We start from the raw sequence: 60,948 nt of genomic DNA, 5'->3' as shown, positions 1-60,948 counted from the left end.
GTTGTTTTGTTGTGGTTTGCTGGAGCTTTATGGTTTCCTCTTACTCAGACCCTTCCATGGAAATCTCGTGGCGTCCTGGGCCAGGGGATTGCAGACAGGGTCCAGCAGGTCTCCTTGGGAGCCCCATGCCAGGCTTTCCTGTGTGTTTATTCTGACACTTCAATTGTCCAGCAGCTGCTGGTGTAAATGGATCTGCACCTGAGACAAGAGCCCAGTGGAGCAGGGGTAGCTGGTACCAGGGGCAGTGGTGGGAGAGCTGAGACAGAGCTGTAACAGCTTCTCCCCATTCAGCTTCTCAGCAAGGGAAACAGAACAAATGGAAAATGACCTCTCAGCTTTGTTCAGTGAAATCTTCCCCACTTTTATTGCTTCAGCACTACTGAAGTAACGGCAGGTGTGTCAGAAGCGCTGTCAGAGCCCACCATGCAGTCACACTTCATGTCTGTCACACTGCTCCAGGGATCCTCATTGCAGACCTGCTCCAGGGATCATGGCTGCAGAAAAACAACATCCTCACCAAAACCACGCAACCCTGCCATCAGTGGGAAATACCGATTCCTGCTCAGCCAGGGAGGCAGCTCTGCCTGGCCCACACATACAGTATTACAGATAAATTTTGTTAGCTTGAAAAAATACCCCAGAAAATAAAAGTGTGATTAACTCTGTAATTGCTTCTAGAGGAAGAGTTTAACTTCTGCTGCCCTGCCTCTATTCTGTTTTTTAATGCCCCGTGGTCAGAGTTGCTGCTGCAGAGCACAGGGTGGTCACTGAGGGAGATGCAAAGGCAGAGGGCAGCGCAGGGACATTTGTCACCAACACTCAAGCTGTTCAGGGATGTCAGTGTGACACTCAGGGCCGTGCTGGGGCAGGTGGCTGCTCCCCCCCTCAGCTGCTGTCCTCAAAGCTGCCGCCGCCGCCGCAGGAGTGGAACCTCATGGTGCTCAGGGGGTCTGACACGTACCCTGCAGGGGCAGAGAGGGTGGGTGCAGCTGGCACAGAGAGCTCCTGCTCTGCAGAGCCAGCACAACAACCTGCCAGGGCCCCCTGAGCCCGGGGAGCCCCCTGAGCACCTCACCGTTCTTGTCCACGGCGGGGTACTGGAAGTTCCATCTCATGTCATCCGGGGACAGGCCCTGAGAATGGGGCTGCCCAGCGCTGCAATTTAAACAGGAGCTGTCAGTTTAGGTGAGACTGATGATGGCACATCTCCAGACCATGGGAACTTTCTTTCCAGAGTGGAAGTAAAGGACAGTACCATGAGACATCATCCTGGGGCCCGACCACGGCAGGGGAGTAAACAAAAAGCAAGAATAAGTCACGAAGTGAGACCACGACCCCCAGGCATGCTGCACCCAGTTACCCTTCTCAGATAACTGCCCTCAAATACCCCCAAGTTTGGGGCTTCACAGCTGTCTCGGGATTGCCATCTTGGAAACAACTCCAGGCATCAATCCAGGGTCATTGACTTGTATTTAACGTGTCACTGCTAAAAGGTTTCTTGCAAATACATTTCTCAGGCAAGGAGGATTGTGGAATTATCTTCCAGTCACGGACCAAACCCACTGTCCTGCCAACATGTGGTTCATCCCTGATCCTAGAGATCAGAGTTGCTGTTTGCCCTTGAAATCAGCTCTCCCAGAGGTAGGGTATAATACCTCAGACGTTTACTGAACGGTAAAATAACACAGAGCCCACGTGTGTCCCTGCCTTCAAAACATCAGGAGTCCTTCCTGTTCTGTAGCTGTGAAACGGGTGACCCCCAGCTTTTAGGACGTACCCCGGCAGGAACAGTCCCACAATGCTGGCCCCCACAGGCCTCCTCTCGCAGCTGTCCCCTGCCTCTGCACCTGCTGGAAGGCTCTGTCCGTCTGTCCGTCCATCTGCCCCCTCCCTTCCCACCCGGGCACGTTGCCCTTCCCCCGCGGGCAGCCCGGGCTCTGCGGTGGACACGGCGGTGGCCGGGGTGCTCGCTGCCGGTGCTGGCCGCCACCCCCCGGCGGCACAGTCCCCTCCCGCCCCGCACCACCCCGGGGAGCGGTGCGGAGCCCGAGGGGACCCGCACGCACCCCTGCGCGCCGGCGGCGAGGGCTCGGGCGTTCAGCGCGTACTCCAGCTCGAAGCGGGTGCGCAGCGCGGCCACATGGCTGCGCCCGGGGCCGCCCCTGGCCGCCAGGCAGTCCGAGGACGAGGAGGGGGACAGCGACCCGCTGCTGTTGCTGGAGGCTGGAGACATCAGCTGGATTAAAAATAATAAAGGTGTCGTTATATTTACAAGTCCTTTCACACCCGTCTCTCTCTCATAAGCTGTGTCCCACTTTTCCTCGGACTTTTCCTGCAAAGCCACCGCCGTCCTCAGCTGGTGTTGCTGTCCCCGTCCCCAGCTGCTCTCCGAGCTGCTCTCCCACGCACAGATCGCCCCCGCTGGGAGCCGGGTCCTCACCTCAATATTGCACAGACACTCCTCTAACTTCGTGACAACTTCTGAGAACTCCGGTCTCCCCTGCGAACGCAACGGGAAAACCAGAGCCGGGTTAAAAGTGGAAGGGGCAGGTCTGATGTGGTTAGGCTGACACTCAGGGAAGGGATGAGCCACGGTCCCCATCATTTCCCCTCTCCGTGGCAGAGCTGTCAGTGTCAGTCTGTTTGGGGATTGATGAAATCTGCAAGTTCAGTGCTGAGCTACAACATGGAGATGTGTGTTCATATGAGCTTTAACTGCAATTCATCTCTTTTTCTGTAACAATTAGATTTGAGCTAATGATGCACAAAAATACTATCAATAAATGGCTGGCTCTGCTCTTTAGGTTGACTTTCTCTCTGCCCATGGAGAGGAGCTCAGACACAGCAGCAGCAGTGATGAGCAGTGGAGAAGTTCCTGGCCATCCTCCCCCCTCCCTTGTCCAGGAGAGTTGCACTTGATAACACTAAATGTTTACTTCTTTACAGAGCTCAGCCTCAGGCCTTACGGCAAATTCTCTGGCTCTAATTAAAGCTCACAAATCCAATTAGCCAATGAAAAAGTCTTCTCAGGAGATGCTGCTAATCTTCTAATCACCAGTTTGCCTTTAGAAACAGCTGCTGTCAAAAGTTTCTGGGAAACAGATGTTCAAGTACTTGATAAATAGAAACAGGGACATGGCACATGGGAACTAGTTTTCAGCCGGGATGAGTCTTGAATGAAATTAAAGACAAATAAAAGGATATATTTTCTAATTTGGAGGCATTTCATGGCCATCCAGCAAAACCCCTACAGGTATACTCCATTTTCTGCCTATTTTTTCATTAAACTGAGCAGACCTTGTGGAGAACTTTGACCTGTGAACACTCATTGAGCCCCAAAACTCACCAGTTTTCCATAAAAAATGGTAGCAAAACACTTCTAGTAGAGCAAAATAGAGCCTAATAAAGAACAGTAGCAAAAACCTTTTAATAAAAATAGTTTTAACAAGTTTTTGCTCACTTGTGCAAAATTCTGGCCATCCATGGGCTGATTGAGCCATCAGTTGTTTTATAGTTCTGTCCTGAAGCTCTAAAACGCTGGCAAGATGAAGTGACATTGGAGTCACACTGATGGGTAACAAACTGCACTGGGACTCTGAAAAAATGGGTTCTCCTTGTAGGGGCTGAGTGGCTGTGGGAATGCTGACAAGACCCAGGGACTGCACCCACCTCAGTGCTTGCTTCAGCCAGCACTTTAACATGACACCTGGTTGATAAATTTAAAATGAATGTGTGCCACATTCTGTCATTAGCCATTCCTTACAAAAATCTGAGAGCAGCAAGGAGTTTTATTCTCATTCTGTAACAGCTCAAGTCATCATCAGCATTTCGTGATTAATTAAGCTTTGTTGAAAGGGTAAATGTTAATTTACTTTCCTCCTCAATTCCCCAGCTCTCCTGCATTTCCCGACACACCCCATTATCTGCCTGGGAGCGTTCTGCAGTGACCCCTCCCACGGAAAATGTGATTTTGGGGGTGTCAGCAGAGCAACGTGCCCCTTTTCCCTCTGCCAGGGCTGCTCACCTCAGGACAGGCGTTCCAGCCCCTCATCAGCAGGGCGGAGATGGGCTTGGGGATGGAGTAGCCGATGGGCGGGCGGATGTGGTGGTAAGCCATGTCTGCTGCTGCTGCTGCTGCACGGGACAGACAGACAGACGCCGTCAGCACCCACAGGGACACGTGTCAGCACCCACAGGAACAACCCTGCCCACCGCTGAGACACCCGCCAGCACCCAGGAACACCCGTCAGCACCCACAGGGACACCCCCACCCACCACTGAGACACCCGCCAGCACCCAGGAACACCCGCCAGCACCCACAGGAACAACCCTACCCACTGCTGAGACACCCGCCAGCACCCAGGAACACCCGTCAGCACCCACAGGGACACCCCCACCCACCACTGAGACACCCGCCAGCACCCAGGAACACCCGTCAGCACCCACAGGGACACCCCCACCCACCACTGAGACACCCGCCAGCACCCAGGAACACCCGCCAGCACCCACAGGAACAACCCTACCCACTGCTGAGACACCCGCCAGCACCCAGGAACACCCGTCAGCACCCACAGGGACACCCCCACCCACCACTGAGACACCCGCCAGCACCCAGGAACACCCGTCAGCACCCACAGGGACACCCCCACCCACCACTGAGACACCCGCCAGCACCCAGGAACACCCGCCAGCACCCACAGGAACAACCCTACCCACTGCTGAGACACCCGCCAGCACCCAGGAACACCCGTCAGCACCCACAGGGACACCCCCACCCACTGCTGAGACACCCGCCAGCACCCAGGAACACCCGTCAGCACCCACAGGGACACCCCCACCCACCACTGAGACACCCGCCAGCACCCAGGAACACCCGTCAGCACCCACAGGGACACCCCCACCCACCACTGAGACACCCGCCAGCACCCAGGAACACCCATCAGCACCCACAGGGACACCCCCACCCACCACTGAGACACCCGCCAGCACCCACAGGAACACCCATCAGCACCCACAGGGACACCCCCACCCACTGCTGAGACACCCGCCAGCACCCAGGAACACCCGTCAGCACCCACAGGGACACCCCCACCCACCACTGAGACACCCGCCAGCACCCACAGGAACACCCCCACCCACCACTGAGACACCCGCCAGCACCCACAGGGACACCCGTCAGCACCCACAGGGACACCCCCACCCACTGCTGAGACACCCGCCAGCACCCAGGAACACCCGTCAGCACCCACAGGGACACCCCCACCCACCACTGAGACACCCGCCAGCACCCACAGGAACACCCATCAGCACCCACAGGAACAACCCTACCCACTGCTGAGACACCCGCCAGCACCCACAGGAACAACCCTGCCCACCGCTGAGACACCCGCCAGCACCCAGGAACACCCGTCAGCACCCACAGGGACACCCCCACCCACCGCTGAGACACCCGCCAGCACCCACAGGGACAACCCTGCCCACCGCTGAGACACCCGTCAGCATCCACAGGGACACCCCCACCCACTGCTGAGTCACCCGTCAGCACCCACAGGAACCAGGAACACCCACAGGAACCAGGAACACCCATCAGCACCCAGGAACACCCATCAGCACCCACAGGAACCAGGAACACCCCTAGCCACTGCTGAGACACCCAGCAGGTGTGGATGGAAACCCACTGCGGAGCCACCCAGCCAGGGAATAAAGGAGGCTGGACGGAGGCAGGCGGCTGAAGGAGGCTTTTGCCATCAGACCAAGGACCATGGCCACAGGCCCACCTCTGCTCACAGGTCAGACAGCAGGGAGGGTCTCACTGCCGGGGGGCTGAGCCCTCCCTCCTCCCCTGCGCTGGCTCTGACCACGTCCTGCAGCACTCCTGACCTCTAACAACTCTTGTCAGACATGCAGGGTCAGAATCTCAGGAGTGCAGCCCTGGAAATGTTGCTCTGCTTTGCTCACCCCCCTTCCTCCCCCCGTTTGTGGATGCTGTCCTGAGGCACACCAAGGAGACGGACCAAGGAATGGCTTTGCAATCCCAGCAATCATGTGAGAGACAGACACCCTGCAGTCAGAGTGTTTTGTTCCCAATCCTAGACCAAGACAGGATAGTTCTGTGCTTTCCACCAAATGCAGTGTCTTAGCACTTAGTAACACAGTTCAGTAAGACACTGGTTAATATTACACAGTGTAGCTACTCCTCGAGTTCAGAGAAATTTAAAATATCAATTCATTGAGCATGTTACCTGGTTTCAGGTGAGCAAACGGGATTTCCCCTGTTAGGAGCTCCCAGAGGCACAGGGCGTAGCTGAAGACGTCGGCTTTGATGGTGTACCTCGTGCACTGGGTGAACACCTCAGGGGCCATCCAGCGCAGGTTCTGCCCCCCAGGACACAGCAACCACACGTCAGCACTGTTGGCTTCCTCACACGAGCACCCATTCCTGTATCTGCATGTTTCTTTTCCTTTGTTTCCTTATTCCCTGCCTCCATCACTCCACGAGATAATTGGTAATCTGCCAGGAAGAGCTTTTACCTGGCTTGCAGGACCCGGTCAGTGTGTTACTGTGCATGACAGGTTACTGCTTTAGCTTGGTCTCAGTTCCACGGAGCCAGGCTGGGCTGGCTTTAAACATCACAGCAGCGTGAGAATAGAAATAGAACCCCAGGCTCAAGGTCTGGAGACCACATCATATGGTGTGCAAGATACATGTATGTCTGCCATATGATGGGAATTAACTACTGCTCCAGCTGGCAGACGTAAAAGCTGACAACAGCTGCACTGGGGCTTGCTTTCCTGGGGCCCTGCTGCTCCCTGCAGACCCCCAGTTCTGAGGCTGCTTCACAAGTGACCTCTCTCCCTGGGGTGACGGGTTCAGGGTGGGCTTTTAGAGTCCTTGTGCTCCTTACTCTCCACCCACACGCTGAGTGCCACTCCAGAGGGCAAAGGGCTGTTTGCCAGGGCCTGGGGCAGCACCACCCATCCTCTGGCACTGCCCATCCATCCATCCATCCATCCATCCATCCATCCATCCATCCATCCATCCCACCCCATACTAATAGCTGGGATGATGTGAACACTCCTGGCCGTGAAGTGGCACACAGGACACATCTGGGCTCAAACCCATGGAGACAACAGCTGTGACTGTGAGCAACAGGCTACTGTGAAGAAAAGAACTGTGAAATAAGGGAACCAGGGCTGAGTAACTAATTCCCTGTTAGAAAAGGAACCACCTGCCAACAGCATGTGAGTGGGGAAGAGTGGATTAAAAATAACTCTTTAGGAAGGAATTGGAGCAATAGAGCTCCAAAGACAGCCTTATAAAGCATTGCTTTCTGCTGCAGATGTTACATATTCCCTCATCTCTGCTATTAAAGACAGAGGAAAAAAATAAAACCAAGACAGAGAAACACTGAGAGAGATCAAATACTACACCAGTCCCTTTTTCCAACAAACATATTTCCAATGTCTTCCTCTCCTAAACTCTGTTTGCCTGTCTGTTTGATATTAATTATGTGGAACAAAACAAGAAACAAACCCCAGGTTGTTTTGTCATGTTGTCTTCATCCAGGGATTGCAGAAATCGAGATTCTGAAACGGAGCAAGAAAAAGAATTACTCTCAGGCCAATACAGACACACACCTTATTAGACAGAAGTCCTACCTTAAGTACAATTCCACAGGACCCTCTCAGTAAGCACATGTTTAATTTTAGAGAATTTGGGGTTAATTTGTGTTTCATAAAAACTCCTTACCTCCAAAATCAGCAACTACTGCGTGGCCATCCTCATACAGGAGAATATTGTGACTGGGGAAAAAACCAAAAACTATAGGTCATTGTTTGATAGTGTATTAAAGATGGTGAAAGTGTTATAGTTTTTGGGTCATAGCTAAACATTTGAGTCCAAATCACCTCCTTGGGTAGCTAAATGTCTATAGGTACATCTCGTATTTATGGTTAGAAAGTTCACATTACCCCTGAGAGGGGAAACCAACCTTTGACTGATTTGTGTGCAACAAATCCAGGGAGAGACTTTGAGAAATCACCAACGAAACCACGGGGTTTGAAACAAAATGGGGACTTGGGGAAAGACCCACAAGCTGCTTTAGAGGTCACAAGCTTCCAGTTCCTCTGGGGATAAAGGTTTCCCTGCCCCAGTCAGTACAGCTTCACAGCACAGGGCGGTGGAAGGGCTGAGCAAATCCCAACACAAACGTGCACGGATGAAATGTGCACACAACAAAGCTCTCAGGATGTTTATCAAATGCTGGCTGAGCCAAGAAAATTCAGAAGAGTGAAAAGTGTATGGAAAACTGAAATGAAGAAGTTGGCAAGAGTTTACATGAGGAGGGAAAATGGAAGTAATATTGATGGTCTCAACAAAAAGCACAACCTGCTCATATTAGAGCTGCAGATACAAACAAGAACAGTCAAGTGAGGACCACAAATTTTACCACATAACAGTTTTAGGACAGAAAAAATTTAAGCTCTCTCAAGCAGGACTCCTACAAATCACTGTCTTCAAGATTTCCACCTTCACCTAAACCCAACCCTTGGGATGATAAATTTAATCATAAAAATGTAACCATGACTCTCTTGATTTATATTCGATCTGATTTTAGCTCTCATATGTACTTTCCATCAAAATATTGATGTGATTTTAGTGTGACATGTGGAATTGTTTTGAGACCCACACCATATGCCAAATGAAAATGTGAATCAAACACAAGGCTGAACTGGAGAGACTCCTGAAGGCTGAGCCCCAGGCTGGGTGCAGGTACACAAGCTGTTCAAAGCTACAGACTTTGCTGTGGCCTCTGCACAAATTTGGCCCCTGTCAGCAGGGACAGAAATTATCACCATGTCTCAATGTGAATAAACTGCACTGAGCCCCAGCTTCAACTTCAATCTATTCCAGGATTGCGTGGACTTGGATAAATCCAACCTGACAAGTCAAGACATAATCAAGACCTCGGCTGACAGTTTTTGTGGAGAAGCAGAGAAATCAATTGAAATTCCCTGTCTCCTCATGGCGTGCGTCAGCCTTTCATAGAATCACAGAATCTCTGAGATTGGAAAAGAGGTCTCCAAGATCAGAGAGTCCAACCTGTGACCGAGCCCCAGGCTGTCCCCAGCCCAGAGCACTGAGTGCCATGTCCAGTGGTTCCTTGGACAGCTCCACCACTGCCCTGGGCAGCCTCTTCCAATGCCTGACCACCCTTTCAGTGCAGAAACTCTCCCTGATGCCCAACGTGAACCTCCCCTGGCCCAGGGTCTGCCAAAGAGTGCTGAAATGCTCATGCTGGTGCTGAGTGCATTGATGGGCAAACCTGAGAGCAGGGAGCCGGCTCTGGGAAGGTTTGGTCAGTCTGGTACCTGCAGGGAACACTACAGGTACTGATTTTTCAGGTGAAAAATACACCCCACGGAAATAAGGCTTGGAAGGCACACATCTTAAAAATGCTGTTACTGCCTCAGGGGCACTTGAAAATTTGAAAACCTCAGGTGAAACAGGTACTCTTAAGCTTGTGTTTTGAGAAATGGAGCAAAATAAATCCAAGCTGAACTGAACTGGCAGAAGAACTAATACTGAGTCCAGCAGAATCAGAAATTAATTGTCTTCTGCTAAGGTCACGCAGGGATTGCAGCAGTGAGAGCAGGCATTGTTCTCTTCATGAAGGAAGAAAACGAGGTAAGAACGAGGAGTGTGCAATCATCCTGGCTTTGAGGAAGGACCCGGCTCTGGGGTCTGCCAGGCACGGAGGCTTCTCTCTCCCATGGCAAGTGACAGGCTCAGCGTGTCCCTTTCCCAGGGACTTGGGCCATTAAAGGATCCTTCTGCCTTTCACACGCTGTGGGTGTAATGAAAAGCAATGGATATTTTAAGATTTCACAGGGGATGTTTCAACAAAGAGGAGTCGCTGGCTCCATCCCCATTACCACCAGGCTGCCATCCTCCCTTTCATCTCCCCCACCAAGCAGCTCTCAGAAGTGTTCACAGATAGTTAGAGTCATCAAAAGCAGGTCAGCTGCTCAAAGGCTTCCTCCAGCCATGTTCAGCTGCTATGGCTTAAATTAAATGGATACTAAAATGGTCTCTCTTTTATTAAAGTGCTATAATCATCGTGGCTGCCATCCCTCGCCGTGGTGTAAGTAGTAATAAGTTGATGCATGCCACCGTTTCTGATGGCTGTCAGAAGTGAAAGGCAAAATAAAACTCCCAATTATTCTTCAAATGGAAGGATAACCCCTTTTCCAGGGTACAGACACGAAAGATTAATTTTCTTCTCTATTCTGTCAAGCTATATTGCAGGTTTATTCAATGCATTATGTGCAGTGCATTAGATTTCAGAACTCACAAAGGCGGTGGTGAGTTATGTGAAAATTTAAGGTAAAAAATACGAGGCTCCTGTGAAGCCACTGGCAAAACTTAACATGGAATTTTACTCTTAGTCTTTCTCTTAAGCTGTTGCAAAGATTTTCATCTGGTAATTGTGCCTGTGGGTTGGCTGGGACTCACGCTGCAAACACGACTCCTGCTGTTGCCGTGAACTTTTAGAGGTTGAGATCTCTCAGCAGCACACATCAATGGCACCAACAGCCCCAGAGCACATGATCTTCTGACCCTCACAAATACCTTCTGTGTGGGTTCTGCGGGGCTCTCTGGGAAGATACTGGTTTGGGTTTTCCTTTGTGGAAATCGTGATTTAAAATCCTTCAGTGCAGAGCTGTTCTTCTGATGGCCACCAAGGCATGGAGCTGCCCTGTGAAGTCTGACCTTGGCTGTCCTGGTCTGAGCCTTGGCTGTCCTGGTTTAAGCCTTGGCTGCCCTGGTCTGAGCCTTGGCTGCCCTGGTTTAAGCCTTGGCTGTCCTGGTCTGAGCCTTGGCTGTCCTGGTCTGAGCCTTGGCTGCCCTGGTCTGAGCCTTGGCTGCCCTGGTCTGAGCCTTGGCTGTCCTGGTTTGAGCCTTGGCTGTCCTGGTTTAAGCCTTGGCTGTCCTGGTCTGAGCCTTGGCTGTCCTGGTTTAAGCCTTGGCTGTCCTGGTCTGAGCCTTGGCTGTCCTGGTCTGAGCCTTGGCTGCCCTGGTTTAAGCCTTGGCTGTCCTGGTCTGAGCCTTGGCTGTCCTGGTCTGAGCCTTGGCTGTCCTGGTTTAAGCCTTGGCTGTCCTGGTCTGAGCCTTGGCTCTCCTGGTCTGAGCCTTGGCTGTCCTGGTCTGAGTCTTGGCTGTCCTGGTCTGAGCCTTGGCTGTCCTGGTCTGAGCCTTGGCTGTCCTGGTCTGAGCCTTGGCTGTCCTGGTTTAAGCCTTGGCTGTCCTGGTCTGAGCCTTGGCTGTCCTGGTCTGAGCCTTGGCTGTCCTGGTTTGAGCCTTGGCTCTCCTGGTCTGAGCCTTGGCTGTCCTGGTCTGAGCCTTGGCTGTCCTGGTCTGAGCCTTGGCTGTCCTGGTCTGAGCCTTGGCTGTCCTGGTCTGAGCCTTGGCTGTCCTGGTTTAAGCCTTGGCTGTCCTGGTCTGAGCCTTGGCTGTCCTGGTCTGAGCCTTGGCTGTCCTGGTTTGAGCCTTGGCTCTCCTGGTCTGAGCCTTGGCTGTCCTGGTCTGAGCCTTGGCTGTCCTGGTCTGAGCCTTGGCTGTCCTGGTTTAAGCCTTGGCTGTCCTGGTCTGAGCCTTGGCTGTCCTGGTCTGAGCCTTGGCTGTCCTGGTCTGAGCCTTGGCTGTCCTGGTCTGAGTCTTGGCTGTCCTGGTCTGAGCCTTGGCTGTCCTGGTCTGAGCCTTGGCTGTCCTGGTCTGAGCCTTGGCTGTCCTGGTCTGAGCCTTGGCTGTCCTGGTTTGAGCCTTGGCTGTCCTGGTCTGAGCCTTGGCTGTCCTGGTCTGAGCCTTGGCTGTCCTGGTTTAAGCCTTGGCTGTCCTGGTCTGAGCCTTGGCTGTCCTGGTCTGAGCCTTGGCTGTCCTGGTTTGAGCCTTGGCTCTCCTGGTCTGAGCCTTGGCTGTCCTGGTCTGAGCCTTGGCTGTCCTGGTCTGAGCCTTGGCTGTCCTGGTTTAAGCCTTGGCTGTCCTGGTCTGAGCCTTGGCTGTCCTGGTCTGAGCCTTGGCTGTCCTGGTTTGAGCCTTGGCTCTCCTGGTCTGAGCCTTGGCTGTCCTGGTCTGAGCCTTGGCTGTCCTGGTCTGAGTCTTGGCTGTCCTGGTCTGAGCCTTGGCTGTCCTGGTTTAAGCCTTGGCTGTCCTGGTCTGAGCCTTGGCTGTCCTGGTCTGAGCCTTGGCTGCCCTGGTTTAAGCCTTGGCTGTCCTGGTCTGAGCCTTGGCTGTCCTGGTCTGAGCCTTGGCTCTCCTGGTCTGAGCCTTGGCTGTCCTGGTCTGAGTCTTGGCTGTCCTGGTCTGAGCCTTGGCTGTCCTGGTCTGAGCCTTGGCTGTCCTGGTCTGAGCCTTGGCTGTCCTGGTTTGAGCCTTGGCTGTCCTGGTCTGAGCCTTGGCTGTCCTGGTCTGAGCCTTGGCTGTCCTGGTTTAAGCCTTGGCTGTCCTGGTCTGAGCCTTGGCTGTCCTGGTCTGAGCCTTGGCTGTCCTGGTTTGAGCCTTGGCTCTCCTGGTCTGAGCCATGGCTGTCCTGGTCTGAGCCTTGGCTGTCCTGGTCTGAGCCTTGGCTGTCCTGGTTTAAGCCTTGGCTGTCCTGGTCTGAGCCTTGGCTGTCCTGGTCTGAGCCTTGGCTGTCCTGGTCTGAGCCTTGGCTGTCCTGGTCTGAGCCTTGGCTGTCCTGGTCTGAGCCTTGGCTGTCCTGGTCTGAGCCTTGGCTGTCCTGGTTTGAGCCTTGGCTGTCCTGGTCTGAGCCTTGGCTGTCCTGGTCTGAGCCTTGGCTGTCCTGGTTTAAGCCTTGGCTGTCCTGGTCTGAGCCTTGGCTGTCCTGGTCTGAGCCTTGGCTGTCCTGGTTTGAGCCTTGGCTCTCCTGGTCTGAGCCTTGGCTGTCCTGGTCTGAGCCTTGGCTGTCCTGGTCTGAGCCTTGGCTGTCCTGGTTTAAGCCTTGGCTGTCCTGGTCTGAGCCTTGGCTGTCCTGGTCTGAGCCTTGGCTGTCCTGGTTTGAGCCTTGGCTCTCCTGGTCTGAGCCTTGGCTGTCCTGGTCTGAGCCTTGGCTGTCCTGGTTTAAGCCTTGGCTGTCCTGGTCTGAGCCTTGGCTGCCCTGGTTTAAGCCTTGGCTGTCCTGGTCTGAGCCTTGGCTGTCCTGGTCTGAGCCTTGGCTCTCCTGGTCTGAGCCTTGGCTGTCCTGGTCTGAGCCTTGGCTGTCCTGGTCTGAGCCTTGGCTGTCCTGGTTTGAGCCTTGGCTGTCCTGGTCTGAGCCTTGGCTGTCCTGGTCTGAGCCTTGGCTGTCCTGGTTTGAGCCTTGGCTGTCCTGGTCTGAGCCTTGGCTGTCCTGGTCTGAGTCTTGGCTGTCCTGGTCTGAGCCTTGGCTGTCCTGGTCTGAGCCTTGGCTGTCCTGGTCTGAGCCTTGGCTGTCCTGGTCTGAGCCTTGGCTGTCCTGGTCTGAGCCTTGGCTGTCCTGGTCTGAGCCTTGGCTGTCCTGGTCTGAGCCTTGGCTGCCCTGGTCTGAGCCTTGGCTGTCCTGGTCTGGGCCTTGGCTGTCCTGGTCTGAGCCTTGGCTGTCCTGGTTTGAGCCTTGGCTGTCCTGGTTTGAGCCTTGGCTCTCCTGGTCTGAGCCTTGGCTCTCCTGGTCTGAGCCTTGGCTGTCCTGGTCTGAGCCTTGGCTGTCCTGGAGCAGCTCCACAGGCTGCAGGGTCAGGCACGGGGCTCCTGGTTCGTTCCACTGCCTCAAGAGCAAGGCTCCCCCTTGGAACAACACAGGTGTGTGGCCTGAAGGCCTGGGCAGGGATGCAGGGATGGGAAGGAGGCTCAGAGGATGGTGGAGGATGCCATTCCGGCCTGCCTGTCGCTCTCAAGGGCTGGCAGAGCTCAGGACCATGTTTTGGCTTTAGCAAAAGGATCATTTTCATCTCCAATCCTGCAATCAGGACAGCTCAGGTATTTCATCCCCTGCTGCTGAAATATGCACAAGGCAGTCTCCATAGCTAGAACAGAAAGAACAGCTTTCCCCTCCACACCCAGAACAGAAAAAACAGCTTTTCTCTCCATAACCAGAACAGAAAAAACAGCTTTTCTCTCCATAACCAGAACAGAAAAAACAGCTTTTTGCCGCAGATACCAAGGACCCAGTGCTCCGCTGGGATACCCCCAAAGAGATGGAGGAGTCCCAGTCCCAGGCAGGATCTCAGCTCCCAGAGGGGAGCAATCAGAGCTGCTGTTGGCTGTACCAAAGGAGCCAAGCAAACCGAGAAACACCGAACTCAGTGACTTTGGGGAAATATTTACAGTAAAAGAGACAAAGCAAAGGACGGAGATAAAGTGAGGCAGGAATGTGACCAAGTGCTCTTTGACAGCAGGTGTTAGGCTGAAACTGAGCATTGGAAAACAGATTCAGAAAAACAAACAGGTGCAGGTAAACACTGTCAGCGACTGCAGACTTCAAGGACAATCACAGTTCAGCAACTGTGACTTGTTGGGGTTTGTGTAAAACCTCTGAGATTATTTTCAGTTGAGTGCTAATGAGACACTGGGGTTGCAGGAGACTGCAGGGTGTCCCTGCTTTGAGCTTTCATGTTGCCTGAATTTTTAGGTTAAAGACAGAAACTGACCTGTTCAAATCCCGATGTATGATGGGCTGTGTGAGGTTGTGGAGGTACTCCATGCCTTTGGCCACATCTACAGCAATGATTAATTTAGACTGCAGATCAAGAATTCTGTATTTCGCAAAAAAATTAAAAGATTACTTGAAGTTAATAGACAGTTGGAAATTGTTCTTATCTGTAAATCATGGAACATTTAAAATCGTTTTGCATAGAAAATGTTACATAATCTATGTAAACTAAATCTGTATACTGCAAAATAACGCATAACAATTCTGTGATAATTTATTAATTTACCTTGTACACTAAATAAACTGAACCAAAGCTCAATATTTTCTAGTGTGTCCCTTTCACTGTTGTCCTGTGCTGAAATGAGTATTTACATCAGCCCAGACTCCCCAAATTCTTCCCAATTCTGTGAGCAGGAGGACGGGGGCAATACCTCTTCTGCTCGTGGAGCAGGGAGAAGAGCGATCCCCCGGAGATGTACTGGGTGACGATGGCAAACTGGCTGGGGTCGTCCAGGCAGGCTCCCACGAACTGGATGACACAGGGGTGGTTCAGGCGGCACAGGATGGAAACCTCACGGCAGAACATGTCCACGTCCGACTTGGAGCAGTAGGTGTTGGCTCGGTAACTTGCAGGTCACAGGAGAGCAAGCAGAAGGCAAAGGTGCCATAAAAGGTGGGCTTCTGAAATACTGCAAACTAGGTCACTGACAAAGGCTGACAAACTCACCGTTTGATGGCAACAATTTTATTTCTGCATCGTCCCTTGTAGACCTTTCCAAAAGACCCTGAAACGGTTCAAAACCAATAAGCTCAGATATGTTTGTTATGAACATCAGTCATCTGAATGAATGCACTTTAGTCCCGGTACCTGAGCCGATAATCTCGTGGAACTCAATCTCAGAGAGCTGGAGGTGGAAGTGTGAAGGCAGCCCAGCCCGGAGGAGGAGGACATCGGCCTTTTCTGCAAGAGAAACACCCACCCTGTTTGTAAAACGTGGGCCAGGGGAGCACCAGGCATAGAAGCACTGAACTACAGAACCCTTGCACAGGGAAAGCTGATTTTCCCTGTAAACTGACTGCTGGTGCTGCTCCCTGCTGCAGCAGAGCCAGTGACAGACACACCCCGGCAGTGCCAGGGCTGCCTCGGGCACTCCTGCCTTTGGCACCTCAGCCATGAGCACCGTCCCACATTCCCAAATTCATCCCTTCCTTCTGCTTAGCCAGTGCTCATTGCTGCTGCAGGGGAGGCTATTCCAGAGCCTCTTGGTGACCTGTGGAATCTGAACTTGGCAACTGAATTTAGTCGTCAAATGTCTCCATCTTGTTGATCTTTTCAGTTTACGACTATAAAGTTTATCAGAATATTTCTAAACAGAGCATTTTGATGGTGCTATGTAAAGGATGTAAGGATTTGATTATATCCAGAGTGAGCATTTAAAGGGGAAAATTGAAAGGACCACACAAAAACCCCCCAAAACCAAACCAAACAACCAAAAACAAACAAACAAAACCCACATTTAAAAAAACCCACAAAAAAAAACCCCACCCAAAAATCAAAACCAAAAGAAGAAGAAATATCTTAAAATACCTTAGAATATTTATCTGAATGTTTCAGCTATATTTGCTTCAGAGTAACACAAATTATTTTTGGAGAGAATTTTTCTTATAATTCGGGCATTTCACTGTGTGATTTAAATGATATTTATTTGCATTCACTCAGAAGTGGGTATTTCATTAGTGTCATTTCACATCACAGCCTTTTTTCACAGAAATAAAAAGAAACACATATTTTTTAAAGTGAATGAAAACACGGCAAATACAGGAACTGTCATTATACTGAGCAACAAAACTAAGTATATTATTTGTTAAAATTAGCCCAGGGAAATGGAACAATGTACCATAAAAAGTCCAGGAATAATGAATCCTGTGTAGGGTGTTCAGGCTGACAAACACACTGGGTAAAAGGACCAGGAAAGTTCACATTTTCCCTTGCCATTGCAAATACCTTTTGTCATGCTTTTAATCTTCCCTAGAGGGGATGGCACTGACACGTAGGAACCGTCTGGAATAAAGAACAGAGTGAAATGACGGAGTTCAATGACAACATAAGTGATGGTGCTGATAAATTAATGAGTCAGTGATGCCAGAAGGAATTAATAACGAAGGGTGAGAGTTCAGATAAACACACCAACACATCTGATGGGAGCTGGCTGGGGCTGCAGCTCATTTTCCTCACCGTACCAGCACAGCAGACTGCGGTGTCATGTGGCTGCAGCCCCAAAAGGAATCTGTGCATGGCCACAAAATGGTGAGCCCCATGACAGTGATTTGTTTTGTGCCAGACAGGACTGACCCAAAGCCCTCTGACACGGTGGAGCACTTCCAGGGATTCCAGCAGTCTTTGGATCAGGCCCTTTGAATAAAACGATTGCTCAGCCCATACCTCCTCCAGGCTGGGAGTATTCATTGCAGGGGGATTCGTCCTGAGGTCTCTTGTAATGCTTCAGGAGGGTCACAATTGCATCGTGACCTAGCAAAGAAAGAGGAAATACAAGGATTTGCAAGTAAATCAAAAAACTTTTTTTTTAAAATGTATTCATAAAAAATCTTGGGATTTTAAAAAAATGTAAAATGTGCCTATAAAATATGCTAAAACATGGTGATGCTAATCTAAACCTACTGGGATTCTTAATTGCAGAAATATGGGCAATTTCAGCCAGTAAAAACAAGCACGTTGTTTTCATGAGTCCACCTACTCCTAAAACGCGAGATGTGGCAAAGGAAAACTCTGCTGCAGAAATCCTGCAATGGAAGGGGACAATAGTCCTCAGTGGGCCTGACAAGGAAAACCAGTGCCTGTAAACACTCTTTTTGTAGCCCTAACCCAGAGGAGTTTGTACACCTATTGCTGCAGATGGGACCTGCCCTTGCCCCTGCCCCTTGGGAGGCACCAGCTGGCAGTGGGGCCACTGCTCTGGTGTTTGATGCACAAAACTGCCTGGCAGCAGTTAAAATCCTTTCCTGAACCTTTCCAAGGTGGGTTTTCCTTCAGTAATTTCATATGTATTATTTTGCCAATAATCAGGTTTTGAAAAGCCTTGCCAACTCATAGTTTTAATATCTTACAGTCACTCTCACCATAAAAGGCACTGCAGGGGAATGTCCCAGGAGTTCAGACTCGGGAACAAGACAGGAGCTGCTGGCTGGCTGTACATGCAGAACAGTGGAACAGGAACCATGGAAGACGCCTCACTTGTGTCCATAATTGCAAGAATTCAGGATTACTGACTGATTCCTGGTTCCTCAGAATGCTCAGCAATAAAATGAGAACCCCTGTGCATGCCAGAGGAGAGCAGCCCTTGCTGCACAGGCTGCGTGTCTCCTGTTTTAGCAGCACAGAAACACTCCTTTTCTTCAGTTTGTGCTGGACTAAACTGGCGTTTCACAGAGATCTGAGATGACAAACGGAAGGGCAGGGGTGTGTAACACTTTGTGTCATTCCCTGGGGCGGGATGGTGGGAGCTCTGCCTGCAGGCACTGGCAGGTTGATTTGCAGCTTTATCTCCTTCCCATGCCGCCCTCTCCTTCCTGCAGAGCTCCTGTGGCTTTTGCAGCAGAAACTAGAAAATGGAAATACCTTTCTCATAAGCCCACATCAGGCAGGTCTGCTCATCCTTTTCTCCACTGGACCTGCTGGGATCACAAGCTACAAGGTTCATGTCAGCTCCGTTGTCCAGCAGGAACTGCACAAGGCGAATGTGGCCGTGGTAGCAAGCACAGTGCAATCCTGGAACATCAGAGAGGTGTGGGGAGCACAGCTGTCAGAACACGGCAGCAGGACTGCAGCAACACCTGTAAGGTGCAAATTGAGCTCCTCAATGAATAAATATGTTGTCAAAAAGATACCTGAGGCAAGAAGTGAAAATTAAACATTCGGGCTGCAAGAACCAATCTATTGCCTCTGCACAATGTGCCACCATTTACTCTGACCCCTGTAAACCACATTTAACAGCTCTGTGTGTGAGAAAACGCAGGTGGAGACAAAGGCAGCTGTGTGTAGTGGGGACAGAAAGGTGTGCAGCCCTTCCGACACTACATTCCAGAAGCCACTCTCCTTGCAGAATAATTTTGAACTTGGAAACTTCAGTGTGGGAGGAACAGTTTACACCAGGTTTTGCTGCTCATATACACCCTAATGAGCCTGATGCATCCTCACTGAAGTCTTATCACTTCTGTGCCTCCTGTAAAAGTATTTCAAGAAAGCTGTGCTCTGTCTGAAAGGCACTTGGGTGCTGGAATTTCCCTGGAAATCCTGATGGCACGTGGCCCCACAGTATTTTGGTGCTGGTGTGTACCTCATACACAGTGAGTATGATGATGTTACCTGTGTGCCCATCTCTCCCCTGGTGATTGATGCTTACAACGTTCTGGTCAAGAAGAAACTTGACAAGTTCTATGTTCTTCCCGTAGGTGCAAGCACTGCAGATGTAAAGGGAGTGGTGAGTGCTATAGCCCAGAAAAGAAGTACTTTGGGTAGCCAAAACTTTACAAAGAATTACACAGAGATAAAAATGCAGTGAGAAAGGATCATTAGAAATGTGCAAATGAGTGTTTAACCCACCAGAGCATATTAATTTTTATTGTTTCAGTAACATTCTAATTGTTGCTGAATCACCGAATTTCGCAGCATTGTGCAAACAGCCCGTGTTGCAAAGTGCCCCTTAAATTGCCCTTTACAAAGTTCCAGCATGCCAACCAAACCATGTTCTGCCACCTGGTCTCTCACCCAGAGTACCTGGCTCCAGCAGACATCCAGGTGGAACGAGCCCTGACCTCAGCCCCCAGCCTGGCCAAGGAGAGGAACCAGGTGCTGGTGAACCTGATTTTCACTGCCTGGTTCTGCCTCTTGCTTCATGCTCTGTCATGTATCCCATGACAGAAACTCACCCTCGCTGTGCAGCCCCCTGCTCGCTCTGCCCCTCCCCTGGTGCTGGTGAGACCTGTGTAATTTTGGGAGTTGTGCTGCACACACGTGTAAGTGGAGCCCTACTGACAGTGGCATTTGAACACCTCACCTGTGGAAAGCTGTTTCGCTGAAGATATTTTCCTTAGTGAGACTTTCTGTTCCTGAGAGCTGGATTATTTCCTTGACAACTTCAAACTTCCCATTGTAACAGGCACTGAGGAGGAAGCCAGTACAGAGGTGTCAGCAAAACCAAGCCCCAAACCTTCCCCGAGCGCCAAACCTGCCCAGCAGCTGCCCCGGGGCACTCACAGGTGCAGAGGGGTGTCTCCATAGATGTTCACCACGTGGGGCTGCACCTCGAAGCTGCTCTGCAGTAAGAACTTCACAATGTCATGGTGCCCAAACCGAGAGCAGAAGTGCAGGGGCACATGATCCTCGTTGTCCTGAGCATTCACTGCCGGTCACCCAGAAAGAGACCACAGAAAAGATTTTACCCTTAGCACAGTGTGCCTGAGATTGTTTCGGATATTTAATAGAATTTTATGTGCTGTGTGTATGCATTTTGAAACCTCCTGGAAAAAAATATTTGTGGATGTATTTGTTTACAATTGAAATTTCTGTGATCTTTTGCACATCGAACCCACATTGCTCTGTGCCATCTGCAGTGCACTGTCAGGGTGATTTTCTGAACTTGGGGCATCACTGGTTTCTTCCAGCTGCATAATTATTGAGTCTTTTGACTAAGGTTTCCATGAAGGAACCGTGAGTTACAAAGGCCCTTTTGAAAGAGCAATTTTGAAGCAAAAGCAAGATAATAACAACTTCAACAGGGAACGTCCAGGCAGCACAGGACTGCCGGCATCTGCCAGCTGCAGCAAAATATTTCAGGGGCACTTGCACAATGTCCCTGGGGGATCTGCAGGTGGGAGTGTGGGGGACTGGCAGCTGTTGTGGGGCACACCCATGCCAGGGATGCTGCCGGCTCACGGGACAATCGCTGCAGCTTTGGGCTAACTCACATCATGTTAAAAGAAACAGTTCAAGTCTGTGACCCCAATTACTGCTCTGCACTGAGCAGTGCCAGATTTATTCAGGTTCTTTCCCCAATTCCTTTCATTCCTGGGCACTAAAGACTTTTCCTCTGCTGCTGCATTTACAGCAAGTTTCAAAGTGTGCTACTTTGAGAGCAAAAGGCTTCCCGCTTCCAGGCTCCCTTTTCTTTCTTTCTGTGCTGAAGATTCTGAGTTTAAAGAAAAGGACCTGAAATGGTGCCCCAGATTCTTTCCTTTTGGAATAAACTCTTTAACAGAGAGCAAGCCTCCCACTGCCTTGTCATGATGAGAGAACGTCTCTTTCCCCCCCCCCTTTGTTATGGTTATATCAGCTCAGTGCACGCACATGGAGGCTGAAACACCCTGAGCTCGCTGCTGAAAACAGCACGCACAGACCTGACCATGCCGCTCCTCTCTCTGCCTTTTTTTCTGCATGAGGAGGATGTGTGATTGCAGGCAGGACCCACAGAGAGCATGGCAAATTGATGTATTAAAGAGCAGTACGTTTCCAAGCAATGTGCTGTTACTTCCCAAAATCATTTCTGTCTCTTGCTCTGAGGATAAGAAATTAAATTGTAAATAATTTGAAATTTGCTCAGTATTTCACAGAATCATAGAACGGCCTGGGTTGGAAGGGACCCTGATCTTTAAGGTCCCTCCCTGTGGGCAGGGACACCTCCCACTGTCCCAGGCTGCTCCAAGCCCTGTCCAGCCTGGCCTGGGACACTGCCAGGGATCCAGGAGCAGCCACAGCTGTGTCAGGGCCTGCCCACCCTCACAGGGAAGAGTTTTTTCCTGGTGTTTAATCTAACCCCATGCTCTGTCAATTCCCCTTGTCCTGGCACTCCAGGCCCTTGCAGGTGTTCTCTCTCCACCTTTCTTTAAGGCTCCCCTCATGTACAGGTAAGAATCTCTGCACCGATAATCACAACATGCCTGAGGTGTGACCTCTGAGTTGTGATATTTGTGTGCCAGTGTGGGATGGGCACACCTGTGGCACAGGTGTCACAGCAGTGGGGGCATCAGGCTGGAGTGGGGCACACTTTGTGCCTTCATCTGAAACAGCAAAAGCAGAGGGAGCAGAGCAAGAGGAAGAACCCAGCAGAACCACCAGCTGCACACTGACATTAGTCACAGCAGAAAACACTTTAAATATTACATTCACGCAGAGTACAAGCAATGAAGTGCCATGTCCCAGCCCCAGTGACATCACTGTGAGGCCACCTGGACAAAGAGCCCACACAACGCCCAAACATGCTCAGAGACTTTTGTATCTGCCCAGCCCACCAAATCCTCACACAGGCAATTTCTCAGACAGAAAATGTCCCACAGTGAAGAGTGGGGAGCTTGTGGAGCATCATAAATCATGTGCTAAAAAATCCCCTTTTCTGTGGAATTTTGACCTCCATATGAATTATTTTAAATTACTTGCTGCATAATTTTGACTTAAAACCTTCTCCCCTTCTCCCGTAGCTCATTCACTAGCTCTCTGTGCATTTGAGTCACTTTGACCACAGATCTCCACCACATGGCCACATGTTCCCTGCCTGGATCAGAGTATAAATAATGAGCCACCTCTGTATATTAATCTTAATTTTGTTTTCCACCCCTTTTTCAACTCTACCTTATTACTGAAAACAGAGTAAATGTGAGATGACAAACCAGCACACTTAACCAAGGAAGACTCTCCAGCTGCTCTTTTCTTGTTTCAGTTGTCCAAAGATGACACACAGACACGCATACAAGGAGTATGTGATAGGAAGCTAAGGCTCTGTCTAGAAAACACAACATTAAAGATGATTTTTAAATATCTTACCGTCAGCTTTGCTTCCCTCTTCCATCAAAAGCTTTGTGATGTTGAGAAAGCCTTTGGCAGCAGCCAGATGGAGAGGTCTGTCCCCAACTTCTCCACTGGCGTTCACGTCGGCTCCAAACTTCAGTAAGAGGTGGGTTACCTAAATTTGTAATTGAGGTTACTTAAAATATCACATGAAAACTTTGAGAAAACCAGATGCAGTATTGCATTGGGTAACACTGTGCGTGAGCCTCTCCGTAAAGTTAAAACAGGGAGAAGGGATTCAATAGAAAACTCATTTTTAAGTTACAGGTCTATAAAAATATAAAAAATACTCCAAAGCAAGCTCACGTTCATTCTGACAAACATTCTCTGTGGTGAAGGGACACCAGCCCCGTTTGTCTGAATGCAGGGGGAAATGTGCCACTGAACAACAGAGCCACTATGATTCCAACAGAAGCTGTTTATCGTTCACACTTCACGGCAGATACAGATTCTGGCTCTGCTGTCCACCTGGGCATCTCTGGGTTGGCCGAGCTGCTTCTCCCTGAGGCAGGCACTCATCCTTCAGGACACCCAGCTGGTCAATGTCCATCCACACCTTGTGCTCCCCCGACCTAGGGTTTGCATTTTTTGCGGGCATTCTCTCAGGCTCTTTTCTTATTTTTGATCCTGATGTTGTCTCAGTAATCCTGAAGAATCCTGAGAGCTCTAACAACAAAGCTGCGGGTGGTTTGATAACATTGCTCACAACCAGTTTGGCTGGTGCATCAGGCCGGCCTGTTATACAGACACATCGCTACATCTGAATGGCCCCTTGATAGCACAGGGTTAAAATGTTTCTACAATCATGGGAACTGTCTACAATAGATTCAGGGGAGGTGGAAAAAAGGCTGGGCCTGGATAGGCCTGGGAAGGAACCAAAACTACGCAGGCCCTGGAAACAAAGGTTGAGTTTTGTCTTTACCAGATCATGTACAGAAGAAACCGCACCTGCATAATCACCATATGATAAATGATATGATTGATAATTGTAATGATTGTTTGGTGATGGGATATGATTATTATCTTAAACAAGAATCACGAGAAATGATATTTGGGGGGGCCTGATGAAAACTACAGAATTCCTACAGTAGAACAACATGGGTTTAATAATTAATATGTAGTTATATAACCAAAGGGCATAAAAACATGTCAATCTCTAATCCATGTCGGAGTCAGATTTGGGTCTGTACCCTGTACCCCTGATCCCCAGAGCTCTTCAACAAAAGCACCTGCATATAACCATCCCGTGATCGTGTGTTTCAAGGCTAACACCATCAGCATGACACAGGAACACCCAAGGCAGGTGTGAAGGTGCCCCCGGGTACCTGCTCGTGGCCGTAGTAGGCGGCGATGTGCAGCGGGGTGAAGAACACGGCGTCCTGCACGTTCACGTAAGCCCCGTGCTGCAGCAGGATGTCCACAGCCTGCCGGGAAAACAGCGGGACACGCCACTTTAAACCACCACGTGCACATTATATCTGCTCAGCTGGTGACACGGGACTTCGAAACCTCACGCCTCCGGTTTTAAACGAGTCAAACAGCCCCAGACAAAGGAGTTGTAAAGGTGCAGAGCTGCGTACGGCGTGTAAAAGCGATTAACTTACAGTACTTGAACTGAACACTGAATGTCACTGATGCTTTATAAATGAGCCTGAAAACCGGTGTGCCACCAAAAAACCTGATTTACGAAGTAAGAGGCACAGAAATGGCTGTCTGCATATTCTCAGAACAACCTTTAATTTTCTTTTAGCCGTTATGAACAAAGATCTGTAAACATATCTGAGTTTTTAGAAGTGAAAAAGCCACACAAAATGAAAGATCCTTTTAAATTCAAATGTGCGAAGGTAAATCCTCAAACATGGAAAGATTTATTTGTATTTTAGAAGATAAGAGCTCTTTGGCTTCAATAAATAACCCTAAGTGTTTTCTTTCAAATTTCTACTTTGTTTTTGGTCCTTCAGGAGGGCCGTGTGTTTCTGGAAAGCGACGAACTCCCAAGAAACGCCTTGCTGCACAGCTGCCAAAATGAATGAAACCACTTTGGGTTCTACACTGAAGCACGAGGGAGTCTTTGGGCACACGAAGGGCCGGGGCCAGGGGTTCCTTCAGAAGTTCTGCACATCAGTCTGATGGGTGCAGAGTTTTGAATGTCACGACGTGAAGGACACTGGGCCCTGAGGCAGCACAGGGCAGAGGTGGGACTGCAGGGCTGAGCAGGATGGGGCAGGGGCAGCTCCTGCACGGTGCTGTTGTCACCGGTGCCTGCCCACGGAGAGCCCCTGGAGGACGGCAGCCCATGGCAGCTGTAACGATGCTCTCACACGAATGTCACCTGCTCTCAGCTGAGACCCCCAAATCACGGCAAACGTGCAGCAGCAAGGACACTCAGCTCAATCTTGCAGCTCTCCGGTGCTCAGAGAACACAAACTCTTCCCAGGCAACATCAGCTTACAGGGATTGGTCCTTTACACAATCTCCATTATTCTTTTCTCATAGGACGAAGACATTTTCGGCATCAAGTCTGTGCCCTGACATACATAATTGTGCCCATTTCCCGTTAGTTTGAACCATTTTTCTCTGGCATCAGCTACGATTTCCCCTGGAGGCAGCACTGCAGGGCCCAGTCTGGTTTTTGCCATGGGTGGAGGCTCTGCAGCCTCGTGGAATGCTCTCAGTGCTGTGCCACTCTCACTGTGATCCCCTCTCCCCCTTTATGTACAGTCACAATGTCCCTTGCTAAATGTCACGTGGGCTGGCATCCCTTTGCTGTGCATCCTTTTACTGCCAATCTCAAAAAAGCATTTCGCCACATGATAAAAATCTTCAGAGAGACCCCCTGAGATCTCTGGAGAAGCTGCTGGCTCTTCTATCAGCCAAAGGACAGCTCAGCAACAGGCACTCACAGCATGGGTGGGAATAAGCTCCGGTAGTAAATAAAGAACACACTCAATTATTTAGTCAACACAACTGATTCCCTCCACTGTGTTTCCCACGTCTGGCCAATTTTCAATATCTTGGTGGGCCAGAGGTGGGAACACAGAGCCAGCCAGGGATTTAATGGTTTGGTGGCTTTCAAATGATTAACTTAAGACATTTTCCAGCAAACTACCATGATAAAACTGAAGTTGTGGCTGTTGTCTCTGAAAAGATTTGTTTGGCCCTGTAGCTTTTACACTAATGTGACTGAAACGTCTTTGGATCAGCCTGGTTTTAATCTGGCCATGAACTGTGAGGCTGTAACACATTCAGGGACGTGACCATAACTCCAGTTCTCCTTAAACTCCTTGGGAACTGGAATTCAAAAATTTAGATTCATCTAGAGGCTTTCAAGGTGGATCTTGATGATGAAAAAACTGTGTTGAGTGATGTGGATCCGTCCCTGATGATGAACATAGAACTGGATGGGTTTTGACACATTTTGCAGGCTGTAGCAATGGCAGCCGTGCTTGCTGCTTTGTGATCTCCTGATAAATAGAATTTTGTGTGCTGTGCTAAGCAAGCTCCACTCAAGTGTAAATGATGAGAGGGGTACAGAGACAGGCTTGATAGTCTCTCAGACAAGATATCTTTCCAGGAAAGAAAAAAGGAGTCTTAGAAAGCTCTGAAAGCTGTCAGAGGCATCACAAGTAGGAGGCTTTGCTGGAGGGATGTGCAAGGATAGAAATACTTCAGAAACCAAGGAGAAAAAAGAGAGAGATTTTTATCCTCAGGAGACAGACAGTGAAGGTGAGGCTTGTAACCCAGGGGACATTCCCAAGCTGCAGGGAAAGCAGCTGGGTGGGCTGGGCAGAGGCAGCCAGCAGCAGCCCCGTGGGGTTCACAGCCTGCAGAGCAAGGGGGACTAATGCTTCCCTTCCCCTTGTACAACCAAATGTTACCTCAAAACACTACTTTAAACAACTTGCACCATAGTCTTACTTTGCAATTTTTTCTTGAAGTTCCCTTACAAAAGGTTTTTTCAGAAGTCTTTTGAACACTCAAGTCAATGATGTTCACTTCAAAGACAATTAATTAAGCCACTCTGAAAGTTAGAAGGAGCCAACAAAAAACCCCATGAGACAGACATAAGGACTTTGTGTTTTGAAAAAGGGCAAGGGATAAAACCACATTCTTATAAATGTGGAATCATGAAAAAATGATTCTGTGTTTCCACAAGTATTAATGAAATCGTGGACAAAACGAGCTGCTTTATCTGGCAGAGGAACTTCTAAGCTGGCTGAAAATTTCACAGCTATGTGAAGAAGGAAAGCAAGAACTTGGACTATAAATCCTTGGTTCCCAGAGCAGCAGATGAACCAAGCAAGTTATGTGGAGTCCCACTCCATTTGTGGAGATGCTTCTGATACAGAGCTGATCATTCCCAAGGAAAAATAAGGAACTTTCCAATACTACCAACAGTTTATTTCTCACTGAGGTATCACAACCCATCCTTGTTGGGTTGTGAGCACCATATCCCCAGCAGGAGCTCGGGGCGTGGGAGCAAGAGCTGATCTGCCTTTGGCATTTACAGAAAAAGGCCCAGGTGTTTCAGGAATTACTTGAAACCCCAGAGTGCTCAGGGAAGGCCACTTGGTACTGTCCACAGAGGAGACATTAAATACCTGTGAGTGAGACCCTCCCAGAGTCAGGGCTCGGGTTAACAGCTCCACCATCATTCTGCACAGATCTATTAGAATCCAAGAATCATCAAGGTTGGAAAAGACTCCAAGACCTATGGAATCCAGCCTTTGATCTGTGTCCTTAGTGCACGTTTGTTCAGTGTAAAAATAAATGCACAGATGTGATTTTCCCAAAATGCAGGAAAAAAAAAAAGTCCAGCTGTACTCAACCAGTTCCGAATTTTGTTTTGAACGACATCAACGTAAACCAGAATGACCGGCCAATATGAGCCCTCCCCTGTCCAGTCCCGCACAGCCCAAGACAGACAGACAGACAGACAGACAGACACACCTGGTGGTGGCCGGCGATGGTGGCGACGTGCAGGGCAGTCAGCGCCCCGTAGCCGACCTGTTGGATGTCAGCCCCGCCGTGCAGCAGCGCCGTCAGCAGCTCCGCGTTGTCCTGCAAACACGGATTTAACCCGCCTCATGCCCGGGGAGCAGCCCCAGCCTCGGCCCCTGGGCTGTGACACTGGGACACCTCGAGCTGTGACACTGTGACCTCCATGCCTGTGACACTGTGTCACCCCTGGCTGTGACACTGTGACACCCTGGGCTGTGACACCCCTGGGCTGTGACACTGTGACACCCTGGGCTGTGACACTGTGACACTGTGACACCCCCGGCTGTGACACTGTGACACCCTGGGCTGTGACACCCCTGGGCTGTGACACTGTGACACCCCCGGCTGTGACACTGTGACACCGTGACACCCCGGCTTGTGACACTGTGACCCCTCTGCCTGTGACACTGTGACCCCTCTGCCTGTGACACTGTGTCACCCCCGACTGTGACACTGTGACACCCCCGGCTGTGACACTGTGACACCCCTGGGCTGTGACACTGTGACACTGTGACACCCCGGCTTGTGACACTGTGACCTCTCTGCCTGTGACACTGTGTCACCCCCGGCTGTGACACTGTGACCCCTCTGCCTGTGACACTGTGTCACCCCCGGCTGTGACACTGACACCCTGGGCTGTGACACTGTGACCCCTCTGCCTGTGACACTGTGTCACCCCCGGCTGTGACACTGTGACCCCTCTGCCTGTGACACTGTGTCACCCCGGGCTGTGACACTGACACCCTGGGCTGTGACACTGTGACACCCCCGGCTGTGACACTGTGTCACCCCTGGGCTGTGACACTGTGTCACTCCCAGCTGTGACACTGTGTCACCCCTGGGCTGTGACACTGTGACCCCTTGGGCAGTGACACTGTGACACTCTGGGCTGTGACACTGTGACCCCCTGCCTGTGACACTGTGACACCCCCCGGGCTGTGACACTGTGACCCCTTGGGCAGTGACACTGTGTCACCCCGAGCTGTGACACTGTGACCCCCTGCCTGTGACACTGTGTCACTCCCGGCTGTGACACTGTGTCACCCCTGGGCTGTGACACTGTGACCCCTTGGGCAGTGACACTGTGGCACTCCGGGCTGTGACAGAGAGGGACCGGCCCCGGGGCTCACGGTGTCACCAGGGGCTGGGGAAGTTCTGGCCCCGGGACCAGAGCTGCTTCTCTCCTGCCGTACTGAAGCCTGGATGGTGACCAAGCCTCTGTCCTGATTTTCCGGTGGCACTGACAACTCTGTTATCCTGAGTTCCGCTGGATGTTCCCATCAGTGATCCCAGAGCAATGTCCCACCCATGGATGACACTACAGCAGCACACGCTGTGATTCCTGTGCGTGGGCTCTTTTCCTACGCACCACAAATGTGGAATTTGTATTTGCACCTGAAATAATGACTACAGGGCTCATCTAGACAGTTCAGACAAATCGGTTGCTCAGTTCTGATTTCCTGTCATCAATTCTACTTAAAATAATTTACCTTATAAGCTGCCAAGTGAAGAGCTGTAAATCCATTTCTCGTTAGTCTGGATGGGCGCAGCCCTTTCAGCATGAGAGTCCTGATGTGTGATTTGTTGCCTTTAGAGAGAGAGGTGGAAAAAGAGTCAGGAAAGAACATGTAGATGAGGTAAGAAGCTCCTGTGTGAGTTTGAAAGCAGAGAGACAGATATCTCGACTGCTGACCTGAGGCAAGTAATAAAATCTATCTTTTGAAAGGTGGAAATGATGAGGTTGATGGGAATACCTCGTTGACCAGGACAGTTGTGGGTCTGGCCACGTACCAGCTCACTGTTTGTTCACACTTTAATGAGGATTTGGTGAGGGTAGCCGAGCTTCTAGAGAAGAAGACTCCTCTTTTAACATCCAGACCACGCTGCAGAGAGAACCAGAAGCTGCTTCTGGAACCCCTGGTTCCTCAGCCACTGAGCTCCTTTGCCACCCCAGAACTGGAGCACTGCTCTCCCCACACGGGACATCCTTACAAGGAGGCTCATTTTGGGGAGTGGGCCCATTAATGTGGTCCAGGCAGCAGCTTTGCTCCGACCTTTTCGATGCACAGTGAATAAATAATAACATAAATTCAATAAATTCATCTGCCTTCTGAATGCTTGGACAGTAACCAAGGACAATGTCAGAGCCAGTAGCTCTTTGCCCTCCTCCAAGTGTTCACAGGACTAATAATGAGTGTGTGTTTTCTTAAACTTCCTCTCAGCTACCCCAACTGCTCTGATGTTCCCATTATTGATGTCATCTTTGGACAGGATCTTGCACTTGAAAATGACAATTAAAGATCCCCTCATTTTCCAGTGGTGCAGGATCAGGTTGTTCCTGGTGGTGAACATCTAACTAAGGTTGATAAAATCATTTCTGCATGTCATTAGTCAGCACTTTGCAGAGCTGAAACCTCAGGGCAGAAGTCTCTTTGCCTGTCTCAGCCAATTGCTGCTGAAAATTGTAAAACAAGAGCAAAGCAAGTGCATGAACTAGGACTTGCTGTGGATAACAGAGCAGCTGTGTGGATCCACGTGGAAAATCCCTCCATTAGTATGTTTTTATGAGCATCCCAGAACACATCTTGCCCTCTTCCCTTGTGTATTCTGATCTGCTGTCTGGAAAAGCCCCATCAGCTGACGTTTGTCACTAAAGCATTTCAGTAATTCCTCTTTTAACCAATGTGAAATAAAATGCAGATATTTTCATTACAGTAGAAAAGGTGGTGATGTGAGTACAGCAAGGTGCTGCTCCAACAAGGTCCCTGTCCTGGAGCCTGAGCCATGGACAGAATCCAGAAATGTGGAGCCAGAAATGCCCTGTGGTGAGTCTGGATTAAGGAATGCACACAGCAGCAATTTTAGATGAGAGGAACACCTGCAGTAAATCACGCTGCATCACCAAGCAGGACTCTGGTCAGACTGAGGGATCAGATCCTCTGGGGTTCTGTGTAACTCGCTTCATCCTCTGGCAGTGCAGCTCAGAGTGATGCTGGGAGCGCTCCTCCAGCTGAGAAATTCCCTGGAAGCAGAGTCCTGCTGGCAGCCAGGACAGGTCAGTGACTGTCCCAGGTGTTCCACTGCAGGTACAGTCCTGCTGGACAGGTCAGTGACTGTCCCAGGTGTTCCACCGCAGGTACAGTCCTGCTGGACAGGTCAGTGACTGTCCCAGGGGTTCCACCGCAGGTACAGTCCTGCTGGACAGGTCAGTGACTGTCCCAGGTGTTCCACCGCAGGTACAGTCCTGCTGGACAGGTCAGTGACTGTCCCAGGTGTTCCACCGCAGGTACAGTCCTGCTGGACAGGTCAGTGACTGTTCCAGCTGTTCCACCGCAGGTACAGTCCTGCTGGACAGGTCAGTGACTGTTCCAGCTGTTCCACCGCAGGTACAGTCCTGCTGGACAGGTCAGTGACTGTCCCAGGTGTTCCACCGCAGGTACAGTCCTGCTGGACAGGTCAGTGACTGTCCCAGGGGTTCCACCGCAGGTACAGTCCTGCTGGACAGGTCAGTGACTGTCCCAGGGGTTCCACCACAGGTACGGTCCTGCTGGACAGGTCAGTGACTGTCCCAGGGGTTCCACCGCAGGTACAGTCCTGCTGGACAGGTCAGTGACTGTCCCAGGGGTTCCACCACAGGTACGGTCCTGCTGGACAGGTCAGTGACTGTCCCAGGGGTTCCACCGCAGGTACGGTCCTGCTGGACAGGTCAGTGACTGTCCCAGGTGTTCCACTGCAGGTACAGTCCTGCTGGACAGGTCAGTGACTGTCCCAGGTGTTCCACCGCAGGTACAGTCCTGCTGGACAGGTCAGTGACTGTCCCAGGGGTTCCACCGCAGGTACGGTCCTGCTGGACAGGTCAGTGACTGTCCCAGGGGTTCCACCGCAGGTACAGTCCTGCTGGACAGGTCAGTGACTGTCCCAGGTGTTCCACTGCAGGTACAGTCCTGCTGGACAGGTCAGTGACTGTCCCAGGGGTTCCACCGCAGGTACAGTCCTGCTGGACAGGTCAGTGACTGTCCCAGGGGTTCCACCGCAGGTACAGTCCTGCTGGACAGGTCAGTGACTGTCCCAGGGGTTCCACCGCAGGTACAGTCCTGCTGGACAGGTCAGTGACTGTCCCAGGGGTTCCACCGCAGGTACAGTCCTGCTGGACAGGTCAGTGACTGTCCCAGGTGTTCCACCGCAGGTACAGTCCTGCTGGCAGCCAGGACAGGTCAGTGACTGTCCCAGGGGTGTCCCCTGTCCCCACACCTACCCCCACACACGCAGCACAGGTGCAGCAGTGACAGCCCGCTCTCCGTGCGGTAATTCAGGTTCACTTTGCAGAAGGCCTCGTCGGAGCTGAAAAAGGCATTTTACAGATGATTACTTCCTTCATCTTTCAGCAGAGCTTCTTGCACGTGGGAAACATTTAAAAGAGAAATCTCAATGTAATTTTTTTGAGGCAAGAGGCTGAATTTATACCCAGTTTGCAATCTGTAAATCTAGAAATACTTTACTGCTATCAGGTTCAGCGGTCCAGATTTATTGTTTTCTGAGAATTCCTGCTATGCAATCACAATATATACATTCTAAATTTATCTGAACTAGGAGAAGTAAGAGGAAAGACTCCTTAAAAATATAGACAATCCATACAAACTCAGCTTCTGTATTAATGCAATAATACCTAAGAAGTATTTTTAAAAGGTGTGCATTGATTTGAAAATGGTGAGTAGAACATGCATAGAGCAGGGGCCATCCTGCTAAATGAAAATAATAACCAGGAAAAGCCCACCAAAAAGTGAGTTTATACTCCCCAAATGAGATCATGGGGACAGTGATCACTGTGCTCGCTTACAAGTTGTCAAATGAGACAACACTTGGACATTTTTTTGTCATCGAGCCTTGCGAGTTTCCTTCAGCACAGACTGATTTGTTATGGATCCATCAAACACTCTAAGTAATTACATTTATTGAAAACTAAACTCACCTGCAGTTAATATTTCTTTGGAGAATCTCAATTTCGGCCTGCCCACAGAAGTTTGGGATTTTCCATTCAGTACCAGCCCACCCATGACCCTGATTTTGCAGAACACGGATTTACATAACTATAAACCCACCCTCAGGGAGGAGCAACCATTAAACATATTTAACAAGGTCACACACACAGAGAAAAGTTCAGTTGTGTGAGCCTGTGTGTGAGCATGTGCTGTCCTGAGAAAACCAGGACAATCCTGACTCTGAATCCACTGCTTCTGTGTTTGCTTACCCTGGTACACTTCAGCAATATTCCTGGCTGCAGAAACACGTCAGCAAAACTGAAAAGTGCACAGCAAAATCAGACACTGTACTAGAGGTAATTATTTTACCAAAGTATACAGGTGTTGGTTGTAAAATATTTGCATTAATAATCAGCAGCCACTAATTTTGGTGCTCTGCTGTGGGGCTCTGCCCAGCACTGTCATGACGTATTCCCAAAAATAGACATAAGGAATGTGCATTCCATACATGAGAAACTGTCCATATAAAACACCTGGAACTGAAAATACTGTTTTATAGCAAATAATCATTTTAAAGTAATCAGTGAACAGATCCACAGAATATTCTACCTGAAAACATGCTTTAACTCTGCCAGCTCCTTTTCCTTGATTTGCAGGTCGTCCTCCAAGCGCTCCGTGACCGTGGCATAGGATTCACTGACTTTCTTCTTCCATTCATCTGCAACATAAACTCCCAATTGATAAAACGCTCCAAAGCACAAAAATCACAATGTTCCAGTAACCAAAACACTTGATTTTTAAACATCGATTGTACAATTTCACAAAAATGTCTATTAAAGTTTAAAATATTACAGCCATTAAATTGTTCCTGCTGCAGCCAATGCAGAAAAATATACAAGGATTTCAGAGACAGTGCGTATGTATAGACCCTTACCAGAAATATTTTAATATTAAATAGTATTCAAGAGAAAACTTAAAGCTCAGGTTACATTTGTTAGCTCTTTTTTCCTCAACAGACACGCAGCAGAAAAAGATAGGAGATTTAAAGGTTTTTCTCATGAAGTATGAGTTAAAACAATATAGTATACAAGTTATTATGATCTTATATAATTGCCCAAATAAATTTAGTTCAGTAGCATTTTTGGCTTGTCTTCTTTCTCAGCCGGTGTCTGGGTTAAGTCAAGAACAATACCTGAGCCTTGAACTCAAGAGTAAAGCAGGAATGAGTTATCTCCTGAAACACCATTTGCTCCTTGCCGAGGGATGGATGGCACACTGCCTGTAAAAAAGTGACATTAGTTACCCGTGCAAGTCTGGGTTGGTCTAGATTTATAATTTCCCATTTGTCCAATATATCTTCTTTGTTTCAGCAAAGTTCTTGCAGTAATATGACTCCCTGTTCAGGGGCAGTGACAGTCCTGCTGAAAAATACTTGTGATAGTCCCTGTCTAAAAATAAACCCTGTGCCAAGAGGAATGTCACGCAACAATAGCATGGAGAGAAACAGCCTGTGCCGCCCACGGGGCGAAAGCCACAGAAACACCCACTCAGCCTGCCCAAAAGTCTCCCGCTCATTCCCACACAAACACTTGCCTTCACCTGCTGAACACTTACAACTAGTGGGAAGTGGGAAATTGGCAGCTTGCTGGCGGTTTTGTGGAGAAAGGGGAATTTCAGCAGCTGGACCCCAGGTGTTCTGCGAGGATCCCCAGGGAGTGCAGGGGGTCCCAGCTCAGAGAGCCCGGGGGTGACGACTGCAGCTCCCAACCCCCTGACACAGGGGTGGCACTGGCAGCACCTGGGTACGGCACTCAGGGTGGGCAATATGTAATTCAGAGTGAAATGCAAACATACCCACATAAATATTTACATTTTTGTGTTTATATATTTATGTATTTAAAGTGCGGTGGTTGACCTTGGCAGCTGTTCCGTGTGTGAGCTCTCATCTCAGTGAAGGATTTCAGGCAAGCAGACGTTAATAAAACAGACATCTCTAAAACCTCCCCATGCTGCATCCCAGTGTAACAACCTCGCTGCCTTGACAGCTCCTGGTGCTCCCAGCCTGTCCCTTTCCTTGCACGAATTTACATCAATCCAAGGATCTACTTCTGAGGAGTTTGAACTGCTGTGACCACGTACCCTGTGATATTCCACCAGGGATCTGCAGAAAGGCACCAGCCTGGCAACTGATCCCCACATCCAGCCGCTGAACAACTGGGAGAGCTGACACTTTAAATGTCCTTCCCAGGGAGAGTTTACAGAAGTCTTCTGACATTATCTTTATTTCAAATTGATCAGAACATAGCCACAATTAGCATATATCCACATCTATCATTTACTTCAGGAAGCTTTAAGTTGCTCCCATAAACTTTTGCCATTCTGGTGACATTCAGACATGTCCCAGGAAATGGAAAGGGCACTAAAAGTACTGATGTGGTTTCAAGAAGAAAGCAGAGGAGCTCTGTGGCCCCGGTAAGGGAGCAGGCGTTTGCAGCGGCTCCTCCGTGGCCCAAATGAACAGCAGCAGCAGCATTGCGCTGTTATTTTAGCTCTCACAACATTAGAGAGGCCTTTGCATGGGGCCCAAGCGCAGAGACCAAAAATTGAAGCTCCTGCATCAGAGGTTTGGGAACGAGGAGAGGCTGGAACCTCGGAGCTGGAGCAGGAACAGCCTGACAAGGCACGAACATCGCCCTGCAGATCCGACTGATCCTTGGAGCTCACTTCCTCTTGTCACCTCCCCAGATCCTTCTGGCACAGAAACCCCTCACCTGCCCATTTTTATTTCAGCTGCCTTCCCTTGTGCTCTTTGTTAAGTGCCCAGTTTCTCAGATTCCAGTTTCCTGCTCCAAAGGTCACTGAAATAAAGCCCTCTCGGGTTTCAGTGGAACAGACAGCAGGGCTAAACCTCTGCTGATCACGGCGCCTGCTCAAGGCATTCAGGGAAATCATTGCAATCGTGTTCATTATGAGCCCTATTATTGTACTACACAGCAAAACTAATTAAATAAAGAAAGATGACATGAAAAAAACTCATTAAAAGCTCATCTTGATTTTGTTTGAGATTGTACCAGCCTGGATTGCATTTCAGGAGAGATGGAGCCAGGCAATGATCTGGAGGGTGTGAATGCTGCACCCATCTGGGAAACTCTGTGAGGATCAACCAAAATCAAACTCCAGGTCTCAGGAGATGATTCCCGTCCGTGGAGGTCCTGTGTGCCTGGCACTCTCATGACTGTATCCTCCATCATGCAGGAAAATCATGGCCAGGATGCTGTGATGGTTTCGTTTTAAGAACCTGGTACTGGAAACCAGCAACCCCCAAATTACTGACCTTGCTGTGAAGTTGTACTGGGTGGCCTTGCACAAGTTTCTCAGTTTCCCTGGGACACACTTATCCCAGCTGGCTGCAGGAGAATATTGTTGTCATCTACATTAACAGCAGACTGTGGAATACAAAGATTACCTGGAGCTGTAAATGCAATACGGATAAAATACATACATGGACTGAATACATCAGCCTTGGATTATTATGGTCAGGAAGGGTCTGGTCTGCAGGCTTTTCCATTTTAATAAGATGTATTCACATTGTAACTTGACCCTTGCTGTAAGGACTGCAATCTGTTATAGCTAAAAACGTACACACTTCATAAATAGCTGCAGTACAGAGAACTGTAGGATCAAAGAAGCATTGGGACTGAAAAAGCTCTCCCACACCATCAAGTCCAACCATTCCCCCAGCACTGCCAAAGCCAGCACGAACTTCTGTCTCCAAGTGTCACATCCATGTGGCCTTTAAATCCCTCCATATGGGAAAATAATTAATATAGCTCTCTAAAAATATATATTGTAATGTTCTTCATAACGTTTCACATTAAACTTGATTGTAGTTTAAAAATGAAGAATGGCACACCACTGTTATTCCCATACCTGTGGAGTAAATCCATGAAACCCGCTGTTGTTACCCAGGGCTAGCAATGACTGAAATCTGCCTTCCCAGTTTGAGACAAAAATGTTCAGAGTGAGAGGAAAGCACTGGGTGACACACAGACTTAAAGCAGTGCAATGTTTCTTTCCTGGTAAATCTATGCTTACTCCATTACAACAGATTTTTCTTTTTTTCATTAAAACCCTTGCCTCAAGACCTGCCCTGGGGGCTAGCTGTGCTAGTCCATGGCTACCACCAGGATGACATTCCTTTTTTTCTGTCCTGCAATTCACACTGCTCCCTAAACCACAGCAGCTGCTGCTGGCCCAACCTACCACAACCCTTTCCACAAGTTGTTCCACCACTGCTTTTCCTCATTCTCTTTTCCCAACACTTATGTGCCAGAAACAAATCCACTTCCCATTTTTATCCAGTTTGCTCTCACTACTGAAATCAATACCTGGTGCTCAGGGAATTCAGAACAAATGCAATTGCAACAGTTAAAGTGGATAACCACGTTAAAAGGATGCATTTGACTGTTACCAAACACTTGGAGAACTCTCCTGGCAGCGCAGCAACCCTCAGGAAAGTTTGGTCTCCAACTCAAGATCCAAAGTCCCTGTCAAACACATTTCTCCTAAAATCTTTTGTGTAACAGTAGATGAATGAATCATGCAAACAGGATGATATATAAACAATGACTCCATGCTGTAGTGACTACTCTCACTTTGTGACCTAAAGTGTTTATCTTGGACTTGAGTGTTCCCAAACCCGCTGCTTCCATTGTTTAACTAATATTTCACACTGACTTTTAGACCCTCTGTTTGCTCAGAAATTCTTATTCCTTTGAAGTCAACTCCAGCAGTTCCCAACCTCCATGTTTGGCTTCTTTGCATTTCTTCTCGGAAGGTTTATTATCGAAGAAGAAACCTACTGCAGGTTAAAGAAGGGTGGGTAATGCTCAGGGGATGCTATCTGCTGCCTCGTAGGTGGCATAAAAAAGGTGCCATTTGGGAATTCAGTCAGCAGGGAGATAAACACTGTCATCATGAAACATTAAATAAAACATGAAAACCCGCAGAGACATTCAAGAGAAAGATGTATCATGTTTGCAGACAAATCCCTCTGATAGACTGCACAGCACACTCCTAAAAATAGAAGATTCATCTATTTGGAGCTTGGGCATCTAAACTAGAAGCAGGAGGACTTTATTGTTACCTTTATTTGCAGAAGGGGGAGAAGGGGAGGAGAGTTTCTCTGCAGGTAAGTGCTGTGGGGCCACTCCCAGTGAACCCCTCTGGTGTCTGCTCTGCCCCCCAGGAGGGTGAACCACCACGACAAGGACCCCAAGAGGCAAAATTGTGCTTTTTGCATGGCACACATCAGTCAGTCTGTGGGTAACAAAGAGCTGGCAGCTTCTCCCTCACACTGCCAGCCCCCACCAACTACCGGTAAAAAAAAATCCATCAGTATGTCTTGTGGCAGGTGCTGACCCCAGTACTGCATGTCACGAGAACAAGAATAATCTCTCATGCCAATCTTTTTACCTCTGACAAAAACAAGGAAAGGATAAAAAATTACAAAACAAAGAAAATAATTTATTAATGCCTAAGACAAGATGTCTTGAATTAAAAGCACTTTTAATAATTTTACCTCTACCTAACTGAAAATGTATTGCAAAATGGCAGCATGAAAAGAGAGAAATGCAAGCTGTTGTATTATTCCACGCTGCTGGAGCTAATAGTCTACCCTTTAAAAGCCTTTAAAGCAGTTTTCAGCCAAACAGACAATTAATTTTTCTATATCATATCCTCACTGACAAAAACTACAAGACATAACACACAATCCCCAAAAAGTCACCAATCAGTGTTTTCAGATCTGAAATATTTCCCTACCTTAATCAAAAGAACAGTTTATCTGCATTTGCTGCTTTATTAATGTTATGCAATTTCTTTACTTCTACTTCATTGAGATCAGAGAAGAGATCTGTGTACTTTTCCCTTAGGATTCTTACAAGCTGACTGAAGTAATCAATCATTCACAAATGAAAACAGGAGATTTGTTCAATTACTGTTCACTCTGAAATCAGACTTTTCTTTTTGTTTTTGTAGGCAGATTACATAATAAATTTGCCTCCTAAACCGCAGCATGTCCTCCACATCTTTGTAGGCGAGCATTTCTTCAACAGAGAGAAGCTGAAAGCCTCTCAGTCTGAAAGCTGACTTGCACTGCACAGAATTCAGCATGTTCAGTGACATCCTGACTGATTCACTCCGGGTAGAACAAACAGGGAAAATCCTTGCGGTCCACAGCCCCAGAAGCGTGTCCTCACCGGAGAAGAGCTGGTCTGAAGCCTCAATGCTCCAGAGGTGAAGGCATTCGGCTAAGCTGGCTCCAAAAAACTGGAGGGAGTGTAAATCCGACAGCGACTTCACGCTCCTTTTCAAGTCGTCGCCCACCCCGAACGCCATGGTGGCATACCCCACCCCACCACTAACTCTCACACTCACTGAGCTCAGGAGGCAGTCCGAGGGGATGTTCACACTGAAATTTATGTGGCACCCACTCACAATGCTGCCTTTCCCTACAGAGACCTCGGGCCCGATTCTGGAGTACTCAACGACAGAGCCAGGCCCTACCACACACCCGTGCTCGAGGACGCTCTGGATGATGCTCACCTGGCCCAGGGCCCTGGCTGTCTTAGGGAAGACGCTGGAAGCCACAGGCTGCAAGGCAAGCTCAGATCTCAGTTTGCTCTCAGCGGTAAAATGGAACAGGTACTCCTGAGTCGTCCCGATGTGGTAGAACTGGGAGTTGTTGAGGACTATGACATTGAGGGGGGTGCCCCGCAGGAGGGAGAACAGCTGCTGCCGCACCTCCACCAGCCCTGCGCCCTCCCTGGAGACATTGCTTGTGTTCTTGATGTAGTCTGGAGTGGCTCCAGGCCCCAGGGCCTGGAGAAAGTCACCATAGGCATCTATTTCACAGCTAAGAGTGCCCATCTGCTTATAGAAGCCCAGCAGCTGCTTGGCAGTGCTGTGGTCCATGTAGAACACGCTGTCTGTGTACACACACTCCGAGGCCGTGCCCGAGTCTCTGTGGCTGCCGGGGCAGCTGAGCTCCCTCACACACACCGCACCACTCTGCTGCATGGTCTCCACGTCAGGCTTGTGCAGGAAACGATGGCACAACCCGTATTCCAGCCCTCCTTTCCCTGAAAAGCTGGATGGATCCAACACAAACACCCCATGCGTGGTCCCCACGGCCACGTCTGAGGGGTGAGCCAAGGCGGTGAACCCGGGTTTATCAAAGGTGATGGTTTCTGTGGGCCCAGTGCTGTACAGCTCGATGTCATCTGAGCAGGTGACGAGCACTCCTGGCCTCATGTGACGGGGGAAGTCGAGGTACATGGCCAGTTTCAGCTCCAGCATCTGGAGCACGGGATCCCCCAAGGGCAGCGCTGTGAAGATCTTGCCCAGGGCGCTGGCACTTGGCAAACGCTGGCTGTAACCACCTGCAAAAAGGTTCTTTTAGTTACACAGAGACACTGGAAGTGAGCAGCAAGCTAAACCTATCTCACAGGTACACAGAGGCATTAAAAACCTCTCAGCTGGGTCATACACCAAGCCTCAAAGCAGATCTGACCTTGTGTCCAAAACCCAGCCTGCCTTATAGAGCTGATATTAAAACTGTGATTGGTTTTGTTACCTTTCTCTTTCAGAGCTATCTGTCGCTGAAGTGACAAAAGCAAACAACACCTGCTTTTTGCTTGGAGGAGAACCCCCACATTCCTCATGGGAATTTTAAGCCAGAGAAGAGTCAAAAAGGGAGAGGTTTGGTCACAACACTTGTTATCACTTAGTTTCTTTCTCTGCAGAACTGGTGTTCTTCCCCATCGGGAAGTGGCCTGACTCAGTGGATAAGAAGGCAAGTATTCAGCCGGCCCAGAGGTTTGAGGAGCCCAAGGTCCCCCAAGGGAGGGTTGTGTTCCTGAAATGGATGTTTCAAGGCAGAAACTTAAATCACACCTGTGAATCACATCTTTCTCACTGACTGTGCAACTTCAGCGCTGAGGAGAAATGCTGAAGTGACAGTAACACCCTGCAAGCACCAACCTAATTTCAAATGATCAGACACATGGGTTACTTTTCTCAAGGAACTGTATTTTGGAACCCCGCCTCCTCTGCCATTTCATTCTTTTAAGGAAGAAAACAAAAAAAAAAGAAAAGGTATTATTTCAGAGCAAAGTATATAAAACTGAAGTTACCAGAATGGATTAGCAGCACAGTGAAGGAAGTCCATTGATCACCATACTGCTCTTCCAAGCACCGAAGAGCATGAAGAGTTGACCCACCATTTCCTAAAGAAAAAGGATTTTAGTACCAGTGAGAAGAGCTCCAGTAACACCTGTTCTGCCAGGTGAGGTGTACTGGTGCCCAGCCAGAGAGATGGGACGGTCTTTCTACTGTATCACGGTTGATAAGATCACACACACCCCCTCCGGAAATCTGTGCTCTCTGAGGGGATGGCATCCTGAGAAGACAGCTCCAGGGAAAACTGTGATTTCCCCTCCCAGTCACCTCCTCACAGCCTAACCATTTGAAGCATTTAATCAATTAAATAGGCCATAATTCATGCACAAAAAACAGCTCCTGTAAGAAACAAGTCACATGAAAGCCTACTGATGGATTCAAGGCAGTGTTCAGAAGTACTTCTGACATTTACAGTATGGAAATAAGGAAGATTTGGGAACGGAGTAAATGGTTTGGGATCTTTTATGTGCTCCTACAGCTTAAAACTGACAGATTCCTGAGAATTAGCCTCTGCATATGACTCTACACTGCAGATAATATTGAGGTCACTTACTTTGTACATCAAAGCGAACAGGAATTAAGAATTACAAGATGGTATTAGGAGCAGTGAGACCAGTTTTATATCACCATTGGGTAGTGTACTGAAACATAACTGAACTGTTTAAATAACCAGCTCAAGGTAAGCATGAATACGTAACACAGGAGTCAGGATATATAACACAGGAGTCAGGAATATGTAACACAGGAGTCAGGAATACGTAACACAGGAGTCAGGATATATAACACAGGAGTCAGGAACACGTAACACAGGAGTCAGGAATATGTAACACAGGAGTCAGGAACACGTAACACAGGAGTCAGGAATACATAACACAGGAGTCAGGAATACGTAACACAGGAGTCAGGAATATGTAACACAGGAGTCAGGAATACGTAACACAGGAGTCAGGAACACGTAACACAGGAGTCAGGAATACATAACACAGGAGTCAGGAATATGTAACACAGGAGTCAGGAATACGTAACACAGGAGTCAGGAATACATAACACAGGAGTCAGGAATATGTAACACAGGAGTCAGGAATACGTAACACAGGAGTCAGGAATATGTAACACAGGAGTCAGGAACACGTAACACAGGAGTCAGGAATACATAACACAGGAGTCAGCGCCATGCCATACCCACAGGACACGCTCCGAGGAGCGGTACCGCCGTTCCCCCCGGCCCCCCGTGGGCGCCCGCCCGCCGCCCCCGCAGCGATCCCCGCACGCACCGATGCGGGGCCCGGGCGGGTCGGCGCACACCAGGAACCGCACGGCCGCGGGCAGCTGTCCCCGCCGCAGCTTCCGCGCCAGCTGCTTCCGGAACGCGCCCGCCTGCGCCGCGTCCGCCGCCGTCAGCACCACCGCGTCCCACAGCTCGCCGGGCCGGGCGGCCGCGCCTGCGGGGAGCGGCCCCGATCAGCCTCCAAAGGACACGACCCGCTCAGCCCCGGCCCCGCTCAGCCCCGCTCAGCCCCTGCTGGGCACGGCCCCGATCAGCCCCGGCCCCGCTCAGCCCCGCTCAGCCCCTGCTGGGCACGGCCCCGCTCAGCCCCGGCCCCGCTCAGCCCCGGCCCCGCTCAGCCCCGCTCAGCCCCTGCTGGGCACGGCCCCGATCAGCCCCGGCCCGGCCCCGCTCAGCCCCGGCCCCGCTCAGCCCCTGCCGGGCACGGCCTGGCCCCGCTCGGCTCCGGCCCGGCCTCGTTTAGCCCCCACCAGACACGGCCCGGCCCCGTTCAGCCCCGGCCCGGCCCAGCCCCAGCCCCGCCGCACCTCGCAGCGCCGCGAACCGCTGCAGCCGCCGGGCCGTGTCGCGCCGCCGCGCCGCGCTGCGCTTCCCCATGGCCGGCCCAGGGCCCGGAACGGGGCGGGAGCGGCTCTGCCGGGTTCCGGGGGCTCTGCCGGGTTCCGGGGGCTCTGCCGGGCTCCGGGGACTCTGCCGGGTTCCGGGGGCTCTGCCGGGCTCCGGGGGCACTGCCGGGCTCCGGGGACTGTGCCGGGCTCCGGGGGCTCTGCCGGGCTCCGGGGGCTCTGCCGGGCTCCGGGGGCTCTGCCGGGCTCCGGGGGCTGTGCCGGGTTCCGGGGGCTCTGCCGGGCTCCGGGGGCTGTGCCGGGCTCCGGGGGCTGTGCCGGGTTCCGGGGGCTCTGCCGGGCTCCGGGGGCTCTGCCGGGCTCCGGGGGCTGTGCCGGGCTCCGGGGGCTGTGCCGGGTTCCGGGGGCACTGCCGGGCTCCGGGGGCTCTGCCGGGCTCCGGGGGCTGTGCCGGGCTCCGGGGGCTGTGCCGGGTTCCGGGGGCTCTGCCGGGTTCCGGGGGCTGTGCCGGGTTCCGGGGGCTGTGCCGGGCTCCGAGGGCTCTGCCGGGCTCCGAGGGCTGTGCCGGGCTCCGGGGGCTCTGCCGGGCTCCGGGGGCTGTGCCGGGTTCCGGGGGCTCTGCCGGGCTGCTGGGGCTGTGCCGGGTTCCGGGGGCTCTGCCGGGTTCCGGGGGCACTGCCGGGCTCCGGGGGCTCTGCCGGGCTCCGGGGGCTGTGCCGGGTTCCGGGGGCTCTGCCGGGCTGCTGGGGCTGTGCCGGGCTCCGGGGGCACTGCCGGGTTCCGGGGGCACTGCCGGGCTCCGGGGGCTCTGCCGGGCTCCGGGGGTTGTGCCGGGCTCCGGGGGCTCTGCCGGGCTCCGGGGGCACTGCCGGGCTCCGAGGGCTGTGCCGGGCTCCGGGGGCTGTGCCGGGCTCCGGGCGGGCGCAGTTCGGGGACACCTCGGTGCACCCAGCGGGGGTGGAGGCGGGTGCCCGGTGTGTAAATCCAGTGAGGAGCAGGGTCCGAATCGCACCTGAACTGGCCCGTTCACGTCTCCCACCCAGTGCCGCCCTGCCGGGGCTGCTCGGGGCCCGCCGGGGAGCGGGACTCCCAGCGCTCCGGGCAGCGGCTACAGCGCCCGTTCTCTCCGATAGCGACCGGCAGGAGTCACACAGCTTAAGGTTTGCTATAGCGCCCGTTCTCTCCGATAGCGACCGGCAGGAGTCACACAGCTTAAGGTTTGCTATAGCGCCCGCTCTCTCCGATAGCGACCGGCAGGAGTCACACAGCGCAAGGTTTGCTATAGCGCCCGTTCTCTCCGATAGCGACCGGCAGGAGTCACACAGCTCAAGGCTTTTCCAGTTGAAGGTTTCTCCCTCTGCGCTTCCTTGCCTGCGGATATTGTGGGTTTTGATCTGCGGGTTCCGTTTGTATTCACACTCTGTTGAGATTACAGATACCAAATGCAATCAGAGGGGATGAAAGAAGACTTTGCCGTGATAAGATCTCATTATACACAAATCTTACAATAAAAAGTAGCTGTAAAAACACAACAGGAGCTACTGAGGAAAAAAATTTATGAAGCTAAAAAAAAGTACGATAAATCCATAGTTTTTCATAATTGTAAACCACTGACAGAGAAGATTATAGGAAAAAAAAGATAAATAAGCTTCACTGTGCTTTCTCAGTGCGAGGCTGTGGTGCAGGTGATAACAGTCCTGATCAGAGCAACGCACACCACAAAGATTCTTTTGATCCTTCCTTGTGCTCTGCACTCACTCCAGTGAGGATGATGGTCTCCTGTCAGAACTGCACCTCTGCTCTTTTGTACTGAGTTTTGATCACTGACACCAATGCTGCCCCGCAGTCCCGGCCTTCCTGGGAGTCTTTTTTCTGCTCAGAGCCCAGATTCTCCAGGCCCCCCGTGTCTGTGGGCCCCTCGCAGGGCTGTGCGGTACCTCTGTCGTTTTGGGGAGCTGGAGCCAGCATCCCCAGGAGGTCCCCAGCATCCCCAGGAGGTCCCCAGGATGTCCAACACAGCCCCCACAGCGCTGGCACCTCGCTCGTGTTGTGATTACACAGGGCACAATCCAAGCTGAATTTGTCACTAGACAGGTGTCCCTTCACTCGCTGCTGTACTAGAGTCATGCAGAAATAAAACTGCATTGCTCTAAAATAGTGTAAATAAAGCAGGCATTTGTTTCTGAGCATAATCTGTTTGATTCCATCAAATTCCATCAAACTGTGTCAGGAAGAGGTTTCCCACCCTGCGGTGTGAGCAGCAGTGACCTATGCTGCCAGTGGAAGGGCCTGAGTCCCTCCAACACCTCAGATGGAAAATGCTCAAGCTCTGAATGTTTATGGAGGCGCTGAGATTTGATGCCGTTTTTGTAATCTAAGCTCTTACAGAGGCACAGTGAGAAACTCCTTGTTCTCAGCAGTGATGGACCTGGAACACCAGACCCGCTGCTCAGCTTTGCCTGGCTTACACAGCAACAAAAACCAAGCTACTAAAGTCTCTGATTTAGCTCACATTTCCTACAATCCCACCCAGAACAGTAAATACCTGGTGTTTCAAGGTGAATTAAATGCGTTGGTAGGTGCTGTGAATCATCTGTGCTCTTATTGGTCCTTTTTCTTAGAACGAGATTTTAAATGCTGCATAAAAATGGGAGGAAATGCCTAACATGGTTCAGGTGGCACAAATAAACAGGTGTGCTGCTGGATTGTTCCATGCAGGAGGAATTTTTCCATGGAAAGGGTGCTCAGGCCTTGGCAGGGCCCGGGGAGGTTTGGATGCCCATCCCTGGAGGGGTCCAGGGCAGGGCTGGAGGTGGCACTGAGGGCTTTGGGTGGGGACATGGTGGGGATCAGTTGGGCTTGATGCTCCTGGAGGTGTTTTTCCTGTAGCAGAATTTTTTAGAGAGCGGGGGCATGAAATTTGAGCTGCCCCTGCCTGGGCGCCAGATTCAGGCCTCTGAAGCCTGTGGCGCAGTTAATAATTTAGGTTAAGCTGTGAGCATGGGACAATGGGTTTTCGAGGTATTAGTAGGTATAGCTGTAGTGTGAATACTTTAGCCACCTTAAGAATAAGATAAACAATGTTTGCATTTCTCCTTACGCTGTGTACCAATGAGAAAATACTTGTAACTGTAAACTATTTCAAAGTGTATATGAGCTGCCATTTTAGATAGAATAAACAGAGAACGTGTGTGAACCACATTGGTTTGAATCTGCGTTGCTCTAGTCCACTTTCCCATATATTTTAAGGAGTTTCCTGCTCCATTTTCCAGCCTCTCTGATCCTGTGGGTCCGTGCCCAGGGTCTGCAGAGCGTGGTCCTGCTCTGTTCCCGTGCGGAGTCCTCCCTCCCCTCCATCCCCACGCTGGCACAGCCGTTGTTCCTGCCTGCCAACGCTCATTAGTGCTGCCTCTACTTGATTAGCTTCCCTGTTCTCACACATGCACTTACTTATGGTTTGGGTTTATTTTTGCATAAATTATCTGTGTATCTGTGTCACGGTGGAAATGTCCCCACTGTCTGCTGGTGGCCAGGTCAGCTCATGGAAAAATAACTTACAGGTATTGATATTTTTATTCTACAGTATATGAGTGTATGTATTGTTACACTGGTGGTATTCTAAAAAGGGGGGATGCAATCCAGAACATTTGCCTGTGAATAACCTTTCCCTCCCTAAAATTAGTTTTTCTGGGTAGAAGAATTTTATTTTTTTTTAGCAATACATAATTCGGTGCAAAAGCTTTCACAAAAATAGAGATGAAACATCTTATAAACATTTTAATAAAGTCATATGTAAGAAAAACGTTAAGTATTTTCTAGGCACACCAGCTGTGTCTGTGCTAGGCTTAGTTACCTGTCAAAGGTAATATCTGCAATTTATTGGAGACAAAGCAATTGAAATGTTTAGCAGAAGATAAATGATCTTTTTTTAGCTGGAGTATAGAGTCCATAATTACAGTGGGAAACAGATTAGGAAAAATTGCATTCCATCATTTCTCCTGTTTGACATTTGTAGAAGTTAAGGGTATTTATTTAATATTTAAACAGCCCATCTCAGGAATGTTTTCAATGTTTGATGTGGTTGAGCACTTCCCTGACACCCTTCATCATTCACCCAGATTATTTTTGTAGGCATACACACAATATTTTAAGGATCTGTCTTTTTATCTGCTGTGTATTTGTACCCGGACAGTTTGTTAAACTGCTAATGAGTCCCAAGGGGCAGTATGTTTGAATTAAACAGACATTGATACCTGCTAGAAATAAATTTTAAAACCCCTGAAAAAATGTCTCTCTCTCCCTGTATATAAACAGTCTGGAGCTGAGCTGTGCTGTCATATTATGGGTTGGGTGTTGGGTGTTGGGTGTTGGGTTGCCTTCCCTCTGCCCTGGGGTGGGCAGGCTGGCCCCTTCCTGGCACTGCTGGAGCGCTGTGCCCAGCTCTGGGAGCCCAGCACAGGGCATGGAGCTGCTGGGGAGATTCCAGAGGAAACCATGGAGATGCTGCAGGGCTGGAGCCGGGCTGGGAGAGCTGGGGGTGCTCACCTGGAGAGGAGAAGCTCCAGGGAGAGCTCAGAGCCCCTGCCAGGGCCTAAAGGAGCTGAGGACAAGGGGGAGAGTGACTTTTTACATGGCAGACAGTGATAGCACAAGGGGGAATGGTTTTAAACGAAAGAGGAGAGATTTAGATTGGAGATTAGGGACAAATTCTTCTCTGTGAGGGTGGGCAGGCCCTGGCACAGGTGCCCAGAGCAGCTGTGGCTGCCCCTGGATCCCTGGCAGTGCCCAAGGCCAGGCTGGACACTGGGGCTGGGAGAGTGGAATTGTCCCTGCCATGGCAGTAGAGGGGAGTGGATGAGCTCTAAGGTCCTTCCCAACCCGAACCTGCCTGTCATTCTGTGAACTTTAGGGAAGTAAAATCCACCGCCTGCCTCTCGGTGTTTTTCGAGAAAAACACTCAACTGTTGGTCTAGGTGATACTGCCCAGGAGATGGCACCATGCATTCAGTCTTCTTTTAAAAAGCCAACCCAACCCCAACCACAGTAAAACCTTCAAAAAGTGTGGAGGAAATGCTTGCAGAAGCCCAGTGTATTATCCATACAATCTTGTGCGCAAGTTTCTGTTTCTGATAATAACTATTACTCCTCGTGTAAATCATTCTTTGAGAAATGAGTGGTGAGAAGCAGAGTGGGGGAGTTCAGTAGGAGCACTCCAGTGGAGTGTTCAGTGAGTGGGAGGAAGTCTCTGTTTCTGCCAGTAGTGTGCGCTTTTTGGGCCTGAGACATGAAAGAGGAAGACAGGGGTGCGGGGCTGCTTTCTTCCTACGGGAACAAAGGTCCTGTAACCCAGGCTTTACTCTAAAAGTGATACTTTTAGTAGGATTGATAGGATTTGATCCAAGTTCCCTGATAGCAAATGTACCTGAGAAATGTTTAGGGTCTTTTTTATTTTTTGGTCTCAGTGGGGGTTGTTTTCTTCCTTGTTTGTTTGCTTGTGTTTGGGATTGTCCTTTGCTATTTAAGCCACCTGAGGCTCTCCCCGTGGGTGCCGTGGTGAGGGTGGTGGCCTCGTGTTGGGTTCAGGAGTCCCCTTGGCCCCACCTGGGGTCCCTGAGCTGGGCTGGCTCCTGGCACCCACCGCGGTCTCACCTTGTAGCTTTGTACTTGTATGGAGATGAGGGGTTGGAGCAAAACTTGGCTTTGCATTCCCCAGGTGTGCTCCCTCAACAATGATGCTGATGCAGGAAGACAGGAATGATTATTTTGTACTGCTCCCGGCAGCAGTATCAATATTCTTATTTTCTGTTCATTCCCAGCACTTTCCCTTTTCAATACTGCACTTTTTTCCTTTAGTATGTCGCTTCTGTTCCTGTTGCACTTATTTGTTATAAATATATTATTGTCTATTGGTTGCACAGATGTCTTTTGGGATTTTTTTTTTTTTTCAAAGGCAAGGAAGGAATCAGGGAAAGAAGAGAGGTTTTCTTCATCTTTTGGGACTGGCCAGTGCTCCTGGCCAACCAGGGAGCCCGTGCCGTGTCCTGTGTGGGACAGATAAGCCTGGGGCTCACTGAACTCTTCTGGAGCAATTTCCCTAATGCATTAGGCACAAACTGTCCTTTTTCCTTTCAGAGTTAGGCATGTGTATCTCATCCTAATTATGTTTTTTCCCGTCGAACCAATTTTTGTTCAAGTTGTTGCCATGGGCAGTTGTGACAATGTTCTCCTTCCGTTGCTACTATATGGAGGAGATCTGCTATAATTGTTGCTTGAACTGAGTTTTTCGTGATTGAAACTGTTAGAACAAATATTGACCGAATGTGCTGGCGTTGGGCCAGGCTGAATTGTGCCTTCTCTCTCCTGGTCCTCCTGCTGTCGAGGGTGTGCAGGGCAGGCTCCCGGGCTGCAGGCACAAGGCAAAGTGCTGTGCATTTCAAACTTTTTGCTGTATTTCCCATTTACTTGAAAAACAATTAACTGTGACTCTTGTGTGACCAACAGAGGAGACGGGTCAGGTCTGTGTCAGTGGGCAGACGTATGGGAACGCTTCCACAGCATTTAGTTTTCCTTTTAAAAGTCAAAAAAAGTAGGGAGAATTACAAATAATTTTCTCTTTTTCCATCCCTGTCTTTAGTAAAAGTCGAACAAAGCCGTGTCAAAATGGGTAAGTAACTGTCAGATGTGTAATTAAACCTCCCTATGTGATCTGGGGCACTGCAAGATGGAATGAACCAGGAGTTTCCCTTCTGGATAAGTGACCTTACTGAAAGCTCTCAATATTTTTTACCAAGAAAGACTGAAAGACGTGGGGTTTTGAAGAATGGGGAAGTTACAGACTACAAAGCTGCCTAATATCGGCTCTGAAAGGAGAAAAGCAAACTCCGCAAAGAGCAATTGCTGGTTGTATGGACATCCAGGAGCCGGTGGTGCCGGGAGCTGATGGGGGTGGAACACTTTCAGCGCTGTGTTGCTGTTCTGAGACCCTGGTTTACAAGTTCATCACCAGGATTTAGTCCTGTAATGGTTTCTGGTTGGTAAAAAGATGAAGAATGTTATCAATTGCGTTTCAGATGCAAAACATGTGTGCTTGATTTATTTTTTGTCTTTATCACATCCTTAAAGGAAGAAGAAGAAGGCATGAGGAGCCTTTGGCAGCCAGGGAAGGAAGTGAGGCTCCCAGAAGACTTTTTAATGTGGCTCTAAAGAGATTACAGACACTGCAAAAGAGCAAAGCACTTTCTAAAATGCAGAGAAAAATAAATATTTTTAAAGGATTTCAACATATTTAACATAAAACTTGTTGATTTATAGGAGTCTAATTATTAGAATCATTAAAAGATCACGATTATCATTAAAAGGCTATTATCAGAAATGAAATGCTGAAAACAAATGATATATATTGGATAGGATCATACATATTTCATAGAACATATTATACTGCAAAATAAGTTGTCATGTAGCCATGGCAATGACTTTTATGTTCCCCTTATGATGCCTTAATGCACTGCTCTGCATGTTTTAGTGTCAAGCCTCTGAACATGCCCGGCACTCAAAACCTCCAGCTGAGAGGGAATATAGAGTGGTAATTACGTACCTAACTGGACACATGCATGGATAAATGGTGTTTGTGGGCACAGGCCACGTCCCGGGGGGCCAGGGATGCTGGAGAGGGGCTGGAGGTGTTGGACGGGAGCTGGAGGTGTTGGGGGGGAGCTGGACATGTTGGATAGGGTCTGGAGGTGTGGGATAGGGGCTGGAGGTGTTGGAGGGGAGCTGGAGGTGTTGGGGGGGAGCTGGACATGTTAGATAGGGTCTGGAGGTGTGGGATAGGGGCTGGAGGTGTTGGACGGGAGCTGGAGGTGTTGGGGGGGAGCTGGACATGTTGGATAGGGTCTGGAGGTGTGGGATAGGGGCTGGAGGTGTGGGATAGGGGCTGGAGGTGTGGGATAGGGACTAGAGGTGTTGGAGGGGAGCTGGAGGTGTGGGACAGGAGCTGGAGGTGTGGGATAGGGACTGGAGGTGTTGGATGGGAGCTGGAGGTGTGGGACAGGAGTTGGAGGTGTGGGATAGGGACTGGAGGTGTTGGATGGGAGCTGGAGGTGTGCGACAGGGGCTGGGGGTGTTGCATGTGCCCAGATCTCACAAACCACAGGAAAATGGATCTGTTAGACAGAGATTGTCTGCTCTTCTAAGTGCCCATCTCCCTTCTACATGTCCTTAACTGAGAAACTTTTCAGAGTATAATTAAAACACCAAGGCCAATATTGACTCCCCAGTTAAATTCAAGGTCAGGGGAGTACGAATGGATTTGTTGTAGGACATGGGGCTCCTCCTGATGATCTTTATTCTGAACAGGACATTTGTCTGTAAAAAAATCTATTAAAAAAAAAAAGAAAGAAAAGAAGGGGATTCTGGAATATATTTGTGCATTTAAAGTTCATAATATTTTATAGATAACCCCTTCCTCTCTCATACTAGGTCTGTCTACTTTTATTTCGAGTGTTTTCTTTGATTTCTGTGCCAAAGAGCCGATGGGTACATCACGGCTGATAAGATCCAGCGGAGATTAAAATGACTTCGGTTTTGTGCCAGAGAAGAGAACTGTTTCTGCATATCGGACCTCACAAAAGCAGAAGGTGTGGATGCATGGTGGGTGCTGAACTCTCATTTACCCTCTCATTAGATCACATGGGATGGGAGCTGGTCTTGGTCCAGATGCTGCAAAGGCCATTGAAATCTTTTATTGCAGCCTTTTATTGCAGCTGCTTCACTGAGGAGTCAGGGACGGAATGGTCCGTGTGAAGTGCCTGCTGACAGAGTGGAATTCCTTGTGAACAGCCTCTCCTGGTCTCACCAGCTGCTTGTGGCTGTCTGGGCTCTCCCCACTCGGCAGGGGCTGGTGTTGGGGTGCTGTGGCTGCAGCTGCTGGGGAGACCTGCAGGTGTGAGGGGATGGGGCTCCCCAGGGACAGCTCTCACCCAAACCCACCTGGGAAAGTCCAGGTGTCTGGAGAGAGAGAGCTCAGAAAGCACAAGCTGCCAAGAAAAGCTGTGGCTGCCCCTGGACCCCTGGCAGTGCCCAAGGCCAGGTTGGACACGGGGCTTGGAGCAGCCTGGGACGGTGGAAGGTGTCAGGGGGTGAAACTGGATGAACTTCAAGGCTCCTTTCAACCCAAACCAGAGATTCTACAATTCCGTGTGTGTTTGGCATTTAAAGAGGCCGTGTAGAAGAATACCTCAGGTTGCATCCTCATCCTTCAGGGGGACGTTAGTTAATGTGTTTGAGGCCAGAATTTCTGTGCTCACCCTCGGTGCAGGCTTTGTGCTGCGGCCGGTGGGACTGTTCCGCCCCTGCCGTGGTCGTGGTGCCTGCTCAGCCCACCCTGCATGGGGCAGCCCTCAGTCATGTCCTCTGGGTGCCTCACACAACCTCCGAGGTGACATTGCAGTCACTCAGAAATTACACGGATGTGGCAGAGGGTGACATTCTTGTCGTCTTGACACAATGGTGACATTAGCATCTAATTATCTTGTAGTCAATTTAACAGCACCAGTCACATCCTGTAGATCACATATTGCACCACCTTGATGAACTGAATCTCCTGGGGACATGAAATGAGTTTGGATCACCAGCAGTTCGGGTGATCAAGGAAGCACCGGATGGATTGATGAGCATGGCAGTGCTGAGCTGTCTCTGCAGTGGTGGTTTGCTGCTCTGAGGCCCGAGTGCACAGTGATGCAGTGGTGAAAACGAGTGGAAAGGAAGAGCTTGGGCTGGAAAACCAGTCAGGAATAGTGTCACAGCTGGTGCCTGCGGGATGTGGCAGCAGCCCTGAGAGCCAGGCGTGTGGGGCAGCACCACAAAACTCGGCTTTGCTGGGAGGACAAGCCTGGTCATTCTCACAGCACAGTTACAGCTGCCCTGACCTGAACTGGATCAGCCTCTTCCCATGGTTAGGGCCTGCCTCATTCCTTATTATCCCGGGTTGCAATCAGGCTGTCACAGAGCTTTGTGGAGCTGGTGAAACACAGCCTGGCGGAGCAGGGGACAGGGCGGTCATTGCTGTCATCACTGGCGACCGATGGCTTCATCCGGACACCTGAGACAGCGCTGGGGGTGGTCACGTAACCCGAGACACCGCGGGTGATGTGTCCACACATTCCCATTCCAACGCGAGAGGGAAACGATCTGTGTTAACTGGACTGGTCGGTGATGCCGCCCTGACAATCCTGCTCCTCATGGGGCGCCCGGTGTCTCCCGGGGTGGATGTCACAGAGTGTCCCTGAGCTCCCCGGAACACTCCCGGGGTGGATGTCACCGAGTGCCCCTGAGCTCCCCAGAACACTCCCGGGGTGGATGTCACCGAGTGCCCCTGAGCTCCCCGGAACACTCCCGGGGTGGATGTCACCGAGTGTCCCTGAGTGTCCCTGAGCTCCCCAGAACACTCCCAGGGGTGGATGTCACCGAGTGTCCCTGAGTGTCCCTGAGCTCCCCCGGAACACTCCCGGGGTGGATGTCACCGAGTGTCCCTGAGCTCCCCGGAACACTCCCGGGGTGGATGTCACCGAGTGCCCCTGAGCTCCCCGGAACACTCCCGGGGTGGATGTCACCGAGTGTCCCTGAGTGTCCCTGAGCTCCCCCGGAACACTCCCGGGGTGGATGTCACCGAGTGTCCCTGAGCTCCCCGGAACACTCCCGGGGTGGATGTCACCGAGTGCCCCTGAGCTCCCCAGAACACTCCCGGGGTGGATGTCACCGAGTGTCCCTGAGCTCCCCGGAACACTCCCGGGGTGGATGTCACCGAGTGTCCCTGAGCTCCCCAGAACACTCCCGGGGTGGATGTCACCGAGTGTCCCTGAGCTCCCCAGAACACTCCCGGGGTGGATGTCACCGAGTGCCCCTGAGCTCCCCAGAACACTCCCGGGGTGGATGACACCGAGTGTCCCTGAGCTCCCCAGAACACTCCCGGGGTGGATGACACCGAGTGTCCCTGAGTGTCCCTGAGCTCCCCTGGAACACTCCCGGGGTGGATGTCACCGAGTGTCCCTGAGTGTCCCTGAGCTCCCCGGAACACTCCCGGGGTGGATGACACCGAGTTTCCCTGAGTGTCCCTGAGCTCCCCGGAACACTCCCAGGGTGGATGTCACCGAGTGTCCCTGAGTGTCTCTGAGCTCCCCCAGAACACTCCCAGGGTGGATGTCACCGAGTGTCCCTGAGTGTCTCTGAGCTCCCCCGGAACACTCCCGGGGTGGATGTCACCGAGTGTCCCTGAGTGTCTCTGAGCTCCCCCGGAACACTCCCGGGGTGGATGTCACCGAGTGTCCCTGAGTGTCCCTGAGCTCCCCTGGAACACTCCCGGGGTGGATGTCACCGAGTGTCCCTGAGTGTCTCTGAGCTCCCCTAGAACACTCCCGCGGTGGATGTCACCGAGTCCCTGAGTCCCTGAGTGTCCCTGAGTCCCTGAGCTCCCCCGGAACACCCACACGCTGCTCCAGCACACCACGGCTCCTCTGCCTAATGAGCACTGCTGAACAAGCACTGCCAGGCTGGGTGCTGGGAGTCCAGCCACAGGGATGTTTTCCTCTATTTAATTAGATTACAGTCAACATATTTCAGAAATAATGTCTCTCTCTCAAGAACCATTTGCTGTAGGTGTCTCGCTTTCTGTTTCTCAATTACCCCTTTTTCAGAAAGCATTTCTGGTTTTGATTGATCCTCAGTTGTTATTAATGCGTTCCTGGCTGTGTTATCCAGAAATGAGAACTATAAATTCATCTCTGGATGTAATCACACCTTCATTGCAGTCCATCACAGAACACACAACAAAAAATGAATGCTGCTTTACATCACAGTATTATTCAAATGAGTTCTGATTTTACTTTTCTTTTTTTTTTTTTTTTTTTTTTTTCTTAATGGGTAACCTGGTTTGGGGGTAGTTCTATGTGTGTTTATTATAATCACACCTAAACATTACCTTCTTGCTTAGCATTTGAGGTCACTTAAGGTAATTGCAAAATGTAGTTTTAATGACATGCACGGTTACTAATGAATTGCGTTGGCCACCCAGAGCAGTTGTCCTCATGTTATCAGTCACGGCTTAGATATTCACGAGGGAAATCTCACCATCTTACACAGAGACAGAGAAACAAACATTAAATTTAATTGTGTGACCAAGCACCAGAGTAGTAATCTTTATATGACAGTTAATGCTTTCACCACTTATCAATTCACTTGCTATATTACTCTTTGAAAAGTGAAGTGTTGAACAAATACGTGGATCTTTCTCTTCTACATATGTAAACACACAGTGTGATTGAGTAAGTCTACTGAAAATTTTGATTTTATTTGAATTGTTCTACTAAATCATGATGGCATCTCTGTGTCTCGTTAAATGGATGTCCCTTTCAAATTCAGGGAAAAGTTTTCACGCGCTTTGTGAGGGCTGTGTTTCAGCTGAGCCCGTGTTACCTTGTCAGGCTGAGGCAGCTCCTGGAGCCCATCCTTGCTCAGAGCACCCCTGGGAACAGGCCTGTCCCTGTGGCTGGGACTCGTGGTGCTGTGACCTGGCAGGATTCCTGCCCCCCTGGCTGACATGACACACCTGAGGCACGCCGTGTGTGCCAGCTGTGCTTCCCATGCCCCAAATCAGTTCTGCCTCTCACTTCCTTCCTGACTGCTTCCCTCGAGGGCACTTTACTGAACACCTGTTTAAATCTTTGGAAGAATGAAGCCTAAAAGAGAACCAAGGAACAGCATGAAAGTCACAGTGTCAGACTAAAATTCTGGTGCTGCTTTGATGAGTTTCCTGATGTTTTCACACGCGTTTGTTTTACGTATGACCAAGCTGCAGTGGCCTTTCCAGAACAGCATGGTCAGAGAGCTGCTGAGGTGTGATGTGTTTAATTTGTGCACCTGATGACAAAGCCTGTGGGCTCCCAGCAGGGCGGGCAGGGGGTGCCTGGTGATCCCGGTGCCCAGAGGGGTTTGTCAGCTGTGGCTGCAGGGCTGGGGCACTGGGTGCCTTAATGCAGCCTTGCTTCCTGCTGAGGAAACAGCACCGAGTGCCTGAAAGCTTCTGTCGGAGTCCTGGAAAGAAATCAGTTGTGGCCCCATTTCTACCAAACCCTTTGGATATGTGTGACTGAGAGAGGCAAATACAAACACAGACTCTCTCACCGGGCTGTCTATCCGTGCCAGGGGACAGGGCCACGCTAAGCCTCGCTGTGTCATGCTGGCATCGAGAGAGCTGAACCAAAACTTTCACCTTTTATTAAACCCAGGAGTTAATTTGTCCCCTGCAATGGCACTGGAGATGAATCCACCCACAGCACCGTGCAGGCTGACTCCCCTCCCACTCAGTAACTCTTGCTGTGCTCCTCTACTTCAGCCCTGAAACCAAGAATCGTCAGCAGCCTCAGGCTTTAGCTTGTGTTTATATGATTGTAGTGCAGGCAATAAAGCTTTCACGTGGAGCAAGGAGACGAACATTAAAACAGGTTGAGTGTCCCAGTCATTGAGCCTGCTAACAAATGGGGGGAAGCCCTCTCTGTGGTAATTTCTGTGCTTTGCAGAGTGCGTGAGTCTAAAGCAAACAGGGTTTTCCGTGGGCTGCTGGTGTGTGTGTGCTCCGTGTGCCACGTTAATAATGCACATGGAGATGGAGTAAGGGGCAGGCTGTCCTCTCAGCACAGGCTGCCACAGCCCGGGGTGCGCCAAATGAGGAGATCAGTCACACACACAGGGCCGTGTGCTCGGCAGAGCAGAGGGAGGGAATCTGTCAGAGGGTGGGCTCACCCCAGTGAAACCCTTTAGGAAGTGCAAAGCTTCATAAACAGGCAGCGTCTGGGCCGCTGCTCTGTGTGTTTCAGCCAGGCAGCACTCCAGCTGTTGCTGGCCAGGCTCATTGGATGGCTCTGGCTGCACTGCTCTGCAGTCCCAGCACCATCCTGACCCGCCAGGGTGCTGTCCCTGTGCTCCCTTTTGCTGCGCTCCTGCTGCCCTGGGCACCCACTGGGTGCTCTGCTCCCCAGGGTGCTGCTCAGGGGATGGCTCTGGCCACCTCTGGCTGTTCGTGGGCTCCTTGTCACCCCACAGGGTGACAGAGGCCGTTCAGAGAGGTGGTGCACGCCTTTGACGATGGCTCAGACTTGCTCCTGCAGGGGCAGCAGTGGAGCTCAGGAGGGATCCCTGGGGGGATGTGGGTTTCCCTGAGAGCAGCAGTGGAGCTCAGGAGGGATCCCTGGGGGGATGTGGGTTTCCCTGAGAGCAGCAGCCCTCAGGAGGGATCCCTGAGGGGAAGTGGCTTTCTCAGGATGCCCAGTGCCCACCACTCCCTGCTGCCCACTGCAGGACCTGGCACCTCACCTCACCTTCCCGCCTTGCTGCCACTGTCAGGACCCTGCTCCAACACACACTGCACCCACACAGTAATCCTCCCTCTGATTTCTGTTCTGTGCATTATTAAGCAGCATCGTGGCCTCTCCGTGTTCCTGTGCTGCTGTTTCCCTCTATGTTGCTGCTGTGTGCAAATGCTGAGATGCAGAAACACCTCAGTGAAATCCCCCTCTCTGTGCAGAACTCACAGTGATTCTGTCATTTTTAATGCAGCACCTAATTTACAACCCTCGGCGTGCTGCTGGAGCAGCAGAACGATAACAAATTACCAACCTCATTTATTTTGTTGCACAGTTTGTTTTGTAGTTACGGGAGGAGGGTGGTGGGGCTGCTCCCGGGCCCTGGTGGGTGTCTGCCTCACCCATGGGGAACGCCTGAGGTGGCCCTGAGTGCGTGGTCACCCTCGGGGGGCTGTTGGCACAGCTGCCTGGATGCCTCTGGTGCATGGAATGATAGAATCACTCGCCGGTTTGGACTGGACATTAAACCTCAGCTCATTTCACGCCCAGCCGTGGGCAGGGACAGCTCCCATTACACTGAGCTGCTCGAAGCCCTGTCAGCCTGGCCCTGGGCACTGGCTGGAAGGAGGACTGGTCATTCTGCTTCCTTCTGTGCTGCTTCACCTGGAGCCCCTGCACACCAAATGCACAACTCGTTTAGCCTCAAGGGTTTAAACTGTTTTTTAAGCGTTCAACAGTTGCCACGTCCTGTGTATTGCCAGTGACAACTGGGGCTAAAGAAAACACCACCAATCCCTGCATAAATCAGCAAATTAATTTGCTCTGCCTGTGCTAACATTGATTTTTTTCCTCCAGTTTTGCAAATCTTGGCTAATGAACTTCCTGGCAAGAGTGCTTGCCAAAAAAAGAAAAATTTGGTCAAATATTGTAGAATTTTGATGGCATATGAAATGAGGGTATAAATCCCTGAGTATATTTGCTAGGACCCAGTTACAAAATTCATCTTGCCAAGAAAAATATGAACTATTATCTGACTTGCTTGCAAGTAGGCAGCAGACAGATTTCCCTGCAGGATGTATTCAAGGAATGGCTCAGAGCTCCATAAAGGACCCATGGTCTCCTGAGCTGTTGAGGAGTTAGAACAGCTACTTGCTGTATTTTATTTACCCAGCTCCCAGTGCACGTTGTGAGTGCTAAAATCTCCCTTTCGAGCACAGCTCAGGGCCTCCAGCTGCGACGCTGGGTGCTGGAAGGCAAGCTAAAGGAACGGTGCTCAGTTCAGCAGCACCAGGGGCTGTCCCCTCGGTGGCTGAGGGCAGGGCAGGTGGTCACCGTGTGCCCAGTGCTGGCCAGCCAGGACCCCCATCCCCTGTCCCCATGGAAGGTTCTAGCAGCATCCCTGCGGCTCCTGTCTCCACAGCTGGAATCAGGGGTTCGGTCCTGGTCTCCTCTGGGGCGCTGCAGGACAGCCCAGGGGAGTTATTCCCGTCCCTTCCGGGTGGGAGGATGAGGGAACAGAGCTTGTGGCCAGAGACACGGCCAGGGGCCGGAAAAGCCTCTGTTGCCCTTGGAGCCGTTTTGATTTTCAGCTCATTTTTTGTGTTGTCAGACTCAGGATCATCACCCCCACGCCTCTGAGCATGGCCACTGCTGCTGCCACCACCCTGGCCACGGTGTCACTGCTGATAACTCCAGTCTGATATTACAGAGATTAACTTACTATGAAAACCACCCTCGGGAGACTTGTGCAGACGCAGGATGAATCACATTTGAAAAATTGGATGTCTCATTGTTTCAGAAGCTCTAATTAACTATTTTAGCCATCGGAAGTCGTGGTTGCAGACACATCATGGTGGCTCAAGGAGCAAAAGCCCTCTCACCGTTCTGTGGGAGGCAGGGTGATTGCTCTGTGGTGCTGGGACCTGCCCAGCCAGGCTGTTCCCATCGTGTGCACTTTCACTGGGAAGGTAAAAGAATTTGGCTGGGATAAACTTGGAGCTAAGAATTTTCATCTTTTTTCTGGAAAACCTAACAATCAAATATTTCAGATAATCAAACAGAGACTGTTAGGGATCTGTGAGAGTGGAGAACATGAGAAATTAAACCAAACTTTCATTTTAAATCTGTAACTGTCTCAGTTTCACGATCAGTAATCTGCTTTTAAAATTTTTTTTTTCTCTGAGGTTATTCTTGTTTTCCTCACTGTTTCTTCTGTTTTCACCTTTATCCAATATTCTATAAAATATGATAATACAAAACTCTCCAGACATGGGAGCTGTAATAAGACCCATCAGAGAGTCCAGCTGGGGAATTTCTGCCATCCAAGTGTTTTTGTCTTCTTATTCAGCCCCATTTGCTATGCCCAAGCAGGTTCCCGCTGTAGGAAATGGAGTGTCTCAGCTGTGCAGCCAGGCTGGGATGTGGCTGAGACGTGTTTGACACAGCAAATCATCTGCTTGCACCTGGGAGAGGAGGAGGAGGACGAGATGACACAACCACAGCATGAGTTCAGTCTGGCACTCTGCTGGTGGTAGAAGAAAAGAAAAGAGAAGAAGGGAAATGGTGTTTCCCTCCTCCTTGCCTGGGCTCCTGTCTGAGTGGTGCCCCCAGAACTTTTGTCCTGGGCTGTTTTCAGCCCGAGGTTTGGGCGCTCAGAGCACCTTGCAGCAGAACCCAGGGTTTGCTCCGCCTGTCCCTGCCGGAAGCCACACCTCAGTCACCTGTGCCCTCGGTCACTGTCACCCCACCGTCACCCAGACACCAGTGACGGGTTCTGAGCAGTGAGAGAACGGGGACAAAGCCCTGTTTCCCAGGAGTCACCCGCTCCTCTCCCAGGAAAGGCAGGCTGAGCTCAGCTCGTGGTTTGAGCACCAGGACGTGCTGCTAGGAGTCTGCTGGGGACTTTCCTGATGTGGCTGGGGGGAGCTGAGGCTGGTTTGGGGAGCCCTCCTCTCCTGGACTGCCGTTTCTTGAGGAAAGACAGTAACTGCAGGCAGTGCTTTCGGGTTTGGAGGTGCCAGCAGCCGTTCCCTCCCTTTTAGGTCTCTGAGGGAAATCCTCGGTCTGCACGGCAGCCCTGGGTGGGGCTGTGCCCGCCGGTGTCCCCAGTGTCCCCGGTGTCCCTGCAGCAGCCCTGGGTGGGGCTGTGCCCGCCGGTGTCCCCAGTGTCCCCGGTGTCCCTGCAGCAGCCCTGGGTGGGGCTGTGCCCGCCGGTGTCCCCGGTGTCCCCGGTGTCCCCGGTGTCCCCGGTGTCCCTGCAGCAGCCCTGGGTGGGGCTGTGCCCGCCGGTGTCCCCAGTGTCCCCGGTGTCCCTGCAGCAGCCCTGGGTGGGGCTGTGCCCGCCGGTGTCCCCGGTGTCCCCGGTGTCCCCAGTGTCCCCAGTGTCCCTGCAGCAGCTCTGGGTGGGGCTGTGCCGGCCGGTGTCCCCAGTGTCCCCAGTGTCCCTGCAGCAGCCCTGGGTGGGGCTGTGCCCGCCGGTGTCCCCAGTGTCCCCAGTGTCCCTGCAGCAGCCCTGGGTGGGGCTGTGCCCGCCGGTGTCCCCGGTGTCCCCGGTGTCCCTGCAGCAGCCCTGGGTGGGGCTGTGCCCGCCGGTGTCCCCAGTGTCCCCAGTGTCCCTGCAGCAGCCCTGGGTGGGGCTGTGCCCGCCGGTGTCCCCGGTGTCCTCGGTGTCCCCGGTGTCCCTGCAGCAGCCCTGGGTGGGGCTGTGCCGGCCGGTGTCCCCAGTGTCCCCAGTGTCCCTGCAGCAGCCCTGGGTGGGGCTGTGCCCGCCGGTGTCCCCGGTGTCCCCGGTGTCCCTGCAGCAGCCCTGGGTGGGGCTGTGCCCGCCGGTGTCCCCGGTGTCCCCGGTGTCCCTGCAGCAGCCCTGGGTGGGGCTGCGCCGGCCGGTGTCCCCGGTGTCCCCGGTGTCCCCAGTGTCCCCGGTGTCCCTGCAGCAGCCCTGGGTGGGGCTGTGCCCGCCGGTGTCCCCAGTGTCCCCAGTGTCCCTGCAGCAGCCC

At 50.9% G+C, this 60,948-nt stretch overlaps 2 protein-coding genes across 4 annotated transcripts; both read right to left on the bottom strand.

Moving 5' to 3' along the window:
- Positions 1-345: 345 nt before the first annotated feature.
- Positions 346-33,897, bottom strand: TNNI3K (TNNI3 interacting kinase). 3 transcript variants are annotated; one of them, XM_066193035.1, is made up of 25 exons: positions 33,808-33,897; positions 33,114-33,222; positions 31,781-31,866; positions 29,016-29,113; positions 27,475-27,585; positions 23,850-23,948; positions 22,501-22,639; positions 19,942-20,086; positions 19,742-19,846; positions 19,051-19,145; positions 18,304-18,453; positions 17,110-17,196; positions 16,672-16,728; positions 15,535-15,627; positions 15,394-15,451; positions 15,098-15,292; positions 14,665-14,769; positions 7,751-7,803; positions 7,535-7,587; positions 6,243-6,375; positions 4,025-4,134; positions 2,441-2,500; positions 2,067-2,236; positions 1,076-1,155; positions 346-962 (listed from the first exon to the last, which is right to left on the bottom strand). In XM_066193035.1, exons 1-25 carry the CDS (start codon positions 33,845-33,847, stop codon positions 886-888), a joined length of 2,508 nt encoding a protein of 835 aa, XP_066049132.1. In that variant the 5' UTR covers positions 33,848-33,897; the 3' UTR covers positions 346-885. The 3 variants fall into 3 exon arrangements, with proteins under 3 accessions (XP_066049132.1, XP_066049133.1, XP_066049134.1); XM_066193036.1 differs by having other exon boundaries at positions 4,025-4,131; XM_066193037.1 differs by lacking the exons at positions 346-962; positions 1,076-1,155 and adding an exon at positions 1,171-1,269.
- A 4,036-nt stretch (positions 33,898-37,933) lies between these two features.
- Positions 37,934-42,630, bottom strand: FPGT (fucose-1-phosphate guanylyltransferase). Its single transcript, XM_066193038.1, has 4 exons — positions 42,561-42,630; positions 42,020-42,187; positions 40,700-40,792; positions 37,934-39,946 (listed from the first exon to the last, which is right to left on the bottom strand). The coding sequence occupies exons 1-4, from the start codon at positions 42,628-42,630 to the stop codon at positions 38,496-38,498; spliced, it is 1,782 nt and encodes a 593-aa protein (XP_066049135.1). The 3' UTR covers positions 37,934-38,495.
- Between the last annotated feature and the right edge of the window lie 18,318 nt (positions 42,631-60,948).

The sequence above is a fragment of the Chamaea fasciata genome, unplaced genomic scaffold (assembly GCF_029207755.1).
Source record: "Chamaea fasciata isolate MVZ Bird 193981 ecotype frontalis unplaced genomic scaffold, bChaFas1.0.hap1 SCAF_10, whole genome shotgun sequence".
Taxonomy (NCBI): Eukaryota; Metazoa; Chordata; class Aves; order Passeriformes; family Sylviidae; genus Chamaea; species Chamaea fasciata.
This window is presented reverse-complemented; position numbering and strand designations above follow the sequence as displayed.

Bases quoted from the DNA above. Each gene is read 5' to 3' on its own strand.
- TNNI3K (XM_066193035.1), bottom strand. From the start codon at position 33,847: ATGGGAAATTATAAATCTAGACCAACCCAGACTTGCACGG. The intron at 33,223-33,807 runs GTAACTAATGTC...TTTATGTTGCAG, and splicing joins ACCAACCCAGACTTGCACGG to ATGAATGGAAGAAGAAAGTC. The intron at 18,454-19,050 runs GTAACATCATCA...CTGATGTTCCAG, and splicing joins GGGGAGAGATGGGCACACAG to GATTGCACTGTGCTTGCTAC.
- FPGT (XM_066193038.1), bottom strand. From the start codon at position 42,630: ATGGGGAAGCGCAGCGCGGCGCGGCGGCGCGACACGGCCCGGCGGCTG. The intron at 42,188-42,560 runs GTGCGGCGGGGC...CGCTCCCCGCAG, and splicing joins GCGGTTCGCGGCGCTGCGAG to GCGCGGCCGCCCGGCCCGGC. The intron at 39,947-40,699 runs GTAACTTCAGTT...ACCTTTTTGCAG, and splicing joins TGTGCTGCTAATCCATTCTG to GTGGTTACAGCCAGCGTTTG.